This window comes from Spodoptera frugiperda, chromosome 15 (genome assembly GCF_023101765.2).
Source record: "Spodoptera frugiperda isolate SF20-4 chromosome 15, AGI-APGP_CSIRO_Sfru_2.0, whole genome shotgun sequence".
Taxonomy (NCBI): Eukaryota; Metazoa; Arthropoda; class Insecta; order Lepidoptera; family Noctuidae; genus Spodoptera; species Spodoptera frugiperda.
The window spans coordinates 3086693-3158781 of NC_064226.1; the positions used below are offsets into that span (position 1 = coordinate 3086693).

Consider the following 72089-nt stretch of genomic DNA (forward strand, 5'->3'; position numbering starts at 1 on the left):
TTCTTTCAAAATTCTTTCTACTGTGCAGGCGCTTCCTTGTTCTCTTTTGTTTCGGCCATCATCGCTGGTTCTTCTATTTTCTCAATTTTCTCTTCTTTCTTTTCAGATTCAGACATGATCAGTTCTGGGACCTGCATCGGCTTGTTGGCTTCTTCAGCTGCCATCTCTGCTGGTACAGCTGATCTCTCTTCGGGGTCAGCTGCCTTCACTTCGGGGTCCACTCTCTTCTGTACAAAAAAATATATTTTAGTAAATATTGAAAACAGACTAGTTATATTTAAACATGTTTATTTCTTTTCTCCGCTGTTACAATAATAGATGCAGAGCCTCTTTCTGTATGTTGATTTAATAACATTTTTTTCAGGAGCATTCTAATAGAATTTTTTTTTTTTAAAACTATTAATCATCTATTCTCCAAAATTACCTCAACAGGTTGCTCAACCGCCTTCTCCTTCTCAACTTCCTCAGCGACTACAGGCACATCAGCGTTCTTAAGCTCGCTCACTGCTGCTGGTTCAGGCAGGATGGTGCAGTCAGCCTGGTTGGTCTTCAGGAAGAAAGTCCTAGAGATCTTGAACCTGTCGAGGACGGCATATGCGTTCTGCATCACAGCCAGAGATGGGAGTCTGTCACGAGTCAGCAACCAAGTGTTTTCTGGAGACAAATAATATAATTATGAGACTGTTTTTTGATAACTTTAACTTCTAATTCTTTAAAGTTAGGTATTATGTAGTGACTGAAACCATTTAAGGGATTCATCATCTTAAGTAGCAGTGCAAGATTTTTCCTCCATAAGAAGTGTTATAGACAATTTCATACTCCATGGGTGGAATATAGGTTTTATAGGTAATTTCGTAGTCTATATGTGACTTTACGAAACAATTTCTACATACATTTAATCCTTCTGCTTACAAAATTAAATAAAAGCTAAGTAATTTCTCACTTACGAGTATGCACAGGTCCAATACCGCTGCATGACCACATAACAGCATAGCTGTCATAATCTGTGTCCAGGATGCTGTATTCGAAGTCATAAGGCAACGGCACTGAGGAGTACTTCACCATGACGCGACCCTCGCCTTCTCTGCCGACCTTCTGCAGGTGACCTTCCATTATCCGCTTGAAGCCAGTCCTGGGGAATAATACTATATCTTAGATACCCTGAAGTTAAGAGGTTCTTCCCTATTTTTAGTGATGATAATAGGTTCTGTAATTACCATTTTGAAAGTCGCTTTTTTAACTACAGAAGAATCGCGTGATCTCGAGTGCGGCAAGGATTGTATTAGTTTCCAATAGATTCATGAACCAATAGTCTGTTTAGTACAGTTTATGAAATTAATAGGAAATTGGACTCATGCATATGGCCCCCTTTTTACAATCACTCTTTGTCAGTGTGAATTTGTTTGCACCTAAAATATACATTGTACATTGTATATTGTTATGTACTATATAAGTATACGGTATACATATCAGCCGTCATGCGAGGCTGCGCACGGGCCGCTTGATACGAAGGAGGGGCTCACACGCCCAGATTACTCTCCACCCACATTTCCATACACAACTTGTTCTAAATTGATCCTTTGGGCACGATACAAAACTGAATTAAGTAGGTAGAAGTCATTTCAATGATTTTAGATTACAATTTCAGACTTAATGTTACTGTCGAGAACTTACTTCATAAACTGTAAACGGCATGACTTTGATAGGGCATGATCCAGACCGAGGGACAATTCAAAGTGTACACAAAAAATAACAAATTTTGGAATTGCATTGGAAAAATGTTAAGCAATAGTTGGAATCTACAGTTCCCTTAGCAATAACATGACCATACTATGTATGAGACAAAGACAAGAAATAGGGAATCCAATCCGGACTATCCGTAATCCGAAAAATCCGGATATCCGCACATTTTTACTCGAGTTATCAATCCGGATTCGAAAATCAAATCCGCGGATTTTCTGAATAATAAGAAATCGTAATTCGCAATGACATTATCACGCGTATGTTCGGCTCGCGTCCTCCAGGGGTAGTGTTGGGCAATTATAATATTCCGGTTAATATCATTTGGCTAATAATCCATTAAAAGCAGTTAATAGCCATTAATAGCTAATTATGGATGATCTACAATTCTATTTATTGCGAACTTTCGGGAACCAAAGTCAATTTCCGCTGGCTCCTACTTTCCGAAATGTATCCGTTCCAATATCGGATCATCTAGAGCTTCTTGGCGTAACTCTATCGCCAACGCTAAACTGATATAGAGATCGGCTCTTATATAGAGTCGAAGGCGCATTTGGCTGGTAGGAAGTTGAGTATCCTCTGGAGGGTGAGACGGTACTTCACACCGAAACAACTGCTGTACTTGTACCAAGCGCAGGTTTGGTCATGTATGGAGTACTGTTCTCACCTTTGAGACGGCTCTGCCAAATACCAGCTGGATGCGCTCGAACACATTGAAAGGCGTGCCAAGAAGCTCATCAATGATGATGCGCTTGTGGAGGCCCGGTTTCAAAGCCTTGAACACAGGCGCAAGGTCGCAAGCCTTTCCGTTTTTTACCGGATACATTTCGGAGAGTGTGCGGGGGAATTGCACAACTTGATTCCTCCTAGTCCTTTCCATCATCGAACCACAAGACAATCGGCGAGGCGTCACTGATTCATGGTGTATATCCCACCCACACGCACGAAGCGCTTCGCTTCAAGCTTCCTTGTGCGAACTGCTAGGGAGTGGAACTCCTTGCCGGAGTCTGTGTTTCCTGATGGGTATAACCTGGGTGTCTTCAAAGCCCGAGTGAATAGGTTGCTTATGGGCAGACGTGCTCCACCGTAGGCCGCATCATCACTTACCATCAGGCGAGATAGCGGCCAAACGTCGGCCCATTTAACATTAAAAAAAATGAACGCATGAAATGAAGACAAATAAATAATATAGGTTTTGATATTAAATTAAAAATACAACGGTATTTCAAGTAATTCTATTAGTAAATCAATAAAACCTACGGCCGAAGATTAAACGAAACTTCGGATTTGAGAACCGGAGTAGGTCCCTGGTCTGTTTAAAAATTTTCAAACAGCTATTTACATTAATTTTTGGTAATTCGATTTTTTATGTACTTAGTTTTTTTTTAATTCCTAATCAGTCATTTATTTAGGATATTTTTTTTTGTTTTTAATAGTTTTTTTATTTGTTGCTCAAAAATAATTTTCTGCCTAGTTACTGCTAGAAACACTGGATCTTCAAAATCTCCTAAGCTTGGTACATCGATTGGATCGGACGCTAATGGATTTATTTCTGGTGTATTAAGAAGTACAGGTTCATTACTGATGATCTGAATTGATTTCTGATGTTGGATATAAGAAACTTCATATTAATGAACTGACATAAGTAGATTTGTTTATTTTTATGAAAAATCCGTAAAATCCGGATAATCCGGATTGGACCAAAAATCCGTTCTTAAAAATCCGGATTTTGAAAACACAGCGGATTTGCATTCTCTAACAAGAAACAGACAATGATTTGTTGTTTTCACCAATTCATTCAATATCTTTTCTATGCCTAATCTGCAGTATCCGAACTTATATATTTTTTAACGTTGGTAAATCTACGTTTGGCCATCAACCCGCTTACTGCCAGGACAGCGAAGCGAAGATGTTGCCGAAGATGGAGCCCACAGACTTAAAAAGTACCTACTTTCGCTGACCTTGAAAAGAGCCAGGTGGTATTTCTCAGGAAAGATAGAATTATTTTAATATAATTATAGTTACAAAGTAACTTACAAGGAGTTGGTGATCTCGTTGGTGACCAGGATTCTTCCTTCAGGTGTGGCGGTGTAGTGGGTGGTGACGCAGCGGGTGCCAAGCTCGGTGACGGTGAAATACCTCTCAGCTTCATACCATGTACCGAGGAAACGGTTCATGTTGAAGTTCGCCATGGCCTGGAGAAGGAAGTGTAATTAGAAAAAAAGTAAAATTCTTCTGTTCCCTAAAAATTTAAAATGTTGTAGGTACTGAAACTAGTAGCGGCAACCAATAGTGTCATCATGATGTTTGAATAAACAACGACTTACAAAATGGTTACGAAAGAATACTACACCTACCTATGCCTTTCTTAGAAAACTACGAAAAAGTACTATTATTAAAAACGTAAATAAGACAAGTATTTTCCTCAAAATCATTACAATGACGTTAAATGGACTGAGAAACATAACACAAGCTTCGAAAGCAGAAAAAATATTTATCTTTACAATTAGAGTCTTCGCACATATATTTCGCAAATGTACGAATGAAAAGGAAAGTGCTTAACCTGGAGTTTGCGGTCGACGCCCCACAACCTGTTGCGGGTTGACCACGGTCAGTGACGGCGGTTCAAACCTCTCAAGGTCAGGTTCATGGGGTTTTTTGTTTGAACAACGGAGGATCAAGGTTTTTGCTATAGATACCATCATTTGGTGTTGTAAGTGGATGTAACGGTTTGATTATTAAAGTTGATATAGATTTCGGTTCAGAGGTCATAAGTTCTTTTGTTGTATGTAGTTGTAGCGTTAAATGAGCGTCAAAAGGGATGGGCAAAATTAATTATGTCAGATCAATGTGTAATAATATATTAACTCTAATTGATTGATGGACTTTAAAATTTAAAGTTTTGGACTGTAAATTAAAGAGAAGGTTAATAAAAGACCTTTCGTTTCAAGTATTTTCGATTTTGAGTAAATGGGCGTTAAAACTATTGCAATTAAAGTACCACGATAATATAACTTTTAAAACTGAAAGGTGTTTTAAATAAAGTATTAAGTTATATCTTATTTCAATATGAGACGAAAAAGAAATAATAAGTAACTTTAAACAATAAATCGATTTTTCATTAAAGGTACCAAAATCAGGTTGATAAATTTTTTCCTTTGTCCAATTTGAAACTCCCCGATAACATCAAATTCAATTACAAAATAAAAAACAAAACACAAAATACAAAAAACAAACAAATAAAAACCACTTACTTGAAAATCGGGACACCACCCGAGCGATGGGATCTGCGCTGACGCAGTCGCGACAATAGTCAACAATAGAAGTCGCCACATCTTGACTGGTGGACCAGGATCTGAAGGGTTGGAGAAGGGTGGACTAGATGAGCTTCGGGAGCCGATACAGGAATGGCGTCAGACGTCCCGGCTCTCGCTTATAAACCTTCGTAGCTCAGCCCGAACCGGTCTGAAACTTGAAAACGCATCTAATGGGACACCTTATCTAGTAAGCACTAGGTCAGTGGTTCTCAAAGGGTTATCCTTAAGGAATAGTGCTAAAATTGAAATAAAGAATGCAGTTGATTGGTTATAATGTTGTAACAGCAAAGATGCTTGCAAACGTTGCATCTATTTACTACTACTTTTAACGCTTTTGTAAGTCTTCTTTCTAGCTTATCCTTTTATTGTTACACTAAAGTCAATATGTCTATCACTCTTTAAAGTTAAGCAGTTTGAATTTGGTCTTCTTCTAGTATCAAAACAATCCTTATTACTATAAACTTAAGCAGTTTGCATTTGGTCCTCTTCAAATATCAAAACAATCCTTATTACTATAAACTTAAGCAGTTTGCATTTGGTCCCCTTCAAATATGAAAATAATCCGTATTAAAGCAAACATCTTCAAATCTATTTTCATCAATAGGTACTTCACCCATTTCTTTCCTACGTTGATAAACTTTGAGGTCCATAAGTCAAGGTTGATTTATGATGGCCGCTGCTGTAATGAATTTCGCAGCGATCCTTGTTAGGTAACGTGCGTGTACGCATGTGTGAGTTAATGGGGATGCTTTGTTTGCTTTGTGTTTCCACCGGATGTCTTCTTTGCCATGCTAGCCTCGAGTGCCGAGTAAATAAATATTGGCTGGCCATGTGAAGGTTTTAATGTTTAGCCAGTTTGCTTAGGAAAGTTTTCATGTATTGTATGGCTGTTGGCTTTGGTTTAGTGTTGGAGTCATTTCTATGGTGGACATGGTTTTTTGTTTTTTTTTTTTTGTAAACTATCTGTGTCATTGCTGTCGTAGAAGTTTTTGGATCTTGACTCTCTCGAGTGTACCTCGCAGAATGTAGAATTGGGACTGACCCGTGGTATGCCGGAACGCAGATCTACGCGAGACACAATGTATTTTCTATTGTGTCTCTTATACCGGTTGACAAGAGGGTAATACTGCAGAACTGCCTTTAAGATTAACATGTCAAAAGTGAGTTGGCTTCAGTAGGCATATCTAAAACTATAACACATTTTAGCACACAGCTCATGGCATTACAGGAACGACGATTTATTCAAAATAAGGTTACATAAAGCCTTCAACTATTTTTACTAAGTGGATGAAACACAAAATCCAATTATACATGCAAATACAAATACAAATTCCTAACACTACTAATATGAAAATACAGTTACTTTCGACTACTTGTCCTTCTTAGCAATAGTAACCGCAGAAACAAAGAATGTTCCCAGGGCTGAGCAAAAAGACTTGGGCCATCTGCCTCCTTACCGGTTTCGAGTCCCAACTCCCGCTTTTTATTTTCTATCTTTACTATCTATTTTTATACTGGGACCTGTGGGACTAAATTGCTTGGCTCGCTAGTTCTTTTAGGGTACTGTAGAGATATGAAGTGATGGATACCCTTTAGGTTTATACGGACAACCGTTTTTGATAAAGTTAATTTCTTTGTGATGGTTTGTGTGTTCATATTTGTAGGTCTAGCTTCTTTGGTATGTGTATCTATTGATTATACAGATCACTTTAAGTATTTTGCTCTTTTTAAGAAACTTTTTTGAACTTCAAAATATTATGAAAAAGTCCTCCCTAAATTACAATGTGTCTAGGCTAGCCAGGTAGGACAACATCTTCGTTATAATCGACGGAACCACAAAACATTAAACGAATAAATAAAACAAGGCGTTTTTATAATTAACCCCTGTGTACTAATTATGGTTATGTCTGTTTAAAGAGCCTTCGCTATGTAAAAAGAATTATAAATAGTCGTTACAAAACAGGAATGTTTGACTTATTTGTTCATCAGAGAATAAAAATTTGTTGCAAGTTTGCAACATTTACTGGACTACATTGTAACTGGTACTTACTTGATATTGTATTTAGCACTAAACTTGTCACTTATATCGAGATACTAGCTTTAGCCGGTGGCTTCTCACGCGTCTAATTTGGAGTATTTGTACATCTAAACCTTTCTTTTAAATCACTATTTGTTATTAAACTGCATATTACCGTTGCATATCCATAAATATTTAAGCATACATACGGATAGATAGCGGAATGCGACGAAGTACAGTTATGTTATATTACCATTTAAATCCTTCGAAACAGCTGGATAGATATTTACAATATTTTATTGTGCTTGCTTAAACAGTTTTATTTCATAGATTCCCAACACTTGTAACGCGTCTGGTGTTTCGGATGCCCATGGGCGGCGGCGATAGCTTACCATCATGAATCGTCTGGCCGTTTACCAGCTTATACCATAAAAACATTTTTGTACATACAAGATCCTATGTATTATATGTACGTATTTAGGTATACTAAGTTTATGTGCCTATTTGATGCTGCATGCCAGCGTGTAAAATTAATGTAAGTGTCTATAAAAGTAAGGTATGCCAATTACACTATCCATTTATATTTATGATTATAGTGCGTATCGTAAAGTTTACGACCAGTATAAATATTTCCATGGGTACGAATTAAATACGTATATTTATGCTATGTATTTAATAGAATTTTGCCTTATTTAACGTTTCTTCTGTACTGTAGCTGTTTTTTTAAATATTTTTATGGAATAGTCGGCATACGAGCAGACGGTTCACCTAATGGTAACCGCCCATGGATACCCGCAACACCAGAGGAGTCACAGGCGTGTTGCTAGCATTTTATAAAGGAATACGATCTTTTCTTGAAGGTTCAAAAGTAATAATATTTCCATGGGGTAGGTTAAGCGTAATGTTACTATATGTACAGGACATTCTTTAGTACAATAACCTATGAGAATTTGTTATGGGTTAGCAAACAAGCAGACGATCGCCTGATGGTTAGCTATCGGCAGCACTATGGTTACCCTCGACACCAAGAGAAGATACAACTGCGTTGCCGTCCTTTTAAAATTTTGTGGATTGGGGATGATAATTATTACTCAATTTACAACAGATATAAAGATTAGAAAAAACTAAGTATCTATTACTTATTCTTTAACAAATTATGTTTCTTGTTGTAAAATTATAAACACCGTTAAATTGTCTGTTTCAAATAAATCATGTAAAATAAATCATGTAATAAGGAAACTCGTATGATCAGGTTCTGAATGAATTATTAACTTCATAGGTTTCACTTCTACGTGAGATAATGGCTCGTACTGCGTCAGAATAGAATAAATATAATAAATTATTATAAGAAATAAACTATAAATAAATATTTCTGTGGTTTTTGTATAAGTACGAGATCGGTTTTAATTGGCAAACGCTTAGAATGTTTCGTTTGTAATTGTTTGTGTCTTGACATTTTCCTATGACGAGAGACGGTTATAGATTTTAAGTAAATAGAGCTGAACACTTGCTTTTCTTAAATTACTTTTGTTTAACTAATTTTGTATAAATAGGTGTAGCTTCTGAGCCATCGGACCACTACAGATATGTCTGTTTTTGAACAATACTGAAATGAGTACTTAACATTTACTGAATAATTATTATGGCTATCGGTTTAGTCCGGTAACTTAGACGAGGAACTCCACTAGTTTCAAGCCATGCTTTTTATTTTTATGTGGGGTAATCAGGTCAGGAAGGAAAACCGGACTTCTTATATTATAGTTTTCTAATGATTTTCAAGTATTAAATAGTAAAGACAGTATACAACTCACCTGGCCAGCCGTTAGGTCACAACTTGCGATGCTTCTCCGCCGCCATGTAATACGGCTTCCTTGCGTGACCACACGTAACCCAATTTACTTTGACCAATAGAATGCCTTCTTCATAATATCTATTATTATCTAGTTTACTTCAATGTTCTATGTGATTTACTATGTTAATTTTTTTATATCGTCACGCTTTTAGCAGAAGTACAAATTATGATACGTAATGCCGCTGTATAATATATACCCACTTTTCACAATTTATTAAAAGCCAGTAATACTTCACCAGATCCGGGAATCGAACCGGGTAAGGGGTATCTATTACCCGGCAATCGCAGTTGCTGGTTGCAACTGCGATTGCCTCTTTACTTTTTTCAATGCTTTCTTAAGTTATTTTTTTCGTAATCAAATTGGTTTTACTCTTTGGTTAAGTAGTTAACAGTACGACTGCCAAGCGAGAGGTCTGTGGTTTGATTTCCTGAACAGAGATTGACAATATACCTATTATTAAGATTTCAACTTTTTGAATGTTTACCGCACGGTTGGCGCTGTGGCTGGGCAACCGGCTGCTGCGTAACGTGTAGCGGGTTCGATTCCCGCACTGAGCAACTCTTTGTGTGATCCATAAATTGGTGGTTCGGGTCTATGTGTCATGTGTATGTGAATTTGTATGTATATTAACGCATCCAGGACATAGGAGAAAACCCTAGTATGGGGCAAAGTTTTTTTTTAATCTAAATTTTCGTCACGGAATTCAGAGCCCATTGCAAAATTTTAAAGTCACACGCGGTATATGACCATATACTTACCCTTATTATATTTACATTGGCATATAATAATATAATATGGTTTACTATGGTACCGCTTCGTATAATAAAAGGTGTGATATTATTATATAGTATTTTAACCGATACGGCCTTTAAACCATCAAGAATAATTTTAAAATTTTAAAGGCCTCAGTATCCTTTGCTTCTTACTTACTCCTTTGGTATTGCAGGTGTCCATGGTTGACACTGGCCGCTTACCATCAGGTGAACCGTCAGGTCGTTTGCCTCCTATCCCATAAAAACTTCATCTACTCGTTTTTAGTATTGCGCCATCTATCTTTCCAAGTATGCACTAGATAGTCTAGTATCGATCTTGTTGCACTAAATCGATATCATGTAGGTAATGTAAACATACGGTTTTGCGCATTATTTGAGAACTAGGACGTCCATAGTTCAGGGTTTTGAGGATAGGTCACATTTATTTATCGATTCGTAGTACTACTTACCCAATAAAGATAGATAGCCCTAATACCAATTGTGAGGTAAGGAAATTAATTTATCTGTTTAGTTTATCAGAAAATAGGAATTAGACATTCTTTGTTTTGTCGAATGAAATAAATCCTTAGATAAAACGATTCAAAATTTAGAAGTGGAAACACGCTACATTGTCGTTGAGTACCTATCATTTTCAGTATCACTAGTCTGTAAAAGGTTAGAGGTAGATCTATATTTTTTTACACTTTCACTGAAAAAAACTTTTTATTAATACGTATATCGTAATAAAAAGAAAGTAGGTAACTGAAGTACTCCATTCATCTTTCTTTTGTTTAGATCAAGGCCCTTATGACCATCGGTTATTTAAGTCAAGTTACAAATTAATGACTTCAAGCCATTCTTGGTCGTATATTAGGCTCATTGGAAATAATTGGAGGCTGTAAACCCTTGCATCCTCCAATTATAAAGTATAAAATTAAAGGAACATGGACATGTTCCTATAATTTACTACGGAATATAATTGTTTTAAGTTTGTCATAACTATCATCAGTAATAGGGTTTATGGGATACCATCCATTTAATTGTTAATTGTAATTATTTGTGTCTGCTTACTTTCTTTTAGGTTGTAACCATCGGATGGACCTGGATAGCCACCATTTATAATATTTAGTGTCTATGTGCAGATGCTTAAGCATAAGACACTAATTTATTTATAAATGTGAAGTGTGTTTGTCTGTAAGTCATGCTGAAACTACTGAACGTATTTTAATGAAATTTGGTATACAGACAGGGTATGCGCGAGCGAGGCCGCTAGCAGAAACTAATTTAGTAATAACTTTTCGTATACCTTTAGGCCATTTGATTCGTTTTAGTCAATAGTAATTTGGTGGCAGCTGAGTAGAATACGTTTGTCAAACTTCCTTAAGCCCGTGGATGACCGGACAGCAGCACTCTTTGACAAACTCTTTGAATAGGCCCATATTTAACCGTAGCATGAAGAAGATTATCGAAGGGACTTAATCGCAGTACGTTATGTCATTGGTTGTGAGAGTAATCTCGACCAATGACGGGCGAGAATGCGATCAAGCTCACGTTCGAATTGACAGGTACAGAACAGCCTAAAAGCTGTTACTAGATGACATTACATCTTTTGCCCCTCGAAGGGAAGGTAATTTTGCATATAATATGAGGTGTTAGCTCACTTTTCGCCGTTTGTGTTTTATCCCACGTTGCATCTAGGTAAGGTGCAACAAGTAAGGAACGTACCCAATTATCATGTAAAGATCATCATTCCAAAATCGTAAAATGGATCAAGGTAATTTCAAAATACTGAAATTAAACTAAAAGTACTTTGTCCAATTTGGGAATCGAACCCGAGACAGTATTTAAGGAAACCATGTTCACTATCAATCCCAATATAATTGGTATTATATGTATTTCATAAAGTATCAATTTCTTTGTGAAGTGTTCGTTAGTTTGATGGGTTTATATCATTGTTAATTTTTCTCGTGGCATCATAAATATTAATCGATGGAATGAAATAAACAACATTGGAGTGTGTAACTAAAATATTCTCGTTATTAAATTTACTACGGTAAGAACACATTTTTACAGAATGTTATTTTCTAAACAATATCTACATAAAATTGTACAAGTAGTGAAAACTTATCAAATACTTTTTTTAATTTACAATTAACAGAGAAAAATCAATATTCAAGTTCAACAATATTAAGTTAAGCTTTATTTACTATTAAGACTTACATTCTAGAGTTTACTATTTACAATTTCTTTTTTTAATCCTTAACAAAGTCATGTTTTTACAAATTAATATTTCGAATCGGTCTTTTGGTGTTTCTTAGATCTGTCATATATTTATTCCCAAGTAACCTGGTACCTGGTACATGTATCTATTCAAATGAACAAAAATGGCAAAATGTCTTTTCATAACTTCTTTGTTGGCAAATTATTTCTAAGAATCTAAGCTACATCATTATTTGTGCTTTCGTTTCTGATAACAGAGCTAAGAAACACCCAAACTACGTATTAAGTAAGATACCTACTTGCATTGATATTTAATATTTTAAGGCAATTCGGACCTTCGCCGATAATATCACAACGATTCTATACTACAAGTAGTTCTCAAGAAAATATTTATAAAAATACAATTTGTTCAATTTACGTATAGGTTAGGCAGCGGTTTGTGGACGATTTTTTGTCATGCATCGTTTGACTTACAATCTAACTTTTTTTTATTTACAGAGAATTAAGACACACGGAACTTATTGCTGTACTCAGAAACATTTAATGATTACTTAAACTATTCCTTAGTAACGATTTTGTAGAAAACGATTGCTAAGGACTGGGTTAAGTAACCATAAAATGACTCTGAGTGCGGCGGTTAGATAAACATTCTGTACTGTTAAGTATGCAGTGTATAGCAAAAAGTTTTTCCAAAAAGGTAAGTACGTGTAAGTTCCAAGATCCGTGTATCTCAATCCTAAAGATTTTAAAATGGAAAACGCATTGGAAGACAGCGTTCTCAACGTGCCTACTTAAGACAAAACAGACAATTATCACATAGAATAAACCTAAACGATTCCTTGAAATCACAATCCTTAAAATTAAATTGTTCCCCAATTACAATTAACGTCAATATCGACGTCGATTAACACGAAAAAACGATAAAAATCAGGTATAATAGGTAACGTTCGAAAGAGACAATTAAATTAACTCGACAATTTTACAGTTTACTCTAGTTTTGAACAACTCGTTGGTAACTTTAGTTTTACTGAAGTAAGCATTAAACAACAATCATTGCATTGACAAGTATCCGCACGAATTAAGTCAACAATAATATAATTGGAATTCCAAATAAAAGTACGTATAAAAGGATTGTACAAAATGAGTATTACGGAAAATATTCTCCAATTGAGTACAGTATCGAACTGGCTTAATGCAATACACTTTTTAAAAATCCAGAAGTACAATACAGTCTACTGTTGAATAAAAAAACTTTTGGCATCGTACTGACGAAACAATCGATCGCTAATTTTGTATACTTTGTATAATAGAAGCCTTAATTAAGATGAACATCCAGCCTTCACTACAATAATAGCTTTAATATAACTGGCCACAGTAACGTGTTCGATAAAAAGCGACATCGAAAATAAGTTTCGAAGATTTTTAATAAAGCTAAGGTACTAGTGATAAAAATATCCATTTGAAAATAATGCCTGGTAAGCTTCCTATTAACACTAAAGTAAATTAATCCAAAAATAAGAATATATTCAAGCATCATAAAGTTCGCAACGGAATTATAGAAATGGTTATAGAAAATTGAACGTTAGTAATTACAGATGAGATTATTAAATTGGTACCTACATACTTTAAGTTTAACAAAATCAAAATCATTTCAGGTCCCTTTAATTTCTCTTAATTGTACACCAAAACGTTTTTATTGCTTTACAAATCTTTGGTGCTTATCCACATTGCAAAATCGGCACGAACGATTGGAAGGATGTGCATACTATAATTATAATATTACGAACACATTTTTTTTCTAAAAGTTACATAAAGTGAATAAAACCTAATATTGAGATTGTAAATGTCTTAAAAAGCTGCGAAATGTTCAAGTCAGATGGTTTGGAACAAAGTGGGAGCAATGACCCTGAAAACACAGCAAGGAGTCTTTTACATAACAATTAAAATATTTACTGAAGTTACTAGAAGCACCAAAGTACTGTTGTGATGAATCGGTACCAATCGTAATGTGTACAACTTACAACTGTTGAAATCTTAGTTCCAATTCTGACTAGATCTATTGACTGTATACTCGAAAAGTATAAAGTCAATATGAACCCATGCTAACGCCACAGTAGATTCATCAAGATACTGATTTAAATTAGGAGGTAGTTTATGTGACGCTATCTGTTTAGGTCTACACATACTTCGCAACTTTCTTTGACAAACGTGTCTATTTTCTATGCTTAAGGAATTAATGTGTCGGTGGCTTTTAATAATATTTACCCTAATGAAATACATCTTTCAAATAAATACTATCTTGGAAGGTGTTGGTCCCGGATTATAATTTTTAAACAAATTATAACAATTTGGACCCATTCGGCAAACATGTGATTTTTTATTAGTCATCAACATCACACCCGCAGTCGTCGGCTACGGATGCCTCACTATGAGTATCGCTCTGCGATATCACATGTCTTATAACTAACGCTTAACATTATATCCTTCTAAACACATATCACAATTGAACTCTCATGACGAGAGATGAAGTTTTAAAGTCCAAAGTTACGCGAGCGCCCGCGTCAAGACAGCGGGCGTCATTCGTGTAGGTTCTTACTGAGAAGCAAACTGTTGTGTGGGCCGGACAAGTGCCGGATGAGTTCTGGTAACGCTTCGAAGGTGAGCTGACAGAAACAGCAGTTGAACCGTCCCGGCGTGTTGGTCCGGCCATCATTCTCGCTGGATGATATCACATTGCGATGGACCGAACATAAATGTTTCAGCAAATGGGCCTTCTGTTTGAACATAGCGACGCACAGTCGACAAGCGAACGGTTTCTCTCCAGTGTGTACTCGTAAGTGAGTCTTGAGATTCCACGACATACCGAACTGCTTGCCACAATATTCACAGCGATACTCTCGGACTGGTGCTTGTTTACTCGAACCTTGATCGTGTTCAGGCGTGGGCGTGTCATCTCCACCCATTTGTGGTTGACATAGCCACGGACCCCACGAACCTGCACTAGGAGGTCGGTATTTGAGAGCGTCCTCGTGCGTTGCTGTGGGGGGAGTGGCACTCCTTTCAGGTAAGTACGGCGGCGCTGACGTGCTCAGTGGATGTAATACTCCGAGCCGAGCACTGGCAACTGCGGCGGCACTGCCAGGTCCCTGTGTATATCGGAGATGGGCCATTTCTTCTAAGTAACTCGGGGGGAATGATACAAATGGAGGATTCTGTGACGGTGAATTGTGGAAGCCGGGTCTTCGTTTTCGGTGAGGCGTGACGACGTAGTTTTCTGGAGAAGTCTGTACCAACGATATGAGGTCCTGATCAGGTGGCTTAAGATGTGCGTAATCCTCTAACTTGACAGTTCGTAGATCCAGCTCTGGGGGTTCTAAGTAATGTGATTTCCTTTTGGCTCTTTCGATTCCTCGTCCTAATCGATCACTTAGCAACTGTCTTCGGTAGTGGGTCTCTTGTGGTTGATCTTCCTGACTTGACGATGTTGACCTTCTTCTCGCAATGTTCTGTAATGAAATAAACAGTAAGGGTAAATATTCGATTCGACTACTAATTAAGTGTGTACAAAAGACTTTATTCGAATGATAAAAAATGTATTTACCTTTGCGGCAACGGTTTCCACATCAACATCTTGTGAGTCGTCATGTTCACTGCCTGTGTTTTCTGAATTCCTTGCAAGCGATAAGTTGACCGGGTTCGAAGAGCTTCTTCGTCTTGCCATGAGTCGTCCACATTCTTTATCTCTGTTCTCTCCGTCTTGTTCTTCTTCCTCTCTTTCATCGTTGCTACTGGTCGACATGTTTTCTTTCTTTATGCTCATGCTTTCATCTTTGTCTTTGCTGTAACCCGCGCCAGGGGTAACGAGCTCACTCTCTGAATGTGAAGATCCTGAGGGTGCATCGTGTTTACTGCTCTCATTGCTGTTGATATCTGTCTTCAATGATTTTGATTTTAATCTGTCACACGATCTGTTCCGTTCTTCAGCCTGTTGTCGTTCCTTCGTTGATTTCCATACGTCTGATTTGATTTCCAACAACTCAAACAGCTCCTGCATATCATCTATTTCACCAGACTGTAAAAGAAAAACACAATGTTTAATATCCTTGTTGAATTATTAATGCAAATGTTTTGCTGGAGTCCGACGCGTTACTTGGAAACTAATTAATGTTATGATAATAAAGTAATGTGTTGTGAATAAATAAAACAGGTTGGATACTAACCTCAATGTAGGCTTGGCCGCTGTACAAGAATACAAGGAGATGCCTCATGAGAGTGCTGCTGATGCCCGACATGTGAATCGTGACCGGACTCTCGACAGATGGCGTATCATCCAGTATTTTCCTGGAAAATAATTAAATTAACATTAAAGTTAAATAGAAACAGATAATTATCTATTTTAATCAATATAGTTTTCAATAACATACATAATATAGAATATCCTGGTTTAAAGTCCAAACAAAACTATGTACCTATTTCTTTCGTGTACTTATTGCCTTACACCTACAAGATACCGGTTGCTACTGTGTCATTGGATTGGCTTACCAATTAACCTTATTAAATAATTAAGATTAGATTACAGTGATGTCTATTCGAGAACTATTGTAGTACTCGCCGTGAAAATAGCTAAAGTAATGACGTGATGCATTAATGAAAGTCATTGATGTGGTATCAAGTGCTAATTGAACTTGAAACAATTGTAATGTTGATGGTGTAATAAAACATATCAAGTGCTCGTGGTCTCGTAACCGAAATTTCAATGGACAGTTTTAACTGAGACCTACAGTCAGTTGATGATGATAGACATTATAATAACAATTCATGTTGTATAAGGGTATACGCAAATACAGATGCATTATCTGTTCTTTCATGATGAGTTTTAAGGTATGGCGATTAAGTTAAATGAAGATCAATTACCTGATAAGTGGGCTAGCGGCGGCCATGACGATCCTGTGCGCGGCCAGCGGTACAGCGTCGTCGCAAACCAGAACTAGGTCTGAGTAGCGGGCTCCACGCCACGCTGCTCCCACCTCGTTCAGGATGCAGGCGTGGTGCTTGCCGTACGTCAGAGTCAGCAGGCCCTCGCCCATCATTCCAGCACTGGAATACAAACATATCATAAGAACATAGAAATAGACAAACAACTAGAAAAAGTAAAAAGAAAACAAGTAACGATCGTAGTATTGTTTGTAAATAATATTCAACATTAATATGGAATTAAGAGAAAGTGTATAAAGGTGATAAAATAAACACATTAACAGCTAATGAGCCATTTGATATTGTATTTCAATGGAAGATTTAAAAAAAAATAAACCCATCAATATAGTTGAAATTGAAAGAGTTAAACAATATAACTTGTATAAAAATCACAAAAGCTATCTTGACTATCATTGTGCTCCTAGTTTTTACAATTGTGTGAAATTCGAGGCGTAACAAATACCTATTGTACTTGACTAACGTGTGAAGACATGAAATCATTATTATAATCTAAGTTTTTGTTGTCAGTTACAGACATAAGGAAGTGCAGCTATTAAAATCCAAAGTCGATTGAGTTAAAAACATAACAATTAATGGAATCGATTAACAAAATGATCAATTTCGTTAGCCGTAGTGTTTCTATGCATAATGTTATCTAATTGGAAGATGAGTTCAATTATTCCTTCGTGATCAGACGCGTTGTATAATTCAACACGTAAATAAGTGAAATCAGACCGAAACTGAGGTTCGTCATTACGTTCTCGGTTCATTAGCCTTGTTCTATGCCAGACTGAAATCTGCTGTTTAAAGGAAGACAAGGCTGCAACCAGCCGACTGTTACGATAACAAATGATTCAATATCAATGCTCGCGAAATTGAAATCGATATCTGCGGTAAAATCTAACGTTCACATACACTATTTACTGCAGACAACGACACAATAGCTTTTAACCAAACAATTCTAGTTTCCCAACCAAATTAAAAAGGTTAAAAGGTGAGAAGAATTTAAATTAACGTGAACAGCTGACGTGTTCTTGGATTGCCAAAAGTAGCAACAGTAGTCCCAGTCGCAGGTGTTAGAAAGCCTGTTGCAATAGGACCTTGGCCCGATAAAGCATCGCAACGTGCTATTAGCGTTGCGATAGAAGCGCAAGATCGTTTAAAAGACGATCAACAAGCGCTTCTTTTGCATTGTGTCGGAGTTTAGCAACGGTGGGGTCACAGCCAGTGGAATAAGACTCATTGTTGTCGGCAACTTCTGCTCTATTGTTGCACTGTTTCACTCAAAAGTCATATTTAATTGCGCTGGTATAAAAGTGCAACGAGGGACAAGTAAGCGTGTGCGCACACGGTGGAATGTTCTCGCACAAGATGATCTTGATCGCAAGCCATGTCACGACTTCGTAATGATTTCGTTTTCAATTGTTTGCGTCGAGCGTTTACGTTTCCAAGCAATGTTACAATTAAATGAATACAAAACATCTGAGTTAATAAATAATTATTATTGCCTACATAATACGTGTGTACAACTGGCATGGATTTTTCTCTTATTTGGTACTTCATGGCCAAATATAGAACAACGTCTAACTAAAATGTATGTAAAACAATTATTTACATATACCTACACAGTTTGTTTTACCTGGTACTTATTAGAAACTGGATAAAATTACATATTAGTCGGCAATGTTAGCATTTCCTTGAGCGCGGGAAATGAGCAGTCACTGAGACGAATTAAGTACTTTGTGCCTGTTCTGTACATGGTCACAAAAAATGAGATATGTACCTATTATGTTGAAAACCGTGATGCCAAATTTTCCTTGGGTAATGAGTGTGGGCTGAGTCGGTTTTAATGAGGCTGTAATTGAAGGCCAAACAATTAAAACCAAAATGTATAATGTAGCCGCCATGATCACGAAGGATTTAAAAAATCAAAGATTGGATATTTCGTCGAGTTCGTGCCTCGAAATATTTGTAATGAATGTGGAACTAATCGAAGGTTAAAAACGCTGGTAAAAGTAACAAGTCTTCAAAGATGTATTGAGAACTTGTTACTATTTTTACTTTCAAGAGCTACAATTTTAAAATTTAGTTTATCATTCAAATGGTTTCTATTTACGTACATTTAAATTGAAATTAACATTATTACACTTTCCTTGTGTTTATTTTTGTATTAACATAAATATACCAAACTACTACCGAGGCAAAACCTGTTACAATAAAATTTAAATAAATCTTTATAGCCAAGAATTGAAATAATCAGCTTTTACAACTTCCTGATCTGAATTAATCAATTTTAAAAAAATGTTTATTGGATAAAGTCATTCTTGACTTAATGAACATGCATTTTAATTTTCTAATAACAAAATTCAAGTCATATTTTAGGAATTTTCTGCCCAGAAATATAGTATTTTACAACATGGGCGTATGGCGTCCTTGGGCGGCCATGGGCGGGGCTAAAGGCAATACTAAAGTGACTATCTAAATCGTATGCGTGGATATACTAAAGTGGATACATAGTGCTATTTTCAGGATTGGAGGCAGCGGTGCGCGTCTGGCTCACCCGCCATTGTCCGTGCGTAGCCGGTCGAAACGATGCAGTTCCCATGTTTTGCATCAAATTAGCGTTATCTAGGGTTGCCTGCTGAAGCCAGTTCAAGGCTTTTCGAATGGACGTTGATAGCCCTTTGTTATTTTCGCCTGAATCTCATTGACACTGCATTATTACTTTTAAAGTATCATTTATATAAAATCCATCTTGTGCAACGTCTGTCAGTTCAATGTCGATAGGGTTTTCAGAATTCGTTCGCAATGTTCATGAAGGTTCAATAACAATGGTTAAGTTCATTGAATTCATTATTAGAAACTTTTTCTATATCTAATCTATTTCAGGGTTGATTACACGATTGTGTCGATGACTCAAAGAGGTTGTCAATAGGCGCATTGTAATTAGTTTTCGCTTCATTGCATCAAAGGGAAAATTACTGGATCAACGTTGTGATTGTTTGTTACTGGGTACAATATATTCAACGTAGGAGAGTAAGCTATAATAAATATGTAGTTGAGGTATAAACTGTGTTTATTGAGTATCAATCATTTTGAGTCGATTTGAATATTCAAGGTCAAACCAAGAATAGACCGGTGTTTTGTTAGAATTGTTAAAGTATTCGTATAGTTCATTTTTGATATTTTATTCAACAGAAACGAAGGTAACGCTGCATTGTAAATTATTTCTTATTCAAATTTTGGATTCAGTTGTCTCGTAGCATGCATTAAATATAAGCCTTCAAAACATTTTTGCATTTGCTTTGCATTAAGAGAGTAAATTTCCACTAGTCTGAGAAAATTCCATACAAAGTTGCATGTATTAATTTTCTTTTCAATGCCAGCCCTAATTGCAGCAGGTTGTAGTTTCAGTATAATATCTGCATGCTACTGCTACTTCCTTGATAATGATCTTTTATCTAAAGAAGTTTCCACAAGTAAAGGTTTTTTACTTCAGTTTATCAAACATTCATATCAACAAATGAAGGTAAAATTAAATACAATCACTGAAAACAATTTAAATCCAGAATTATGATACTACACAGCTGCCCTCTAGGGTCGCTGTTCATAGCTACAAACACTTTCTCTTTCCCAAACAATTTACTATAGATCACGCTAGATGGCGTTCTACGCCACCTTCCTACTTCGTCCAACAGATGGCACTACACGTCTTAATAAAAAAATCGTTTCGTAAGAGACCTTTATCTAAACGTGAATGAAAGATAAAGCCAATGTTTTTTTTAATGTTTGCATGGCCTTTTACAAGCGACCTTCGTTGAACAAACACTCACTTTCACCGTCACTTTTCAGTAAACAAAAAATCCGGATATTTAATAATAAACACAATCTCTTTACGTATTACTTACTCGTTTGGGTGTAAACGAAGGTAATTCGGTTAAGCAATATAAGTAGTTCAAAACATTGTATTAAAATTGTATCTTAAAAGTGTAAACAACGCTCGAATAAAAATAAAAACATAATATAAAATTTAATCGCAGCGCGTTAACGATATAGGAACAGAATTCAAGATAGTTATCTGCTTACATTATCAGCTCTTTATCTTTCGCAAGTTCTAAATGTTCGTGAAATAGGTCAGTGGGCTAGGCTAGGCTAGCAACCAGTAGTTCGTAATTATCGCTAAGGAAACTCAATTGTGGTTTCAGTACTTGTTGCTGATATAAATAGTGCTACCACTTTAATGCCAGTTACTTTAGAAGGTAGTAATCACAACAAAAAGATGTTAAAAGAAAACTTTGTCAAAAAGGAACGTTTAATACCAATCAGGAAGAACAACAAGACAACAGTTGTTTACAAATTATGTACATTTATAAAAATATCTCAATCAGTCCAAGAATCAAGGTTGGTTCATAAAAGAAACGCCCGGCTGGCTTACATAATTCTACCCACACTAATTAAGCACGTACCGACCTAGAATGGCCGTCCACATTACGATCTTACTCGATCTGTACCGATTCTAGATTGTTGCTCTCTTAATGGTTTTTATGACAGCCATGTCACTGTAAAAGGAGGAATAGAACGACATAATTGTAACTCAATGTGTACTTGTATACTTATAAATAATTAGTATCTCGACATTTTACAAAAGTAATGGCGTGTTTTTGTGCCCATAACTTATTAGGGAATTGATTGAATCGATCGTTACATTTGTTGATAATAATTATTGCTCTGTTAATCATTCTTACAATGTTGCACCTTTGACGACATTGGAGGGATATAAAGGCGATGCAATGATTTTTATAGCAAGTGTAAACCTGCAAAATATTTAGAAGGTACGCAAATTTTGACTGAATGAAAGTTCGCAAGGACATTATTAAGTCCAAAACGTTTTAAGATCAAAGACGCAAAAACAACTCATAATTTCATCAGACTCGCCTTTCCCATTGCAAAAGTGAATAAGGATAATTATGAACTTGAAATAAAAGTAGTACTAGATAAAGTTAAATGTCACAAACATGAAACAGCTAAAGCAAGATATAATTTTAGTGCGAACAGCGATATCAAATTCGGATGTCAATTAATTGACCATATCAATCGAGACTGGTCCGCAAACGGTTTACGAAACGTTGTTGCAAGCCTAGAAATTGTACAAGGCAGCCACTATTGGACTACTGGAGCGTATGATTGAAAAAAGTTCTCACTTTCGCTATCTATTGGCAAATAATTGAAAGTTACGAAAATGTCCATGTCAAATCCACTAGTTTACGATCTATGCTGATTTGAGAAGTACAATTTTGCAATCGGCCAATTTATCAGAATGTTGCCGAAGATATTGTTTGAAGCTTTTTCACTGTCACACTTGACAGATAAAATAAATTGCCAGTACTTTGGTTTGTTTATGTTTCTCCACCAGCGGATGACTCAGCTACATAATTTTATGCGAATTTGTTATGAATCTAATTTACATTATTATCGTCCCAATTCTAAACGTGAATTTAGGGAAGACCCGTTTTCAATGTTTACATTTTATATTAGAACATTTTTCCGTATATGAAATAAACAGAAAAATATGCGTTTTCCCATTATGTTATTGGCATTTAACAATTCATTACTTTTCTATGTAATTATGATCCACCACCGCGTATTTCCCTACTTGCGGTTAAAAAGAAAAAAAATTAAAATGTTTCCTCTAGGAAAAGTAGATGGGGAAACAATAAAATCCCACAAATTAAATAACTCATCAACATTTCGCTGAATTTGAAGGCATTTTTTGAAGTATTGTGTAAATGTGGTAAATAGTGAAAAACAATGAAAAGGAAAGAGTTCATAAAAAATAACAATGACACATTTAAATACCACCACGTGTTCGACAATAAACCAATATTTGATGAACAAATATTGTATTTAAGTAAAATTTAGGCAAATATGTTTCAATACTATTACACATTTTAAAATGAAAATGTATTTAAATTCTATAGAAAATGGAAAACTACTACACAACTTAATAAAAATTACATGATATTTATATTAGGACGAGTGTTCTTCAAGGACCATTCTTTGAAACAATTTACGATTGAAGCGTAAAGAAGAAAAAGACAAACGGCCGGTGCTTACAAAATGGGCACGTTTAAAACAAATGATTAAATAAATAATGAGGCTTATGCGGCCTTGCTATGATAAACATGAAAATATTTAACTCATTTGCCCACCAATGAATGGTAGCGTGATGGGCACAAAATACAAACGAATTATGAAACAGCTAATACCAAAGTTACGAAAGGAACAGCAACACAACTTTACAATGTTGTCTTAAACAATGTCCACACGCAGTCATCAAACAATCAAAAATAAACTGAACGCAATTGAATATAAAATATCAAAACTGTGTCAGTAGACAAAACATTCACAGTCGCTGTTAACACTTTATTGTTTCCCCCTGATTGATATCATTTCACAATCTCTAGTCTTTATGAAGTTCAAGTAAATAAATCGCAGTGACCAAGACTCGACGTCAGTGATGGCGTCACGCCGGAGGTCACTCGCATTACGCTCTGTCTTACAAAAGATGACTCTCATAGAAATGTCATCATAAGCAATTGTCAATGAAATATTGTAATGCTAAACAATGTTGGAGATGCCGTGGAAATAATTGGACAAATCGAAAGCAGAGATGCTATTTGCAAGATAATACTCACCGACAGTTACTTAATGAGATTATTTTCTATTTTCCTTTGCGAAGTGTTCACGTTAGAAACAAAGTAATAACATCTTTGTTCGGAATGTGGGTTAAACAGTTATCTAATGGTGTATCCAGGCTAAATTTCAATTTGCTCCGTTGCGTCCTGATTGACACCGGATCGACGACATTCGGTCCGCTTGGTCACAGTCGCAAATAATATCATGTGCTGCATTTACAAGCTCGTGAACGGTTTTCTGCTCTATTTACATAACTGAAATGATCGGTTAAATTAAATTGTCTGTTCCCATTTTAACGCTACTTCTATACTGGGTATAATCCAATGAATTTTGCGACAGTCTCCAAGGCACTCACTTCACGCTGATCGCTTACGAAATGCAAATGTATCAATTAAACACGCTATGCGGCATCAAAATGATACAACGAATGCTGGCATTTGAATATTTTAATAATAAGGAAGAGTTCTAAGCCACGAGTTTGGGAAGTCGTAATAATAATGCCGGTAGTGTACGGCTTCAATGACAAACGTATGTACAAAGGTACTTAGCAACAGGCCAGACCCCTTTACAAGCTTCTAACAGGCGCGCGAAGTATGACAGAAAGCGATAGTGATGTAAGTCGATAGTCGTCAAACAGGAAACCGCGGGGCGCGCGTGGCCAGCGATACGCCGCACACGCTTTGTGCTGCTGGCCTTCGGACGAAATGTTCGGTGTCAGCACCGACTGCGCTGCCGCACCACATACATTATGTAATGCCGACTCCACAACAAATGCCAGTTCATTCATACCGACCACCGCCAGCTCACTCAGCATCTAAGCCCCATCGATGCACTCCCCACCGATTCCCACACTCATTGTCACCGAACATCTTGTAACTGACTAAGGAATTCACGTCTGTATCGATAAGCTTATCGCAGATAATTTCCTTTTGCGTTCTAAAAACAAGGAACTATCCAAATTAGTTATTTTAATCAGTGTCGACTTGAGTCAAATGAGATCATTGCCATTACGATAATTTGTGTGATAAATTGGCATTTCACAACATGCTTTAAATTTTTAATGCCTCCATTCATCATAAAGTACATGTATTTTGAAATCATCTTCGTTCGAGTTGCGTGTAGTATTTGAATGTTTGATAACTTTGTATAATAGTTGTTATTTTGATTAGCGTATCACTTAACTTTGTATACGTCTAGTGTGTTATGTGTCTGTAGACGTAATTTTGAATATCGCATATCAATCTAATCAATAGTCAAACATAACATTGCCGTCGTTGGCAACTGACAAACGTTGTTATTTATAAATGCCATCGTACCCTTGTACGAGAGAGTCTTGGGCCGAAAGCGCAAATCAGTTTTACCTTCGATGATGCTAAAATAGCTGCTCGGTTACACTCTCACCTTGCGTTTGATTGACGATCGATCCCTTGTGCCAGATACTTGTTAACTGTTACTGCAAACGATTCTAATGTACATATACACTTATTACTAATGTAACGTCGTTTTGGAATGCGATTGCGAAATGTTGACACCCGTCGACTTGGATGAAGATTTCCTCTGTTCCCGTGGCAATGGTGTCGACGTTGGCGTCGGCGGAGATCACCGCCTCTGGCGTATTTCTACATTTTCGCAACTGTTTTGGTTCGGAAACAAATCGAGTTCGTGTTCGACATTTTGCGATCACTGCGGCAGTTAGATGACTATTTATAAAGAACGTGTCTAAGAAAAGGTCGGATTTGATTGTCGGCAGTCATTTGAATATCTCTGGTGTTATTACAGCAAATTATGATGAATTAAATTGTCTATATAGAGGCGTTCTCACGCCGCGAAATTAGTTGACCTTCGCATCTGTGGGCGCTTTGTAGCTAACCGAACATAAGTTTATATGAACACAACTATTATTAAATCGATACTTATCTAAAAAGTTACGCTCAATTGTTTGAAGTGTTTGCGATTGATCTCAGCAATTCACAAGCAATTATATTTGAAAGCGCGCGGCTAACGAAAAATAAAGACGTCTTCTTTGTTCGATTAATATCTATTAGCACCAATCTCTTCCGTTTACTCGACTGTTCTCTACAAACGGTCCGAGGTAAACCAGACTCGTCCAAGGTCCGTTTTGAAATAGGATGGCACTTGACCTTCAGGATGAAAGTCAACAGTATTGCGCAACGTATCGGCGCGCGCGCCTCAGAACTCTATGCTAATAACCGACCACGAGACACATATTGGAACCTGATCATGACCCACATCCATGTTCAAGGATTTCACATATTTGGAATTCGATGATTTCAAAACAGACAGAATTTAAAGGTGTGTTTTGTTAGCGTACCGCAGATGCATAAATGGATGAATGAAATTATATTATGGCCTTTGAACATAAACATTGAAATTAAAAAAGTAATTTTCTACGGTTTTTCCAGGCACTAATGACGCAAACGAAGACCGCACAATAGATCGGGAGCGTCGCGTCGAGTGAATCATTTCATTAATCACTGTGTTGGTAGAAGTTGCTTCTGAATGATCACGTGTTCAAAGAATTACATATCAATCTTTAGAATGTCGTAAGGTTGTAGGACCGGACTAGATTTTTCACCGCTCCTTTCTACACATTCAATTGATTAACGCACACATGAGTTGCACGTGTTGTTTGTGTTTGTTTGGACACATGTGTGGATGTGCGTGTGCGCTTGCGCGTGTGTGTAAGGGAACGCACACGGAGGCGTTGCGCGTGCGCGTGTGTTGGTGGAGCGTGCGTAGATCCGCGGGTACGTTGCATAGGAGGGGGGAGTTAGCGCCGGCGAGCGGGCCGCGGTTTTGTAACAGCGTTTTATTTCAAGGTCACTCGAGCAGTTTTTAGAAAGTTACTTCACTCAAGTCTTAGGTAAAAACTCACATTTACATCGTTCCAGTCAACAGTGAACCTTACTATGACCATATTGTTTTTATAAAACTGTTTATGGTAATTCTCTTGTACGTTTCGTTTTTTTTTTAATTGATAGTTTCCTGTTCCATACTAAGTGGTCATAATGAATACCTGTCTCGAGTGTGTCCGAGCTGTGCCTAAGAAGTTATTGATTGTTTTGCATACTGATTTATAAAGTACTCTTTATGAGGACTATCTAAAGACCATAAAATACATTAATTTCAATATAGAATGGATAGTTTACTATTATTCCAGCGCAACCTTCTCAATTCATGCAGACAAATGAACGTAATTGAAAAGAGGTTTCTAAATTGAGTAATGACGTAATTTTCGAATGAGGTGTAAATAAAGCGGAGTAAATCAACCGAATGTCTCGAAATGCTCGTAAAATGAATAAAAACGGACACGTTTTTTCATGTAAATAACATCACAGCATTTCTTATTTCGCCACATCGTCGCTCACTTCCATATATGAGCCGTGATCTTCTCTGTAGTCGAAATGATGAAATTTAGTCGACTGCCATTTCGTAAAGTTGCATAACGGCGAACGCTAAATTTTGCTGTCAGAGAAAGTATGCGAAAGGCTTTACGTAATATGACCACGTAACTGTTGTAGCGACTCAGTTTTGATTTCCTTGCTTTTATGTCCATCACGGTTACGTGAATTTTTTTTCGGGGTAATTTTGAGAAGCCCCTATTTAGCTAATGTTGTAATCTTCATAAGCTTAGTTTTGTTTTGCATTATTTTCTTTGACCATTTTATTGTATTTCTCTTCTATGTTGGATGCTAATTCTATACGTTAAACGTTTTTGACTTGTTGTTACTACGTATATTAAATGTTACCAGACTCTGCATCCATTAGAAGCAAGTCTCAAGAATTTATTCGTCATTCATACAGACATTTCCTTTTATGTCTAACATCATGCATATTTATGGAACTATATCTTTTTATAATTGAAGATCTTTATTCAATTCTTATATCTTGTCTGCATCCTTATACGGCTTATTGTTTGATTGATATAATCCAATGTAATAATTTTAATGGCAAAAATAATCTGTAATAAAATGCCAATATTGAGTTTAAGTAAAATTTTCCTTTTCTATGAAATCATATTTTCATTCAATTCTTTGAATGCAGACGTGCTAAATAGCAAATAGAACGGGGAAAACACTCCTTTATAGAAATGACACAACTCATCATAGCTCGATGATGTGTCCAACAAAAAAACATACCTAATTTCATTCAGCAATTCTCAATGCTAAGAAAATAAAGATTGTGAATCATATTTCCTAAGAATAGCAGACTGTTACTAAGGATAAAAGAGAAAACTTCAACAAGTTCCTGGTAAACACCAAACATTTAATTCATTCTTAATAAGAATAAAATTGATGTAACTGACATTACGTTAAGAAAAGTACATGCAGCCATACATCAGGCGAAAACACTCGCTTTCTATTTTTTAAAGTTACATATCATGCCGAATGATTAACCCTTCAACGTCAAGAAGTTTGTAAACGAAGATTAAGCACGAAATATAACCGAGAAACCACAATACAATCTCTGTCCCAATTTCTGAGTTATCAGCGAAGTCAAATATCAACTGAACTGTACTCATGCTACTGCTGAAGATAAGTAAAAACCACGGATTTGTATCTTACAACCTCAGATTCCAACAGTTTCATTGAGAAATCAGGCCACTTATGACCAATCGATGTTACTATGCTTCATGACCAGTTTGCAAATAAAAGTAAAGATTCTACCAAAATAGTTTTTGATTGTATAACAACATTAGTTCCTAAATATGCATGAATGACATCAGTATAATTTACGAGTATGTAAAATAATTTCTCACTAGAAAGAGATAAGGCTATATAAAAAGAATTTCATTTTTTGTTACATTTACATCAACCAAGTGTAACGGTTGCTCAAGTGGGAAAATGTGCCGTAATTTTACTGAGATAACCATCGTCTTTCGCAACAACTGCAAACATTGAACACGTTTGGAAAATGGAGCGATGGAAACGAAAAATCTCATTTTTTTGTTCTTTAGTTTCATAAGAAGAACATTTTGATAAATTTACTTCATAAGTTTGCACAAGTTTATAATTTGGAAAAGAAATTCATTGAAGGTAATATTATTCGTTGAATAAAACATTTGTAAAAATACTACCTTTTAAACAGACGTCAGACAGACAATAAGTATTACGTAATAATACTTCAACAACTGACAAATTAATAGTTACAACAAAAAGTAATGAAATGTAAAGTACATACATATGAAAATATTGATATAAATAGACCCCATTATCTTAATAGCACAGGAAAACAAATAGAAGGAAACTTGTATTAAATATGAATACTAGTTGCATTTATTTATGTAGAATAGTAGAACGGGCAATAATACAGAGAACAGTCAGCCAATTACTAACAGGGTAACTGAGTTTAGCTAATGAAGGATCGAAATGTGTTATAAATATGCTTGTGGTAACTTCAAGCGGGTAATTCCTGCCACATGTATCGATTGAAACACGTGTAACAATAACATTGAACTTTTAAGTATCAAAGTCAAAAAGGTTATAAATAATTAATTCTCCATGAATTTTGGATTCCCAAAACTCCATTTTACATCGTTTGGACATCATTTTAAATGCGAATTTCATTACAGACGATAAAACTGAAGAAAGGCAATTTGTTTGTGCAAATATTAGATCAGAGGGAACAAACTATTATAATATAAGTGTTCAAAGAAACTTTATTGACTTACACAATAATTGCAACAAATAACTAACATAACGTTCCTTCAACAGCCATAACAGAAATTAAAAAGGATTGTGAAGTATTCATTACAAATATAGTTACGGCTTTTTACGGTGAAGATTCTTGTTCAAGTAAGGACAATGAAGCTATAAAAGTTAACTTTATGGCAAGGATACGTTACTTCAATAATATTTCGTATACAAATAATAATACGGTGTAAAATGAAGTTGGATTTAATGGCGTAACTGGATTCAATTTAGATGTTAATGCAAGAACAAAAGAAAATAATAGGCAAGTGATTGATTATTTCAGGGTAAATATTGTAGACTGTAAAGGCGATTGATAGATAACAAAAAATAGATGAATTATTTAAATGCAATGTGAAAAATTATACTGTTAAAATTATCGAAATAGATATAAACACTATTCTGAATACTGATGAAGACACAGAAAAAGTGAAATATAAACAGGAAGATGACGTAATAGTTGAACATTGTCGTGGTATTTTTATATCAACTTTGCAAACGTTTATTTAACCGACACTTGAGACAAATAAATAAATGTACAAACAGAAATACATTAAAATAATGGCGATAGGAATAAATGCAATATGTTTAACATCAGAAGTGTCATCCTCCTGATCTAAATATGACGATGATCTAGTGGAGTCTTTCGCTAAAATTGTACTTGGTACAATTGAATCACACTTTGACAAAGTAAAACCGCGAATGACTCATAAAATTGTACCTAATATTCCGAGCACATGTAACGCTATTGTGTTTACTTTCTACACTCATACACATAGAGAACAAAGTATAACTTTAACAGAATTAGAGGAAAAATTATTCACACAACTTGATCTAGACTCCAACGAATACATTGTAATATATCATGAAGATAGGTAAAAAAAATGTTTTGGATCTAAAATTTGCAAAATAAGTGTTTCATATTTAATTTGATGACTAAATGGATGATGGAATATTTCAGTATAAACAGTTGCCATCTTGCCTATAGGAGTTATTGTTTGGTATAATAAATCAGTGAGGACATTAAGAGACACTTAGTGCAAGTGCTAAGTAATTAGCGAAGGTCAAAGCTATGAATGGAGAGATAAGGAATAGCGAAAGCCGTTACGTAACTTTCATTACGATAGTCAATGGTTCTTATCAAATTTTCAGTCATAATAGTTACTGACCTACCCGTACGCTCAGATTTTGCTAAAAATACACGTTGGGCGTGAAACGTGTGCTTTCGTTCACGATACTTCAGTTTTATTACTCTTTACTCTAGGGTGTGTTTGTGTGCGCGCGCGTGCGCCGAATAGTGGGGGTTTGTGGGAAATTGTGCGACAGTCTGTGTGCACTCACACACACACAACACGCCCTACTCCGGATGTGAGCGCAGATTTGTGCGCTTGTGAATGTGCTAGACCAAATTGATAGGTCTATGCGTTATCTATGAAACACTATTATTCATTGTGTGGCGGTGTGCCAGCCGCATGGCCGTGTGTGAGTTATTGTTTGGAAGCCTTGAGGTCTTTAAGTTATTTTACAACTTGCCACTAAACGAATAACCTATAAAATCGTGAACAATCACAATTTATGCCTAGATGAGAATTTTTATTGCTGACAGACAAGCAACTATAATTAATTTATTGGTGTGGTCAAGGTTCCAAAGGTTATTAATAAATTGATGCATTGAATGTATTTGTAGGACTATAAAATAGTCAGAGTAATGCATGTCGAGGTGCATCACTCAATACGAAATAATAAAAACGAAGAACCTTGGATAAAGTAGATACATCATGCAGTACACACGAAGAACGCGCTAGCAAGGGTCTGTCGAAAGCGTTAGACTATAAATATTAAATATTCAACGCAAGGGTAACTGCGTAATAAAACTAATAGACCAAAACACTCTGGCCTTAGAGTCTCGTAATGACATTATATTATGAAAATATAAATCCGACACCTTTTCAATTTTATTGACCCGTCGGCCTTAAGAAAGTATGTTTTCGATTTGGTACGAAAGCGGAAGCCGTTTGAAACCGCACCCAAAGACGTAACGATGATGATATTGAAGATTCCGAAGGCAAACTAGTACAAGGACTTCCGAGAGTTATAAAGGATGAACCCTAATTGAGTCGGGGGCTCGTTCGTGTGCGTAAACGTTTGAAAATCGAACGCGCTCGGGCGTGCGTGTGAGCATTGCGTGTGCGCAGACTAGCCGATAACAATAAACTATTTCCGAAGTGACCCAGTTCCAACGTCCTTCGGTAATTTGTACCGTGAACGGGAACAAGAAAGGGCTGGGAGTCATTTGACGACGACCATTCCGAATTTTATTGTCCTAACACAATACATCTCTTTGAACTACCATATCTGCCGCTCGCTTGTTGTTATGCTTATTTTATAATAATTTCAAATAGCGTCATTTATGGCCTTGACTTGAACATGGAAACGTTTTAAAGAAACCAACGTACTTTGAGTCTAACGACATTGGGTACGTTGAAAAAAATGTTTGTTATAGAAAAAGAACTTCAGAATTAAATAGGACGTTTGATAAAGCCAAGACTATTAACCAATGTCTAACGCTAATACGAGAACATGACAGTGACGGACAATATTCGAATAGTAAGGATACATTAAAACTCAATTAAATAGTAATTAAACACAAAACTAAAAGATGTTAATGAGCCTCAATATAACTACTGTCCAAATGTTACAAGTATTTCACAACTGGCACACACTAACGAACATATCGAGCCCTCTGATAACGCTTTTTAATTCAGTTCAATGTCAAATGGTACGCAGAACTATGAAGAAATTCCATTAAACGATAAAGAAGTTGAGACATTTTGTGTTTGGACGGACAACCGGAGCGGTTCCGACCTGTCGAATATATTTGAAGTTTCTCAGAAAATGTTTATGTCGACTTTGCAAGGAGTACCTAAATGCCGATTGCGAAATAGCATCGAGCACAGCTCTCGCATTTGGGATTATAGAAATGTTTGCGTTTCTACGTTGTAAACCTAGTTTCGTGGAACGTTAAATACGTGCACAAAGCCTGCAACAAACGATGCGTTTTACTAATTACGACTCCATTGAAAATTCATATTTTCACACAAAACGTTCTGTAAGTTGTTTTTGCCAATCTACGTCCGCTATTATTAGGACCGTTTACGATACCTTATTTTCTATACTTCCTACGTCTGTCATTATTCTAGTCAATTACAGATGGTAATATTAATTAGATTCAAGATTTTTCCTATTGCTATGCAACGTTCGTACAATAGTCGTGATAAATTCATAGTAGCCGCGCCATATTTCCAGGAAATAGGAGTTACAATCGAATCATAGCGTGACCTAATTACAACAGTTACATTTGTGGTTATATTACAGTTATTAGTAACGAATAGATTACTACTGAACAAATAGAGGCCCTTGGACGTGTTCATAATTAGTTTATGCAAACTATTGACGGGAAGAGATCTAGTTTTATACCACGTGTAGACGATAACCGTGTGGATTGTTCCACACGGAGGTTAGGTACTATTGATATTGCGTAAAATAAATATTATCGTATAATTAATGTTGTGTTTGACAATGCGAAACTAATTATTTGATTGTGTACCATTTGGTACAATAATATAAATGTACGTAATCAAACACAGTAAAATTGAATGCGCTTATTAACGGTTACTTGCGGAAAAATGTAAACAAAGCAAAATTGAATTTATATGTTCTCGAAGCGTTTTAAAATCAAAATTGGGCAACATATCTCTCGTTAAAAGAACATGTCTTGAAAAATTGCTGTTGTATTTTGTTGAGTGCTCATTGGTGCAACATTTACACGTGCAAGTAAAACAAACACAATTTAGAATGACCTCAAAGTGTAATCTATTAAATAATCTTTAATAAAACGATAAATATAATATTAATCTCGAGTTTTTAAGGAAGTAAAGTCTAATTGGAGAAAATGATAATAAAGATACAAATCTTATTAGTAATCTAATGGTGATCGATAAACTTATTAGACAAGGCTTATTAGAAGGAGATTGGCTACTAGGAACTAAAGTCCAAAACACAGCAGCTGGCGATTATAGTTAAGTTTATCATTTTAAGGTTATATAAATCCAAAATCTTATCGAATTTAACAGTGGGCTTTATCGAAGTGACCATCGTTGTTAATCAGACAATACGAAGGCCAATAGACACATGTTTTAAAATATTACAGGTACGGTTAATCAAGCCGAAAAGGTTTCCATAACAAATACAAATAGGTACAAGGTTCGTTGATTATTCAAATATAATTATATTATTTATAACGACGAAACTTTTTTTGTTTTGGTATTATATTCGTCATCTTTGTTAAATTATGTATATTGAATGTACATCATCAACATAAAAAAGTTCAAGGAACTATTATCATATTAAAATAAAAATATCTGAATGGAAACCAGAAACATTTAAATAGAGGTAAATGCTTTAAAATTTTGATTTTAAAAATAGCTATTATATTATATTTTTGAATCCGAAATTATTTTTGTTTTGTTCTCAATGTAATTTTGGTTGATGTTCACCTTTAATTTACAGTCATTATAAGATGATAATAAAAAATTAATTCTTTCAAGCTTATCATTTCATTATGTAGCAATTTTCTCAGATTATCGACTTAATCTGCGGAACTATTGAAAGGTATTATATAAAGTATAGATTTCTAGTAAAATTGGTGTTGTAGCTTCGATTAATTCAATGCTATGCGGGGTTATTTTAGTTAGATTACGGAACACTAAGAATACGCTTGATATTTGTGAAGTCAAATAGAAAAATGGCATTGGGCGATCATTCGTTGCTCGCCCTTTAATTGTTTACTCGTGCCAACTGCCGACACTTCTGCTTCATTGACACAATTCTCTCTCCCAGCATCAGTATCAATTCTCGTTGCGTAATTTTCGTTCACAACAAATTTGTCCTCATCACTTTTGGTATTAAATGTCAAGAATAGATTCGACAGCAATAAAATATGGAATTTTAATTATTGTCCTTAACCTCAAATTAGATTTTCAATGTTTGTTTATTTTATTCTATTTACATTTGGATTTTTATTAGCAACTACATATTAGTTTTTTATACGTTTTCTTCGGAAATTTTCGATATGTTTTGTTTACACGTGATTTTTCTATTGCGATTTTTAGTTTCATTTGTGGCAAGTGTAAATAAGACTCGCCCAATATTTGCCTTATTTTGTTTGGTACGGTCAAATCGTTTATCACTACATGTTTTTTTTACTGCGCAGTGGCATGCCGTCTGCTGATTCGTGTGAGCTTTGAAAACCTTTCGGTTTCTTTGTATGTATTTGTAATAAATTATAATACATAGTTACTAATGTATTTATATTATTAATGGTAGATAACTCACGTATTGGGAAGGTTTTATTAACAGAATGAGTTTCAAAAATAATTATAAATACATTTTCATGCGTCATTTATTATATTAAATATTTGTTTTGAACGCGATGTTTTGGTATTTACACAGCCAAATATTATTATCAATTCAATATCAAAAATATTTTGTGAAAAACATGATAGTTTATATTGTTTGTATATAAACATATTTCCAGAAATGATTATTTTTTTTATTCTACGAAATAGGTAGATTTGATTAAGGAAGTGATCGTATGTTGGTCACGCATGAATCTTGTAATATCAAAACAATATTAGTCAATACCATTCATTATCTATGAGATTATTTCGAAGCCTTGGATAGGTAATTAATGAGTGATAAAGACGATTAATTGAAACTTAAATTATTTAATAAGGCTAGCTTTACATTCTACAAGGTTTACATCTACGAAATTAATCTTAAACATGTAAATAAAGATATTATTCTTGTCGATTATTACTTAAAACAATGATCGATTAAAGTGAAGATATTCGGTAATTACGTGCCAAAAGCAATGAATCGACTTTTACTATTGCGAAACAAGTATTTATCAGTTCCGAAATCGATTTAATGCTCGAGCAATCAAAAGTGAAATTCGCGGTTAAACAGGTAATTAATTGGTGTTCGTTACCGAGTTTCAGTTTAACCAAAATGATGAGTTTCCAAAATGTATTGTTAGGAAATTGTACTACCTATATTTAATTATAATATTTGTAGTAGTAATATTTGTACTAGTATTTTTAATTAATAATATTTAACATGAATGCATATTATTGTTTAATAAACTGTGCTATATTTGCGTTATATATTTTTATTTAATTTATATTTATGCCATGTTACTAACGTAATTCACGGTGATCGCAATTTACTATTTATTTATTAACTAATTCAGTGTGTCGAATGCGCGCGAATGTAACCGTGGAAAAGCGGCGCAGGCGCAGTCATACGCTGAGCTCAGTCGATTTCGCAAACCACCATCTAATGTGAACCTATTAACCTCTTCGCCGAGCGAGGCTCAGGCGAAGGCGAGAGGCGGATGAAGCGGCGAATAGTGCGTTCATTAGAGCCAAGGTTGTGCCGACCGTCCCAGCGGACTGTGAACACTGACTACCTACCCGCCGCCCACACCTACATGCGCATCCCCACATACCTACTAAATTTAAGGTAAACAAACAAAACATCCTTACCTTGCCAACTGTAGTGCACTTCTATTAGCAATCTCATTGTAGAAATTAAAAAGAATGTTACTATCAAACATATTAACACTTTATCACAGCCATATTTTTCACAAAAATAATTTTCATAAACAAAAACAATCCGAAGCACCAGCGATCACAGGATAACACAACGCCGGAACCCAGGCACGTCCGTGCGCGAGCGACGTCAAATCAAACTGGCCTGGTCAAAATGACGAAAGTGAAAACATCGCACGCACAGAAAAAAAGGTTGGCGCGGTACAGTCCTTGCAGGCCACCTCTCGCGCGAGCTCCACTGACATACTAACTGCGAAGCGCGCGCATCGCACGTCGCCTATATAATGAACCGCTCAGAGGCTCAAACTTCAAACGCCACCGGACGGCACAAAAAGAAGATGCCTCGCAACGGTAGCTAGGAAAGATTGAACACAAAGAATAGCGACACGTGGGCGCGTGTGCGTTCACGTGCGAATGTCGGTGTGCGCGAGAGATAGGCAGCCGCAGGAAACTCCGTTCTCTTAGGAACTAGGAAAGACCTTGGATATGAATCGGCACGTTGCAATGTGTACCGCCATCGCCTACGCCGCTGTTACCTACTTGACGGTACCAACAGATAAAGCGATGCTTCCATATAGTATGTTTATGTTCTAGGGATGGGCTACGGAGTGAAGCCAACAGCAGGTCTTGGAATAATATTAGAATTGTAAGTTAATGAGCGTAGCAGATACTTTATTGTTATAACAAGCGGTGGTCGCCTGGACAAACACTATAATTACAACCGATGATGACGATGATGCAATGAAAGTTGATAATGCTATTAGCAATTTGACACGTATTTAGCGTGGGTGGTCACTGAGAAATGAAAACCGTGGCGCAATTACACTAGCTGAAGACGGTGGAGATAATGCCAGTAAGTAGGTCGTTAGAGAGTTCGCAAATGGTTTTAATGAAACACATTTGTTTTAAGCAAATAAAGATGTTACCGGGCGAAAGAAACGATATTTTATGTATTCAAACAAAGTTTTGAGTCAACTACAGTGAACTATAAAATGTACAATGTTCAAAACAAATACATATATTAATGTGGTATTTATTTCACTAATAAAAAACTCAATGTCACTTAAACTATATCCATAAACAGTTCATGGAAATATGTGACCTTCTAGGAAAAATTTGAGATTTTTGGGTCAAAATTTAAATTGTCCTTCCGTAGTGACATATTTTAGCAATACGGATGTCCTTGCGACATTTACATACAGAATGTTTGATCTTTGAATAATAAAACTATGGAATAAAGGTTACGTGAGACAAAAAGTATCGGTTGTCTTTGTTTTTATTATTATTTTTTTCGATTCTTTATTACCATATCGATGAATATGTAGATTTGTATGTGGATCACCCAGTACCGCCAAATGTTCGCGTATAAAGTTTGTTAATGCGACTATAAACGACTCGTTCCGATCTCGTAACAGCTTTCCACTTTCATTTCCTCACTATCATTGTCTAAACAGATTGGATAACACACTGAATTTCTTCAAAGACACAAATTACGTAAAGTCGTCATCAGCTACTGTGAGAATTACTTTAATTGCTCTATGTTTTGGACTCTGAATTAAGTTTTGTTAGGTATTGAGACTTTATTTTCGTAACAAAGTAAGAGGCTCCCACATCGGCTGGGCCGTGTACAATTCTATTGTTTATCTCGATGTGAACATTTACTACATATTTATTGCCATTGAATTAATTAAACACGGAAACATGATATCATACAAAAGTGATATTTTATAAATGAATCTATTGATAAATTAATAGTGGACTGTCGTTGTGTAGAACTATTCATTTATCATAGTATTTGTAACAGGCCTTTTCATATGCGTTGCAAAACAATGGTCTGTTCACGGTTTTACGAAATATCTATGTTCTAGTAAAACACAGTCATTAGTGTAAAATATCAACAATTCAATACCTAGTTTCTTTAATAAAAATACGTTCACACTAGCATTTTGATATTGTATTAATTTACAGACTGTTTTATGTTCATATTAGTTAGTTTTTACACGTAGCAAGTGATAAACCACAAAAATTCACACGACATAGTTCAAAGTCTATTTCCATGATACGGTCTAGCAAATGTATTATCACATTTCGTCACCTTCTATCTAAATGATTCATTTTAAAAGAACTCGGAAGCGAAATGTAATTGCTCTGCCATTTCCTGATAATAAAGTTACTTGCAAAAAGTCTTTCTACAACCTTTAAGAATTCATGGAGCGTGAAACAAGAAAGTCTTATTCCCCAGTTCAAACACAATCCTCGAATTTCGACTTAATTTCTTTTACATTTGTTTGTGAAATCGGGATGAAATCACCCGTTGAACGAGAGCCTTACTTTCGCGTCGCCATTTCACCGAGTGAAAGTTCAACTATGTTCATTGTACTTTTGTCACTAGCTAATCACGATGTTTATCATAAATCTTAATCCTGACATTTAGCACGCCCACTAATGTTCGCATTTGAAAATGAAAGTGTTTAAGCAGTTATTGCACGCATGAATTGCATAACTCATTTCTTATCGATGCATTGAAAGATTAGCAGATCTTTTAGAATGGATTACGAATATCTGCGGCCGAAGAAAGATGTTTTATGTAAGACTTGGATGATAATTTTAGCTCTAATAGTTTTTATTTTATCATATGAATTGTGTTTTGTGTCCACAATGGGCTTCGATAACAAGTGGAACTGCTTTTATGAAATGGAAAAGGCAAATTGTTACGTTTGTTATAACGATACAAAGAATCCATTTCAACAACTTGGCAACAAAAATAATTCCGTGAAATGAATTTCGTCAATTATGAACGATTATATCATCCATATCGTGAAGTTTTATTATTCCGATTTGGTTCGGTTGTTGTGATCCAGGCGATTGTTTGCGTGAAAGTGCTTCGGTCAAAGTGATTCTATGCGTCCGCATGCACCATTGGATCCGTCACGATCGGCCGTGCTTGCCATTTATTAATATTAAACGAAAATTCGTTATCCAACTGGCCTTGGACCGTGTTCCTTTCAGTTCTCCTTAATGATGACAGTTGCTCGGAGCGTGCTGTTTGTAATAGCTCCTACTCAATGACTCAGTTGTGGTCACGGAGACTCCAAGGTTTTCCTCCGGCACATGTGGTCGCAGCACTTTTCACATTTTCAACATCACCTGAGCCAACCACTGTCGAAACGTTCATTACTTCACAAATCAAATTTCTAGCGGCGATAACTTTCGAAAGAAAATTCGACATGCCGGAGGTTTTGTAATAGTTATTGAAAGCGCGGCTCGTCGAGCGAGGCTCGGCGCAGACGTCGAAAGTGAGACCGAGAGGTTGCGCAGGCGCGTTACGAAGTTTTTATTGTCGGCCGCGCGCGAAATCACTTGAAAGTTGTATTGTCCTTGGATATTTCACTTCTTTATTTGTAGCGTTTCCGACACCCGAGCCGAAGTTCAGTCGTCGGTGACGCCAATTGTGCGCTTTGAATGTGTTGGTGACACTAGTCCCCTTCACTAATATCTCCGACGTTTAGAGCAGAATGCGCGGGATGGAGCAGTATGCTCTCTCGAACTTTAATTACAGCTTTTCCCTGCAGATTGACACTTTCTAATTGACACAATGGTACCCTAACAACAAGTATACGGTGGTGTATCTTACCAGGGGACAATGTTAGAAGAGAATCCAGTGTTGCCGGGGCAATCCAGGGTATGTGTGTTGTGGAGCGCGCGCAGCGGCTTCCCGGCGCTTGCGCCACTTCCCCGCTTGCGACACGCTTCCTGCGGGAGAGTGCGAGGCCGCGCGCGAGTTCCGCGCGCAACAACTTGCACAACGCTTATCGGCGACCCGGTTTTTACTTTCGCCGCGGGAATCACTGAAACTGAATCCTGTGATGCACTGATAGTATCACTGTAATCCGGGCAGAGTCACAGTCGCGGACGGTGTTAGGAGCGCGGTGTTCGGCGCGACGGCGCTGCGGGCCGCGGGCGCCGGGCGAGTGGCGCGCGCGCTGCGGCGCCGCTCTCGGTTGCGCCACACTGGAAAGTAAAAGTGAGCGGCGCGGGGCGCGGCGGCACATTTCTCCCACTTTCGCTGCCGTGATTCATTCCTCGTTCGGCGTCAAGGTCGCTTCCCGCAAGTCCCGCGCCACGCGCAGCGCGCTCCTCCCGTTCCGATCACGTTCCGCGGCCGCCGCGCAGCCGCTGGAGGTGACGTAGTGCTGCAGCCACCACCGCTCTGCCAAACATGTTTCATTACGATTTGAAAGTATGCACCTTCTGTCCGAGGTACTTGCAGCGTTAGCAGCGTCGCTATCTCATGCTGTGCCTTGTGATGTAAATTGTAATTTTGCGCATTACAACATCGTGTTTAGAGCCATGGCATGTGCTATGTGATAAGATTAACAGTGGAGGAGATGGGAGAGAGATACTAAAACTAGGCTAATTTGACGGAGGCCCTCCATTTTGTATAACCATGTCATGCACATGATGATAACTTAAACATTAAAAACGCTGTTTATATTCCATTTGTGTAGGTAGATGAATGGAAAACTTACGAAGCAATACATCAATTGATGTAATACAAACATGTTTCATCCTATTCTACGCAGTTTTCACACAAACACGTTATTATTCGGAAGTGCGCACCATACAGACGAACACACACATACATATACGTACAGCTATAGCACTAGCTATTACGAGTTTACGACTTCGTACTACTCTGAGCTTACATACAAACAAATAATCTATGTGTTTTACTATGAGCAACACAGGTAAAGGAAAATTTTACAATTTTTATTTAACAAGGTGATTATCTGTTGTTTTGTAGTAAAACAAGAAATATATTACGAATCAATCAATAAGCATTTTGGTTTTTAAATACTAAAAATGTTATCACAACAATATTAAAACAACACAAAAAATAACTTTTTTTACCAAAGCACAAAAGAGCAGTAGCCAATAAATCGTATAAATATTCACTTTCTAAGCCGAAAAAAGTTAATGAGTAGCAGTTTGTCGAAACGAGTGAAATTGGTTAATCAGTTGAATACATGTGCCGACATGCAGTGTTTGGTAAATAAGTAGGTAGCGTACTTTCATTAACAGTAAGTAGATAAGTACATATCATAAGAGAAAATGTACGTACACATGCATTTTATATTGTAATGTTTGTGTAGGATCCGTTTTGTACGTGGCACTTTCTTTTTGTGAACATCAAAATGGGATACTCCATTGATGTACGGAGAAAGTGTTTCATTCAGATATTAATTTACGTCTTTTATACAGATATGTATAGGCGTTCTCAGTTTCTTTCTAAGATTGTTTCCTTAATCCTATATCCAAAAAGATGTTTGGCTGCTAACTTACAAAATGGTGGTTCTTGTCTTTCGTTTTTTTTTCTGTAGAAAGTTTTGGTTGCGTAGGTTTATTTTGAAAGGATATTATGAGAATGACTTCCTTTTCAGGATTATGCTTTCTACTACTTTTTAACGGATAAGTTTGTCTGATATTTTGACGCTTTTTACGTGCAATAGTGTAAAGCATACTTTCTACACTCCCAAACGTGACAAGTGTGGGAGAGCCATGCTTCGGCACGAATGGGCCGGCTTGACCGGAGTGATACCACGGCCTTAGAGAAAACCGACGTGAAACAACGCTTGCGTTGTATTTAGTTGTGTGAGTGAGGTTACCAGAGGTGCAATTACCAAATTCCTAATCTTCCAAATCTCCGATTCCCCAACAACACTTTAATTCCTTACCCCTAAAAGGCCGGCAACGCACTTATGACGCCTCAAGAGTTTCGGGTTTCTATGGGCAGCGGCGATTGCTTATCATAAGGTGATCCGTCTGCTCGTTTACTGGCTTATACCATAAAAAATAAACCGTGTAAGACAAAGTTTGTCTACAAAACCGACCAGAACAAACCAGATCACCAGTGAATCAACTTTCTTATATGTTAAGAGAGTCTACAGCATTAGTCAGAAAGTAGCATCAGAGATAGACATGACAGAAGACACGAAGTAACAGAATGGAAATGGTCATGCGCGCATAATACACAAAGAAATAAGAAAATAGAGGTCGTCCTTCGCCAGTGAAACGAAAGCCCTTTATTTCCGCATACCACTCACGTATAAAATATCATATATGTATGATGATTATGAAAGTGTCGTATGAACAAAAAATATTGTATAATCACTAAGTACTGTTGTTGCTATGTTATCACTTATGCTTTGTAATTTAATACAATCAACTTGTTAAATACTTATACCTATACTAGCAAACCCGGCGAACTCCGTTTCGCCACCAATGATTTTCCCTGCTTTTCTTTTGATTCTTTGATTTTTCTTTGCTATAAACCTCACGGAGCCCGAGACCTTTCCAACGAATGTAAAACCGTGGAAATCGGTTCGTGCGTTCTGGAGTTATAGCGTCAGGAAGGAAAACCCGACTTATTTTTATATAATAGATTTGTATGCAATTCTTTGATGCCACCGTTTATGCCTTCTTCAGGTATATTAATTGTAACACCGTCTTATCTATCTTTTTTAATTTTAATAGTATTTGTATCAAAGTTTGTTTGTGTGTTTGTTATTTCTTTTGTCAGTTTTATGACACCTATCACAATGGCTACTTTTTCCCTTTCACTATCGAGCCGAAGCCGCAGTAAACAGGTAGTGGTGTTTTAAGTCCCATTGTACCCTATAATGGATAGATCTATTGTCTTATGCCCAATATAATAGATTTTATGGTGTGCTTTACAATTATACTGTGTCTGAGCCAGAGATCTAATGGTTGCGCGATTTATTATGAGCTTCCTAAAATACATTATATCAGCTCATTTCTCGGCACATTTTTAGCTAGTGTACCTGTTTATTTTTACTACCTATTGTCATTTTAAAATGATGTAGTCACCTTTCACTATTCTCCGAAGGCTATTCTAACATTGACAATATTGTAAAAAATAGCATTAGGTATACTTTTTTGAATCACATCCAACTTAGAAATTGGAGATCGAGTTGGTAGAAGAAATTGGACATGGCTGCTTTTTTCATTGAAAATAGTCACCTAGGTTAGTCATCGAATTTCAAGACAGCCAGAAAGAAAGAGAGAGGGAGACGAAGAGAGCATGAGATGTATTTTAATATTGATGGATGACATGAATGTTAATAGCGAAAAAAAACATGCCATGCTACACATTGGATATAAAATATTTAAAAAAAGTCGCGCCCGCTTTTATTTCCCAGGCCTGAAACCTGCCAACGGCAAGTACCAATGTGGCTTTTTCTGAGTTATACGGACTTTCTAAGATTATTTAGACACCATGGGGAAAATTGGGCTAATAATAATTGCTAATTATAAGTTTGAAATCGCCGACCCGCATTGAGCAAGCGTGGTGATTAATGCTTAAACCTTTTCCGTGTAAAGAGGCCTTGGGACAGCAGTGGCCACTTATAGGCTGTTGATGTGACAGCAAATTGAAGAGGATAATGCAGTGACAACCAAAATCCACCAAATTAAAGTCGGCTTACCAAAACCATCTAACCGATACGAGTTCGATACCCCACGTTCGTGAGTTGAAATGGTAATAATGATGAAAACAAAGATGTCGGCAATGTACGATGTACTAGTAATAATTAGTATGAACATTTTCCAATATTTTTTTCTTTAAACGTTAATTATTTTGTGGGTGCAATCAAACAATGATTTACTGTCGAACATTGTGCGGCCATGTGTGTCGTGTCTCGCTACATAAAACCTGTGTCTGTCGACACTTATTTGTGTATTTATTTGCTTTTGCATATTTTATGTGATCATTTATCTCTATACTTGCCAATGTATTCTTGACCCGAAATTGTGTTAATGAGTAATGTGTTGTTGGTAATATGCAAGGTACCTAAAACGTCTTGTTCTTTACTATGTTATAGAAAGTCTGGATTTCCCCCATATCTATCTGTATTCATCTCAACAATCGTATCTTTTACCTAGATTCTTATAATCGTCATTATGTGTTACATTCTGTATCACATACATATTAAAGCTAACGCCTTATACTTATATGCTTTAAACAAGCTCAAGTTGAAAACAACTCTGTAATGCTTTGCCCGACCCATGAATCGAACCCGCGACCTCTTGGCCGACAGTCGCACTTGCGACCACTCGATCAACGAGGCAGTCAGCATTATTTTTTATAGTGTCGTCTTAATTCCTGGTTTAATCGACTCTTTCATATTTATTTGTGAAGTTCCTTCTTGTTTTTTTTCATAGACGTAAATCCATCAACCAACGAATTGGAATATCTAGATAAACTTCTCAAATTGACCTATTTAAAAAGTTTGTAGTGTAACAGAAACAAAAGCTACATTTGACATGAATTAAGAAATTGATTGAATTATTACTGCTAACATTTACGATATAGGCATCTTGAAAAGTCGATAAACATCAAGAAGTAGGTACTTTTGTTTTACCTACTTGGAATTTTGCCCAATACGCTAGCGAGCGTAGTGTAGTGCAGAAACATTTGTAAACACCGAGAGTTAGGTTAGGTTAGGAATTGTTGACATGGAACCCAGTTTCGATGGCAAAAGGGTAAGGAGGGGAAACGCTGAAGGCTTTCTGCCTTCATTTTATAGTAAAGTAGCGAACTCTGCTTTGTTTCGCCTTGGAAACTTTTTCTTATATAAGAACCTTCTCCGAACAATAACAAACCTAACAAAAAAGAATTAGCGAAATCGGCTGTTCTCGAGATTTGCGCTTAGCAACACATTTAGCGATTAATTTTTATATTATAGCTAGGTTTTTTTCCACCTACAAAGAGTTTGGTCATTTAGTTTCTCGAGCCAGCTTATTTGTGGTGCTCTCAAGTGTGGGAGGGCCAAGCTTCAGCACGAATGGGCCGGATCGACCGAAGTGATACCACGGCCGGCCTCCCAGAAAATCGTGAAACAACGCTTCCACAGTGTTTCGTTGTGTGAGTGAGGATACCGGAGGCCTAATTACCCCCCTTCCCAATCTTCCCAATCCCCGATTTCCCAAGAACCGTTTCAAAAGTACCTAATTAAGGATTGTACTAATAAATGCTTTGACTTTGACTCACGGAGTCTGGTTTTAGTACGTACCCGGGTTCGGTACATTTTCAAACCAAATAAGGTAAGTAATTTAATTAATATTATCCTCCATTTACTGAAATTTTACTAACGCAAGGGAAATCACCGCGAATTTCCTGTAAATTAAATTATACAGTAAGTACTGTAAAATTACACTGAAATTCTGGAATATTTCCAAAAAAAACAATAAATTGTAAATACGACTGAAATATTTTATAAAATTTAAATTATAATTAAAAGGAAAATCTTAGTATAAGACGAATTTACCTGTTTACTTAATTTAGCTGGATGAATGGCCGGATGTACTTATAAATACTATGTGAATAATACAATACTATCTAATACAGGATACTTGTGTCCAATTAAAACATCATTAAATGCACAAATACTATATTTTGGTATACATATAAGTTTTCCTGTAGACCTTGGCAAGACTCTGGCAGATAATTTCAAAATGTAGGTGCTCATAATGTTGTTAAAGACCTTTCAGGAGAGAGGGATAGTAAGGTGGATAGAAAACACGACGAGTTTTAAAGTCTAAAAAGCTTTTTCAGGAGAGAGGAATAGAAAGATGGATAGAAAACACGACGAGTTTTAAAGTAGAAGAGCTTTTACTACAGAAAATGTTCAAAAACATGAAACAATTTAGGTGCCAATAAATCTTAGACTTAAAAAGACAATGAAGAACAAAAAACACAAAACAAATGATAATTCATACTGACATATTAATTTTACTAACACTAATTTCGTAATACAATTAAAATTAAGAACAAAAATTCTGACTTTTCTAGACTTACAAAATCTCGGTACAAAGTATTATACATACCTAGTTAGAGTAGATAAAAAAGAGGCTCTTTCGACTGTGAGTAGGTACGTTTCGGTGCTCGGTAGACATGACTAAGACGCAAAAAGTGTGCGTGAGAAAATTAACACAAACGGCTGTATACAACTCTTCCGCTGTCGGAGGCCACACGAAACCTGACTAAGTGAGATACCTACACTACATACATAAAATGTAGGAATTTTATCTTAATATCGTTATTTTTTTCATTATAGGAGTATGGATTAAGTTTATTGTTATTATTGTTTTCGTTTAAATCCTGTTTGTGTTTAAGGCAGATATCTTGATTACGACTGATTAAGAATTAAGTAAGAATGTAAATTGTTTTAGGACATCAAACAATAAGCCATCTGATCCACAAAATAACGTAAAATTGGAAGTTCATAGACTTGTAGGCGAGCTTATTACTACAAAGATAAGTACGTAACGTAGGGCAAATTCGAAATTAAAACATATTAATATTCATGACCTAAGAACAGTTAAGCTAGCATTTAGCTGGTAACAGGAAATTAATCCATAACTATATTCCATAAAAATAAATATATTATAAATGGGAAAATGTTTGTTTGTTTGTCCTTTCTTCGCATCGCAACGCAGTGAGTTAATGACCTAATTGTTACATAGGCTTTTGTCTCTTTCTGACCCTCACTTCCCTGGAATTGGAAGTTTGTATGAAACATTCTACAATTTTCAAGATAGAAGGCTTAAATTTGGTATGTTGTATTTTTGTGAAAAACAAAAAAAAACGTGCATCAATTTTTTTTTCAATTTTACATCCCACCCCTTAAAAACGCATGCGTAGCCGTGGGTGGAAAGCTAGTAAGTAATAAGCATAAGTCACATCAAGTGAAAGACCTAACCTTTCAGGAAAAGACGAGAAGTTACATCATAATGCAAGTGAGTGGCATTTCACATTTCTAAGACCAGGTGTACCAGATGTTCACGCAATCAACGGAGGTACTAACACAGGTGGTATCTGAATAAAGGAACTTATCAAGCCTACCTCTGGCATAACACGTTTGTGTACTACAAAGTTTCCTGCAACGCTTTCGCTTTTCTATCGCGAACGGGAAATGAAAAGTACTGACTGCTTTCTCTTTGATGGAGAAATGTTTGTGTTTGGAGTAAAAAGGTAGAGAGTTTTTATTATTGGAGCAGATTTTAGTTTCAAGATAGAATTTATTGCTCTTCTTCTATTACACATTTGACTATACAATTACTTCTAAAGTTTCTTGATTCTGATGATAACGTATCCTTCTTGATCTATGCATTTTTTAAGCTCTTTATATTAGTAAGTATACATGATTGTATGCGATGTGACTCCTTTAAACATTTCTGTTAGTCCCATTTATCATCCCATTATATGCTAGTGTTTGGAAATATTTTTCGAAAAGATTTCGATGTTCACTAAGTCTCATGAAGAAATGAAGAAAGTCACTCAAATAATTGCCATCTAATTAAGCAAAGCTGAAGAAGAGGAAGCTAAAATTTTCTTACCAATCAATTTACACTTCACAAATTGGGAGTCAAAAACGATACACAAAAGCGAAAGTGTGCCAACTTGCTTTGATTAGTGCAATTTGCAAGTTTGAGTGATTAGTAAAAGTGTTTTCGATGAGGCAAGCACTGCCTACGATATACTTAGAAAAGAAATTCATATGATTTTGCGTGTGACTAATTTATAGGTTGATAAATTAGATGATAAGATTTAATGGATGAATTGTTCCTTATATGATAATATTAGAAATGATATAGAAAGATCTAAATAAAACGATATTGTATCAGTAGCAGTGACTAAAAATGGTAAATAAAACAATTTGAGAGTGAATCATGAAATTAGAAATAGAGCAAAATTGGTAAAGAACGATATTATTGTGTGTGTGGGACTTGAATCAAAGGACAAGTCAATAAGATTAAAATGGTACGTGAATGGAACATGATGACAATATTGTGAAAAAGCTTCAAATATTTTTTTATTTATTTTAACCTTTTCACTATATACGCAATCTGGCTTCACAAGCGGTTGAAGTAATTGCGTTTTATTTGATAGTCATAAAATTACAAATGACACTAAATTTTAAGACTCTTTAAGGAATAGATCTGTAACTACAAATTCTTTGTAAAATGACAGAGATAGCACTCTATTTAAGTATTAAGTACAATTTGCATTTCGTTTCGGATATTAGGCAAATAATTGTAGCATTACCAGCATATCGACTTTCAATAATCCAAATTCAAATCGACAGCAACGAATTATGGACAAAATGTCATCGATAAATTACAAAATCTCGCCAATCAGGTACCGCGAAATAAAGTTGCAAGTACAGAAAGTTCATACAACTCATGTCAAAGACCAGAGCCAATAAATTCCGTTTACTTTCTACATGAGTCAAACAGGTTAGCAATGTTAGCATTAATGCACATTCATTTCATCAGATCGATTGTTCACAATCACATTATAGTGATGCCAAGTTAAAATTACCGTTGACAATGGCGCTAGTTTCTTTGTGTCCCTCGTGATTTTGTTTATGATTTTCTTAGTTCCTAATTTGTCCGCTGGTGTAGGTAACTTGGTCTTAGTAAACAATATTTGAACTGGTGCCAGATCGTGTTTTGTCGCTACTATGATCGATTCCTCATTGTTCCTTGGATTTGGTAACATTTTAAGGGTCATGCTATGTTTAACGGTTCTAAATGATTGTTAGTTCTATTAGAATGTCAGTCGTGCTGTCTTTTTTGGAATGGAAGTGAATTGATTGCCATTGTTTCTTACTTTGGAACAGTCGTAACGCCTTTAATGTTACAATCTTTGCTTTCATCATTAAGTATTTGCCTTGCCTTGCCTCATTTGTCATTTGGTAGCGTCGCAGGAACAAATTGTTTAGAGAGGTTTTATGTTTTGGCTCCTGAGACAAATAAAGTTTTATAAAGCTTTCTATTTCTCAAACTTGCAAGGAATTTTGATTTTAAACTCAACAAATTAAACATCTTAGTTAAATAATATGAAAATTAATAACATTTTTTATCCACATCTCACACTTCTTTTTCATTAACAACGTTAAACGATACAGCATGTACTTTTGTTCTCTTAAAACAATATTTATTAAATAAATAAAGTTGTTATTAATTCTTTATACGACCTGTCCATATTAATGGCACAATTTAATTAGTTTATCTACTTTAAGATCTAGATAAAACTGGTTCTCAATATTATCTATGAACTGAGATGTATGTTGCATGACATTTAGATGCTGTCAACGGTTTATTCTTTTTGCTGTCAAAGTGACATTTCCCGACGTTACTCTGACAGGGGGACTGTCAGTTGTAAACGATCCCATAGATACGGGATAGTGTTGATTGTGTTCGTTTTAATTAAATAAAATGTAGATATTAATAAATTGGTGGCTATTTTTATAATTTGTCTGTAAGCTTTTGTGTTGTTACTTTGTTGTATTGTAATGAGAGATATTCAATTTTTTAATTAGGTGACTGTTTATTGAATTAAATATAGCGTAGTATACACACATTTTCTTCTTTAAAGAAGTAGTGTAAGGTTGCTTGTACAGAAGAACATTTTGAAATGAAAACGCCCAAAAAAAGTTCCACCTGACTTGTAGGTAAATTCAACTCTATACCTTCTGTTATCGGAGCTGCGGACTACCTAGCGGGATTACCGGGGCTCCGGCTCGACAAGCAGGAGTAGGAACGGGGTGGTTTTTAGTCAGTAAGAGTTTGACACTCCCTCTTGCCTTGCCTTGGCGAGAGAAGCCATTAGATGACTTTCCCCCTGAAAAAAAAAATCACATGTTAGTACTTAAAAATCTTTTATCTTATGTATAGTTGTATACATAAGTATACATGGAGAGTATACAGAGGTAAATAACAACTATATAGTAACACTATTATATTATATGATAACATCATGTTTCCGCTGTTCACTACTTTTCCTGTAAGCGATAACAACCTATCACACGGTTATGAATAATAATAGGAAATAGTATCTACCAATCAGAGCACCTATTTTATCTAAACCACCTCCTTTATTATATCGATGTGTGAAAAATTGTTTCGATTGGAAAATATGAAATACGCAGTAGTGTAAAAGCTATCATTATTCATACTTTATATTTTTACATGAGAGTCATGTTTTATCAAAAAAGTATACTGAGCCGATATGAATGGTCATTTTATCGACCATATTGGTGATATATCAAAAGAGGTCTAAATTAAAAGTACCCTTAACCGACAAGCATGCATGAAAAGACAGATGACTGCTGATGAAGTGAAAGAGGTATGTAAGAATTGTAACAATTGGTGTTCCATTGTCTCTGTCTACCCATATGGGAGACAGGCGTGAGGTTATGTATGTATGTATGTATGTATGTATGTAGAACCATGCTTCGGTACAAATGGACTGACTAAACCAGAGTGATGTTATGACCTTACAGAAAGCTAGCGTGAAATAACGCTTGCTTTACTGAATTTTGAGGCATCTGTGAATTTTTAAATCTAAGTTTCTTCTGGAATAAACACTATAGTTTTCATTCTAATTAGTAGGAAAATATAATAAAATAAAAATAGCATAACTATAAACAGCACATAAGTAATTTACATGAAACACTGTTTGTTTCACAGATGAGGTAAGTCTTGCTCGAAAAATAGATCGGGACCTCGCTTTACAGCAGAACTTACGGCTACTACACCACGGAGTCTGTATTGCTAGATGGTGATTATTATTAATGAGCTCATAACTAGTTTTAATAGTCTTAATTGAAAACTCTTTCACAGGAGAAACGAGTGACATTGACCGTATCTTTTATTTATTGACTAACTGCCGTATTCAGAGACATTTAATGATTACTAAAATGGATTCTTGGTAACGATTTTGTTCCGAATACAATTGCTGGGTTAAGTAACCATTAAATGACTCTGAGTACGCTGGTTAATGATGAATCTTGCCCTCAACAAAGCCGCGTTATCATCAACAGGATTCATCAACGGTCCATGACATTCCATTAGATTATAGGCCTCCTCTGGCCTCTGGCATGGTAGGTGGGTTAGGTATATTCGGACGGACAGACAGACAGACATGACGAATCTATAAGGTTCCTTTTTTGCCATTTGGCTTAGGAACCCTAAAAATGGGTCAGTTTTATTAGAGCACGCTGGAGCCTCACTTCATTGAATATTATGTAGTCTCTTAGTCAAACTTTTACTATAAGTATACCCAGGGGAAGAAATGGGACAGTACCATATCATCTACCATCACCATGCGGCTAATGCGGCCTGATGATATGTTACACTAGTTATTGAAGAAAATAAATAATAGTGCATATAATGCTCACAACACCGACATTGAAAGTAGGCGTTGGATTACGTAACTCTAGTAAAGGCGCGGGCGCATGTATTGAATATCACATGGACGCACGTGGCCGACCGATGATGTACTGATACTCTGTACTTGACAAGTTTTACCTGAAGGTTTCTTTATACTGGGTAATTTGTTGTTAGTGATTAATCTCGGAAAGGGTTGTAGGACAGGTCATTCAAAGTTGGTCAGTCAGGACAACAAAGGTGTTCACAATGTCTAAAAATATCCAGCATGGATAAATATAAATGAAATATAATCATATGACATAAGATTTAATGTCCAAATTTAAATGAATAAATAGCTACTAGTTCTGACTTGCTTGTTCTGACTTGGGTTGGAGCGATGCTGTGATATGTTCTTTAGTGCGCATGTAGTTTAGCTACAGAGGCGTCGCCAATGCATTGCCGACAATGTAGAAAACTGTATAATAAATCGAGTCATCATTTTCTCCCTACAAACGATAGTGTAGCTTATTACCAGGGTTATTCGAACATAATTTTACTAAAATTATTTACACTTCAAATAATGTCGACCTCGCAGATACTCCTTTGTCCTGGCACAGTGATTAAACCACAAAATATCAGTTGCTATGTGAAAAACAATGCCAAAAATAGTGTTTAGTTTCAATTAGTACTCAAAAATAACCTACCACCATTACCACTAATTAGTAAAGTGTATATTGTAGGTACTTTCCTCTTATAAATACCATTTAATTAAGGTAGGAACTTGTAATTGGTACCTACTTGAAATTAAATAAAATTGAAGTTAAACTTAGTTCAGAATTTTAATAACCGTAACAATTTTAGTGTTGGTAGGTAGCAGGCTACCCATTTACATACCTTCTATGTTTAATTAATATTTAGACTATCGAACTTATATAATTTCTTAGGGTATGAATTTGTATGTTTGTAAAGGTAATCACAATATTAAAGAAAATCCTAGAGGTGTTGAAACCTTATACTATCTGTACATTATCGTTAGTCGGGAGACCTCTCCCTAGGTTTGTTATAAGGGTGCTTTTCTACCAAAGATGTACGATGTAGGTTTGCCACAAAGATATAATAACTAAGCTGTGAATCTGTCAGACCGTTTCCACCGATACTAAGCTATGTAGCTGTGCGAGGAAGATGCGCAGTTCCAGTTTGCGATGTGTTGATAGTAGAGAATCCATGCATAGCACATATCAATAGCACGCATCTTTCCATATAAAAGAACATAGCTTAATTATACATATTAATAAGACCAGCACACACGTATTAGGTAATCGCATACAATCTACACAACAAATTAAACAAAGATGTTTTGTTTACATTCACGAATGCGGTGTTCCCTCACATTTCTACTCGTATATAAAATAGAGCACTGAGTTAAATTTCGATAACCTCTTTTGCTTATCAGGTTATTGTCTTTCTCTTTCTAGTGCATGTGGCCTAAATTCGAATGGTTATAATTGGTGGATAAGCTCTTGCGCTGTTTTCTTAATTTGTTTTGAAGATTCGCTTTGATCTGTGTGATCTTTGTGGGTGGTTCGAAGGAAGGATAGGTCTTTGAAAGGTCTGGTGGTAAGAATGGGGAGAAATTAGGATAAATATTGATAGGTTTAGGAACTGAAAATCTTTTGTTGACGAAGTGTTCATGACTTTGGTTAGGATATTTCAAAAAGATTGAACTAATACTTATCTATCTTCTAAGTTTATTATCATAAGTCCACATAGACATACCTACATACATATTATACTTTCAAAATACATTTTCTATGTTAGACATGATTAAGACGCATGAATAATTAGAAAAAAATATGTGTAACATTTAATAGCAAAAAATATGTATAACATGTTTTTAATTAAAGATTATAATACATACACATAGAAATTATAATTAGAATTTAACGATAATTTACTTCTACATCTCCGTTTATCTTAATTGGGATACTAAAAAGATAATAGTGGGGTAAACATGATTTCACAATATTATGAAAACCTTGTATTTAAATAAAATTAGGTTGGGTAGGTCAGTACGCTCTAATTAAACCAGAAATACGTAGTTTCGTCTTATTTTTTCAGGGTTGCAAGACGATATTGATAATTCTGTTTTTTTCTCTCATTTTGTTTATTATCGTCATTAATAAGTGATAATATAATATCGAATCGTATCAGAACCTTGGAATTATTCGGTTTTTAAGGTTCTTTGAGTAATGATTAGTTGTACGTTGCGGACATTGTAAGTACTTGTTTTAAAGATAAACTAGTAATACCTATATAGTACTTTTTTAAAACAAAAAAGATAGAAAAAAACAACATGTCGCATGAAGAATATAAGCTTTAAATTAGTAAGTTTGAATAAATATACACCTATAATCACACAGATTTTTTTCATTAACTAAACATCACTGTTTAGGCAGTTAAATTAATGACGAAAAGCTCTACTAGTTTCGAGTCACAGAGGGACTCTCCATCGAGAGCAACGTACGCTGACGCGACGACGTCGATTTTTAGTTAATTTAGCATACTAAATATCTCACCAGTTATTTTAAAAATTTAGGTTCTTTATAAATGAATCATACGGAAAACAATATTAGAATTAAAATAATGTAATTAGATAGGCGTATCAAACAAAACTTTTGGTACATAAGCACGTATCGGTTGTTGCTAAGCGCAAAATTTGAGAACTACTGGACCAATTTAGATAGTATTAATTAGACATTCAGTAAAATGCAAAAATGGTATTGTGAACGGGAAAATATTAAAACAGACTAACTAATCCGCGTTAGGATTAATTTATTTTGGGTTTATATTTTAAATCAGGATAATGTAATTGGGTTTTTCAAACATTGAAATTTAAACACAGAGACAAGTTGCTCCTATTCGGTGCATTATAACATAAAGCCTCGTTTTCACTAGATGTCGGACGATGTCGGGCAACGTCGGACGACATCGCCGCGACATTGTTGACTGTGCGACAAGGAACATTTTAAACAATGTCGGGGCAATGTCGTTCGACGTCACCCAACAACAACGTTCGATGTCGCCGGAGATACATGTCGCTCGACAAATGTTCCCGGGGACGAGGCTTAATCGGAGAAAAGTGAATGTTACCTAAATATCCATTACTCTGCCTATCCCTTTTCTACATAAAAGTCGATATATTAAATTTAGGTATATCTAAAAATAATCATCTCATAGAGTAAATAACGTAACACATCGATAATGTTTGTACTAAGAAACACTCGACTTAACGATAACATAGTTTGAAGAAAATGTGTCACAACCTTGATTTGTACGATATTATGTTACCAAACTGATAACCCCGTCGGGGATTCGTATCTGCTATCATTCAGATTCGGCTGTTACGCAAGCGGAAACCGTAATATGTGGTCTGTGGCGATAGTGTTTTTGAATTTGTATTTTTAAATATTTTCTTTTTTTTTTTTGTTATGTGTCGGTCGATTAGACCTAAGTTGGTGAAGTATGGTTGGGTAGGTTGGCAGCGTTGCCATGTTGTATGCTTATCCTCTGATCGAGGAACAGACCAGCCCTCTGGTCACAAGATACGTCGACCAGGCGTTTGCAAATATTTTGAAATACTATACCTGCCACAGAACCTACCCATGGACCTAAAGTCTCAACCTCAAACGGCTCAAAATTAATTAAATTGTTATTGAACAGACTTTTTTTGAGAGGGGCAATCATCCTATGACTTTTCTCTCCAGGGCGAGGCGAGAGGGAGTGTCAGTCTCTTACTGACGAAAAACCACCCCGTTCCTACTCCTGCTTGTCGAGCCAGAGCCCCGGTAAACCCGCTAGGTAGTCCGCAGCTCAGAGATCCACCAGTAGTTGTTCTCAACAAGCTAATAATGTGATGTATAATGTGTAATAATGTGAATAATGATGGTGCTGAATATGAATTAGTCAGATTATCCAAAACAATAAAAAAAGTAAATAAAGTACACGCATACTAAGTACATTACAGTAACAAAGTTCACATAAAACTTTAGAATTCCCAACATCGCCTTGGGTTCGGTTACGGGTGTTAATTAACTTTGTTGTAAATGATAGGTACAAGTACTATTTCCCACTAGGCCACGTGATCGGCTCAATTAAGCGGTTTATGGTCGACTCTGACGACCTCGCGAGGAGCGGTAGCGAGTACACAGAAGAGGTAGTAACAAGAGTACTTTATTTTATTTTGATATTTTGAAGTGTATCTACATGTTTTCATACATTTGAAGTAAACTAAAACAAAATTTGGAGTAGGAGATTCTGAACTGTACTTAGGTGTTCCTTCTTGTCGACTATTTAGTGTAGAGAAAACGGACATCTCAAATTGGATTGGTTGTCAATATTTGCATAAAGCTCAAAAGTACTGATATGGACTAGCCGCCATACTCAGAGTCATTTAATGGTTACTTAACCCAATTTTTAGCCATTTTTTTCAGAACAAAGTCGTTACTAAGGAATAGTTTAAGTGTCTATTAAATTTCTCCGAGTACAGCAGTAAATTTCTATCCAGAAACCAGAGGTACTCGACAATCTCTGCTGACTGAAAATAACTATAAAATACTCAGATTTTTCAAAGGTCACATTTTCAGTTGCTCATAAAAAGTTTCATGACAAAGGGGACAGATTTAGACTTTGCCTTTGATAAGTGTAATACACAATACAAGGCCTCTATTTACAGACATTTTATTTAGGATACACACAGAGGGATCACCTTAAAGTGTTGCCTATGGACACTCATAATTTTACAGGAGCTATAAGTACGTTTATAATCCCATAGCTCCACTTGCACACTATGCGAGCGTTGTCTTTAGCAAACAAGTCTACGATGTGTTTATAAACGATTTGATTAAAAGTGTTAGATAGACGAGTACGTGATCATCAATCAGGTACCTAGTGGTTACCTCCAAAATATCACACAAAGACTACTATGTTGTCTGACTGAGCATTATTAACAGTCAGTTCACAGATAAGTCATCGGATGTCGTAATGTTTCTTTGTTTTGTTACCATTCCACTATTTATCTTGTTGCTTCTAACTCGTCCTCGGTTTTCGGCCTCGGTAATAGATAAAAAGAACTTGAACTGTTTCTATCCGATTTGGGACTAGTGATCGGAAGCCGGATCTAGATTAGACTGTCTATAGATCGTTTACATAATCATTATGCTTTTTTAATTATATGGAAATTGGTTTTTAGCTTAGTATATTTTGTGTTAGGTCTTCTAGGATGACTATTATGAGTATTGTAACAGCTTCGATGTTTAAAAAGTTTGAGTACTGATCATTAAAAGAATCTGCGGTTTCTTTATGCATTATGAAATTACTAGTTTTAAGCTTCTTTGGCAGAGTAAACATGTTGAGAAGGTCAGGGAGTGAGACATTTTTATCTACCCTTTTTTGGCATTGGAGGCAAACAAGCGGACTTATCGAATAGTAAAAGGTCAGTGCTGCAAGAGCAAATTTTTGAAATGGGAAAATCATCTAATGAATTCTCCCGTCCTGGGCGAGGCGAAAAGGACCGTCAGACTCTTACTGACTGAAAACCACCCTGTTCCTACTCCTGCTATTCGAGCCAGAACCCCGGTAAACCCGCTAGATAGTCCGCAGCTTCAGGCTGCATGAGCATTAGACATGTGTTACAACCTACTACAAGTGTGTGACGGCCTTACACATTGCAGTTAACAATAGGTACATACTCTGTCAGAGCAAAGCTATAGATTTCAATTAACCCTTAATTCTTAGCTTTAATAAACGGCACTGTCCTATTTACGCGGATTGAGATCAGATGCGCTTCTAAAAGACTGAATGAAGTAGACCAGACTAATTGTCTAGCGTTTAGTGCAGTTTGGTTTGAGAGGCATTAATTAATGTTAGGGTTTTGTTAGCATTGCTGTTATATTTGTTGTAATTTTAAAGAAATAGTAATTTTTTGATATGTTGATGAAGTGAAAGATGTATTGTAGGTTCGTAGCAATTGGCGTTCCATTGTCTCTACCTACCCCCATGGGAGACAGGCGTGAGGTTATGTATGTATTTAAACTTGGTTTTTTACCGTGGAAACTTTTGTAGAAGTTCTTTAAGGCAGTGTAATTTCACTGGGTTTGTTTTTGTCGAAGTTTTTGCTGGTGCTATTTGTAGAGCTTCTTTGAAATAACAGAGTGCGAGCATAACAAAAGGCGAAGCCATTTTACCTTATAACTTATAAGTCAAGCCGAATCCTTTACCAACTTTAAATAATGCCATACTTATTCTAGAATTCAAAGTAAGTGACCCGCAATTTTCAAAATCAGTTTCTGAATCAGGTTACCAGCCGCGTGTATGTCTTCACTTTGCAAATAGCTTCACTAGAAGACTGATCGACAGGGAGACATTTTTGTAATAATTTGTTGACGTTCAAAACTGCCTTCCTGGTCGATTTGAAATAAATAATTTTGACTTTGACTTCTAGATCACGAAGGTAGTCACGCGTCAGCCATGACAGATTAGTCCTAACATACTTAACTACTGATTTATTAATTTATCATGCTCCTGATACCGACAATTACGCTTCCGCTATGCACGACGTCCATAGCCTTATTCACGTGTATATTGTATTGTATACAATACAATATTGTAGTATTTTTCCTACACACATAGTTCTATATGTAGTAAGTGCTATCACATCCGTTATCCATAATATATTATTTGCATTCTATGGTTTTTCCCAAAGGCAAAAATATGTACGTAATTATTAATTTTTTTTTTAGTTTTAAGATTTACTTATCCTTGATTAATGTGATTGGTGTACTCCATGTTACTTAATTATAAAATAAATGATAATATGTATTTTGGAACGTTCCGAAAACTAGTCATTGGTATGTAGTGGATATTTATGAAAATTATTTATTTATTATTTTATAAAAGCTCGACAACAAAGCTTATAACGGTGCAGAGTGCAAACGAAATTGATTATTTTACTGAAAACGTCTTCTCCCAGCCTCATAGGTTACGGAAGACCTAACAGGATGCCAGGGCTCCGAATCGAAGAGTAGGAGTAGATACGGGGTGATTTTTAGTCAGTAAGAGTCAGTAACACTCCCCTAGCCTCGCCTACGACGAGAAAAGTCATTGGATGGTTAACACTCCTTAAAAAATCTCACAGGGTCTTGCATAACAACTAAATTTTCTTTCATTTACTGACTTTAGAGTTTTCGATAAAGCACCTGGCTGGGACCGGATTGTTATGATTTAGGAGCAAGTTTAAACCAACCATAACCTATTTATCTATTAGATAACTACGAAGTACGCAATACGTACTACGTACATAGACGACGAGTTATATGTACCTACTGCTCTATTGATAAAATATTCGAATGTATCTATTGCTATACTGATTGGCTTATACTATCTACCTACAAGTAATTGAGGCCCGCATTAATGTTGTCTTTTCATGAGCTTCAGAGTATCACTTTTACATTATTATTGCATACATACTTACTTACTGACTGCACGGTTGACGCAGTGGCTGGGCAACCGGCTGCCGCGCAACGTGGTAACGCGTGTAGCTGGTTCGATTCCCGTACGAAGCAACTATTGGGACGTTTCAAACAGGCTTATTTTTAAAACTACGTAAAATCCCCTTTATTATATTTTTCATCAGCTTGCATGGAACCTATCAACTGCGGATCTTCTACAGAACAAATATTGGAAATTCATACAAAATAATGGTTAAGAGTTCAGAATATCTCATTCCTTAATTTTCATCGAAATCAGTTAAGTTGTTTTGCAATACAAGTGTGACATACGAATAGACACATGACGCATTTTAATAATATCATAACGGAATGATTATGTAAGAGTAGGTCGTGTATTTTAAAATACTTAATGTTAATCATATTTATCATATAAATAACATATCATAGTAATCAATTTGTTTCTAGCTAACTCATGAACTATGATAAAATATGTTTAATAGATTTGATAAGATTTTTTCTTTTGTGTTGATTTAATAATAAATTAGGTTTAGCAAATTATTATGCTATCATGATAAGCTGAATTTCCGTCGTGACTTGTCTATTAGATTAGGTGTTCTATTTTTTCTTTAGCGGCTAAGTTGATAGAATAGATAAAACTGTTAATTTAAATGCTAACGGATTTATTAGAAGAATTTCGCCTACCCGGAGATTAAGTTACAAAAATCAATTTCATTGTGACTTTCGTGAGATACCTATACTAAATTAATTATTATGTTATCGGCTTACTCACGTAACGTTTTGACGAGGAACTCGACTAGTTTCATAGGCTAAAGAAATTCATAAGCAGCATTCCGTGACTCACGACGCGGGGATTGTCGCGCTGCTACTGAATATGAGCCTCTAGCATGGCTTGAAACTAGTTGAGTTCCTTGTCAAACAGTTACGTGAGTGAGCCGATAACATAATAATTAACAATAAATTTTGCTTGAACAATAGATAAAGCAGGGACATTCTTATTCGTATCTTTCTAAAATAGGCAATAACCAAATCGAATATTATTTGTTTTATTCATCAATTCCAAATCGATTAAAGCAGGCTCAGTAAGAGAAACGTGCCAAATAAAAAAAAATACAGTTTGGACGAGCGAACAAGGATAGTTTAACACATGATTAACATAATCACGCTCAGTTATCTCGACTTACAGGATATGTTATATCAAAATGTGAATAAAATGCACATTGTAGAAAAGTTCCACGATTTAAAAGTGACGAGAGGAAATCATTATCGGTCATAAAATGCAGGGCTGGCAGCGGGGGAGTACTAGCACTACAAGCAGTATACCTCTTTTTTGAGGGGGGGAAAACTAGCAGCACACCTACCAAATAATTTGCAACTTAATAAAAAAATCATCATCATTATCACCATAAATGTCAGAACAAAGGCCTACTCTTATAGTCCTCCACTAATTTTACATTATATATAACTTTCATGAAACTATTTGACGAGGAACTCTACTGAGTAGCAGCGCTACTACCGCGTTCTGTGTCGCGCAATGCTGCTAACGAATATGAGCCTCTAGCATGGTTTGAAACTAGTCGACTACTAAACTGATTATTTGACCAGAAATCAGAATTGTACTTTAAGATTTAGGACTGTAGGCTCATTTTAGACTTTAAGCACGTTAAAGCAAAAAATCCGCATAATATGAATTTTAAAGTGAGTATCCCTCAGACCTCTAACACGTTGCCATCCCTGAGTCAGTACATAATATTCACTCACGTGCCTTAATCCAACGTGACCGCTTACACGGATAATAAAAATATAAAAGTCCATTTTTTACTGTTTTTCAAACTGAGCGTCCGTTCTGGAATGTTCTTTAAAATATTTTGTTGGTGTAAGTGCTATGTAGATGGTATTTTATTATATAAAATATCTCCTTTTTCTTCATAGTCGTTACTCTATTGGCAGAGTGGACCAGGGGCCTTAGTCTGCTATTACAATTGTGTCAGAATGGTCGATCACTGAGCAGTACAAGAGGGACGGAGCTATACAACCTACATAGCTCCGTCCCTCTTGCACTGATCAGTGATCGACCATTCTGTTCTGATACAATTGTAATAGCAGACTAAGGCCCCTGGTCCTCATGAAGGTGTGGTGGCAAGCTTTACAATTCGTCGCCTCTCCTCGTGCATTGGCAAATGCACGTCTTTGGGTGCAGTTTCAATTTGATCCGTCCATCGCATCGCTGAACCTGCTACGGTCAGCCTTCCCTTAATATCTACCGGATTTAGTATCTAACGGAGCATTACCAATCTGTTTGGGTCCACTGCTATGACTGTCTGCAATATATTTAGAAATGTATCTTTCACTCGATAGCGATTTTACAATATTTTTTGTGTTGATTGAAAGTTATCGAATATAAATTGGTACTCAATTTGAGTAAGTAGTCAACTCGGACCACATGCCTACGGCCCATTTGGGACGAGTTGGGGAAATTAAAAATAAATTAAGTTTTTAGTGGTCAACTCGTCCCACTATTTTTTTTGTATGGATTTTCAAACTTTATCTATGTTTGGTACAGTTAGCAACACAAGATTAAAAATATTTTTTTATAGTTTTTTTCTTTACTTTCGTTTTGTTCATAGATTATTTTATATTAAAAACCCTGACGAAGTAAGAACCTCTTTTTTTAGAGTCGGTTAAATAATTTATTACCAAATTTTTTTTTTAGCAATCGCATAAATTCATGTGTTAACCAAAATTACTAAGAATAGTAAACATGTGTGCTTTAAACATGGTCATGGCGGTCACTTATGAAGTAAATGATAACATAGATAGAATGAAGTTCCTAGAAAATCTTTTGTTTTCAACAAAGTAATAGAACTTTATTATTTCCACACTAACCCTTTTGCTACTGACTGTACCTTATCTCATTGTGGTAGTGACGTGGGACGAGTTGACCACTAAAAAAATATATTATTTTTAATTTCCCCAACTCGTCCCAAATGGGCCGTAGGCATGTGGTCCGAGTTGACTACTTACTCCTCAATTTAAGATATCAGGAAGCTCACTTTAATAGCTATGAGAAATATTAAGATGTAAAAATAAACACAGCAAAATGTCTGAAAATATATTTCTGTATATTTGTGCAGAAACAACAATATCATATGAAGACCTTGACCTAACTTAATATATGTAATTTTCACATACAACTATGATATTTCTATTTGTTTCCACACAAAATTGACACTTTAACACTTATTACAATGTTATTAGAATTGGAAATTGAATGTATTAATGTGTAGTGGTGCTTAATTTTTTTAGGAACACTGTTTAATAATGTATTCAACTATACAACTCCAAGTTGTGCTCAAAAGAGTATTAATTTTCATAATTTTAACAGCCTCACAGAAAACCGCCGTTTACGTTATGTTTCGTTGTGTGAATAAGATTACCTACCGGAAGCTCAGTTACAGTTACAGTAAAGGATGTTCCTATTCTTCCTTATCCCCTTAAATTCCTAAGCCCCAAGAGCCCGGCAACGCACTTGTAACAGTTCTGGTGTTTCGGGTGTCCATGGGCGGCGGCGATTGCTTACCATCAGGTGATCCATCTGCCCGTTTACCGGCTTATACCATAAAAAAACTTACTGGAGCTTTCTCACACTCTTAAAACATATTTTACTCTTAGAACTTACATATATCCGTTTGTAACAATCAAAAAACGTAAACAAACTTAATCGCCAGACATTTATTTCTTAACATCTATTATTAACTACAAGACAAAACATCAATTACACGTGTATAGAAACTAAAAGTGCCCCCAACAGGTACGGTCAAGCAAAGCGAAACCGACACGATAGGTACCGAGTTAATTAGTATTTTTTTGCGAAGTAATCGGCGTTTGTTTGTATGTATGTATGTACATAGTATGTTTGTATGTATGTATGTTTGCAAGCAGGAAACGAGACGAGACGCTATCGCGAATTTCGTTCTCACTGGTATACTTCGTTTGAAGTGGCTTGGTATGAAACTTTTTTTAAGGTAAAATACATAAACTTTTTCTCTGTTCAAAGTGAGTGTACATTGTACAGTGGTATTACGTGCCGTAATGTGCACCTCTGCCTACCCCTTTGGAGATAAAAGGCGTGACGTTGCACGTTGCACATAAGCTTTTTCTCAGTCAAAACCTTCTCTGGGAAACAACTAAAAATAATACTATTTATAACGCGGTCACATTAACTTGAGGCATCGCTGGAAATACGGATCCTGCCCCTTCTTCCTACTTTCTGGATTCTATTATTATTAAGTAAGGGTTTTGTCTTAAATTAGGTTATATTCTAGACTCAGTGTAGAAATATAAATCTTTACAATACTTTGCCTAAGTTTGGGAGTAATATATTATTAGGTATCAAACAATTTAAACAGCATCTATTTTTAATTTCACAAGTGACAATTGAATCGGTTTTCCTTTCAGTATTGTTTTCCGTAATTATACCGAATGTATTTAAGTCTTATTATACCTATATTGATATGAAAGTCGTATTTTCCAACTGCGCATTTAACTAAAATTAGCGTAGAATTTATCCTTATTATGTACAAAACAAAGAGGCTGCTAAATTATTATAATAGAATTAAAATAATATTCAGATTTTATAGCATAAATTGTCTTTTTTTGACGCAAGGAAAAATGCACTTTATATGCGCTTAAACTGATCCGTTGGCCAATTCAAATCGCACGACGTCCATGCGCATTTCCAAGGTCAAATCGCTGATCTCACCAGCCATTTTTTCTACAACATTATAGCACGATCAAATTACAATGTATCCACATTCTATGGGATCGCATATAAAATGGGGGAATGTGATGACATTTTAAAATGTCCGGGTTATCTATCGTTCACAGCTCAAACGCCACCTATTGTAAGCGATACGGCCATCTTTAATAATTTTCATACATTTGTAGCACTTTTTTATTGTTTATGTTTGGTTTTTGCGCTAGTTTTTGTCGGCGTTACATTCGGCGCCCGAGGAGCCGTTTTGAGGACGACTCATGGTCGATTTTGTTATTAGACCAGACATATGCTAAGTGTAATGCGAACCTACTTTATGTGGGTGTATATATTTGTTTATATGAATGTAAGTACGTGTTCAGACTACATTACTTGGTGTCGATAGTAAATAGTTAGTAGCATGACTGTTATAAAAGGTAAGTTTAAACTTTTTTTCTATAGAACTTACAATAACAGCCTGTATGTGGTCAGTGTTGACCAAAGGCCAGTGTTAGGAGAAGAATCACACAGAGAAGGGTGGCGATTTGTGCATTAATTATCACCCTTACTCAATGCGGGTTGGCGATTTCAAACTTATAATTAGAAATTATAAGCTCAGGTTTCCTCACGATGTTTTCCTTCACCGATCGTCAGTGGTTACTAAGTTAGAAAGTACATACTTATAACTTGTAAAGAGTCACACTGATACTTTTTATTGGTCGATTTCGGAACTTCATAGGTGAGAAACGGGCGCCTCAAACCTCTGGGCCAACACGACCTATTGCTTATATCTTAGTGGATAAACAAAAAAAATCTGATTTAGTAAATAATAATAAGCTTAAGGAAATGAATATTTAAATAAACATTGATAATATTAATCAGATAAAACATAGTTAAAGTATTGACATTCATTTTCCTTTTACGGAGCTTTTATACGTTAAATACTAGTGTACCTATCACATACAATTCTAAACTATAAATACTCGTAATAAAAAACCCAAAGCATGAGTCAGAAATTAAACCAAAGACTAAGTTTTCCCTAGTCCAAAAGTGTAGTCAAAACATGTTATTGAACCAAATTTTCCACAAATAAAAGATAAGCGATCAAAACAATGGAATATAGATTTATCAGTAAATAATCTTGATACACTGAGTTTTATATTATATTAAAATTCCGTATATAATTACAAATATTACAATGCTAAGTAGAGATAATCTTATCAAAAGCGGCCTTTTGACAAATTAGAATGTACTCATTGGCAGCCACTTAATGGATAATCCCTCTCTAGCGAGTATGTTTTTCGACACAGAGAAAAAATCGAGAAAGTCTCTACTAGTTTCAATCCATACCGGGACTCATAATCATGAGCAACGTGCACGGTTGGCGACGGCAACTTTGATCGTCGGGGTATCGAGATATGTTTGTATGGCTTTCTCACTCCGGAGCTACGGACTACCTTGTGAGTTTCCCGGGCCTCTGGCTCGAAAAGTAGCAGTAGGGACGGGATAGATTTTAGTAAGTAAGAGTCTGACATTCCCTCTCGCCTCGCCCCAGGCGGGAGAAGTTATTGGATGATGTTCCCCCACAAAAATTGGCTTTCACACCTAAACTGCTGCAATTGATTTTGATTAAGAAGTACAATACAGAAAAGACGGCAAACAAACAGAAACAGTATATGCATTTAGAAATGACTTATAAAAAAGTCAAACTCACGCTTGTTTAAAAAATAATAACATATTACGTTATATACAATTGCCAAAAAGTCTCCAATACCTACATATAACAATAAAATATAGTGTGTCATTGTTTTATCTCACCGATAAAAAGTGAAACGTGTTTGTACTGTTAGCACTTTCACAATAGTTTAAAATGTTATCTTATCGCGCGATAACATTGTAGTAAACACCGTAGTATCGATAAAATGTACAGTCAACATCATTAGTTGGTGTATAGGATTAAAACCGACGAACATGATATTGTTTTGTATTATACAGAGGCGCCGTAAATGCGCACGGTATAGAAGGTACATAAAAACATATTGTATTATTTGTTTTCACCAGCTAATGTTATCAGTTAGACTTATTGTAATAGTATCTAAGTATACACGCATGATTTGGCAAGTAGTTATAAAACTTGTGAAGTTAGAAATGTGTGGAATTAGTGGTTAATTGACCTTTGGCTGAAGAAAGTATAATTATAATAGGTATATAGAAAGGTTTACGTTAAAAATATTTCCAGGTACCTGTCAATCAGCATCGCAATGTTCCTCTTAATACATACTTCAAAGCAAGGGCACGTCAACTTCTAGCTAGCAGTTATTGAGGTTGACTGTACAAAACAGATGTTATTGTTTCGAAACGGTTTCTATGAACATATAATAGTAAGAAGGATATTATTTTTCCTATTTATACATTTATGAATGTGAATATACAAATAAGTAACTGTACCTAGAAGAATTCACATCTTGTTTATACTTAGGTGGTGTTAGTTTCCTTGTAAACGGAGTCGTAGGTTATTTTTCCTTGAAACGCCTAAACCATTACTATATGAATAAATAAATCATTACCTACCTACTGAAAAAAAATCTCGAATAGAAATCAGATAGTATTTCATTATAATTAATTAAAGCACTACTTACTATATAAAAAAAAAAATACTAAAACATAAGTAATACTTTGCTCTTCTAACAGTAGTACTGTGTAGTACCTCTTATATTATTAGTCCGTCAAATTCTCTCTCGCCCTACATAACACAAGAGAATTATAAAGCTTAGTACACATGCGTCACTTTGACCTGAGGAAGGTATTTTTTGTATAAATGTAATAACATAAATACAGATTATTGGAAGTAGAATTGTTCTAATTCACAGCTTCTTTTTTATTCTGCCCATTTTAAGAAGATAAATAACTTGAGGTAACTCTTCCTTTTACATATCGGAAGATTGGGTAACTTTGATCCGAATTCTATAACCAATAGGAATCCAGAACAAAGTGTATATAAGTTTTACATTGGTTTAAAAGTTTGGGTCAAAGTTACCCCTTAGGGTGAAAGAATCCCGACATTATCGTACACAATTTTGTTCTTAATATTGAAAACTGTAATCTCTGACTGGGGACAAAGCAACTGTTACATTTCTTGCGAGTACTTGTAAGAAAAATCAACAAGTCCGTCTATAATATGACCTAAGCCTTATAAATTAACAAACAGCCGCTTTCATTGTCTAATCACCAAACATTTGTTTTGTTTAACCCTACACAGATGTTCCAGTTTAGTCTACATACCAATAAATAGGTCGGGTTTGTTTACAAGGTTCAGTACCAAGAACTTTCTGAATGAAATATTGTTCACTGTGTCGCTATTTTGTAGGTTATAGGACTGGGATGAAATTAGAATGTATGGTGTTACCTTTGATGACAAGTATGTGTAATGGATTTTCAGTTTAATTGTTAGGTATGTTTTAAAGATGAAAATCGAATGTGGCAATTTGAAAGGTTGGGATATACTTAGTCGTTTTAGTAATTTTTGTTAATTTGTGTTATTACATACATTGTAGTAGCAGAAAAGGAGTATGTCGCAGATTTATAAAACACAGCCATACAAATCACTTAAAACAAAACTTAATTATTAATATTTATTTTTAGGATCCATCCCTAATTTTTAGCATTGGCTCATGTACTATATTAAATAAGCTTTTCGGGATTGTCATAAATCTTCTTCAAGTACTCAGGTATAAATGCTCACCTATTAACCTAACTAAATTAATCAAAGAAACCCGATTAGACTATAAAAACCTTTAGCAATTTAAAACGTCATGTAAGTACCAACACATAAGACATTGTGTGAGACTGTCCTTCACGTTGTGACCAATTATTCACTGGACAAGCTCGAACAGGACAATTGGATGCTTGTAAAAATAATTAATAATCTTGTACTGACAGATCACTTACGTTCTACATAACTTGTCCCTGCTAGCGACGGCGAGTAGGCAACGCGAGTAGCGATAGACAAAGCGTCGTATAAAAATAGGACGGTTAATATTTTTTGTGTTATTTTATTAAACTTTTTGATTTTGACTTTTACAATCATCAGATCTGAAAACTATTGGGAGGGCTTCTTTTTTGAGGAAGGAAAATCATCTAATGACTTTTCCCATCTTGGGCGAAACGGGAGTGTCAGACTCTTACTGACGAAAAACCATCCCACTTAGGCCTCTGTTTAGTAGCGATAGCAGTGAAGTTTCAGTAGTAGGATCTTCAAAAGTAATATTATATTAGACTAAAATGTACATACAAATAATATAATATTTGCTCTTTAATTTAGCGGTTTAGGTATATTTGAGGAACAGAGATACTTTTCGTTTATTATTCATCTAAAATCAGTGTATCATCCCATAAAACATTCAATAGAATAATTAATTTTTCATTCAATCTGTTCGTTCCCAAATTTGGTAATTCGATTGATTATCCCTAAACAAAAATGTGTGAAACTATAATGAAAGTTGTATTTATTTCATTATGGGAATTCCACCAGGAAGGATAGAAAATACTTCTATATGAATTGAATACTCTTTTATATGTTACATTGTATTTTCCATCACAGCCTCCTAATTTGTTGCACAGACATTTATCCTTCTAGTTTTTACCACAGAATGTACCTAAATTAGAATTAGGAAAATAACAATATTTCCTCGAAAACTCTACAGAAACCGAGTAAACACTAATTAAATTAAAATTGATAAAATCATGTGGTAAGCAAGTGCAGCCAATTATTGTCTGAGCGGACAAAATTTCAGAATCGCTAAAAATAACAAAGTAATACAAAGTAAAGGAAATAATAATTGTTTAAATAACAAGTATAACGAGGAAAATTTTAAATACGTACGTACATAAAAGGTATAAATATGAGCAACGATAGTAAATGTACCTAATTGTGAAGAAGTAACAAACAGGAAATAGTTTCCAACCGCCGAGATCTGTAGATTTAATTGTTTCAATATTAATTAATTTTAATTCTTACTGTGTTCATTATCCGCCAATTAAAACGTATACACAAATAATCCCTAAGTACTTACCTACATGCACGATTTACTTGGAAACGATTGTTTGTCAATTTATTTTAGGTAAACTCAAAACCGCTATCGTCTAATAATAAATTGGTCGTAATTAAATTGTTTTCAATATAGAACCATCTTTAAATATAAACTACCGAACTTATCCGATCGCTTCCGAATTTTCTCGAAGACGGAGAACGTACGATTTCTTTACCAACGCTACCTCTCTCAGGAACAAGTGTGCGCACTTTGTTTATAGTCACAAACTGTTGAATATTTATTTTGTTAAGTCGGGTTTGATCGCACACTGCGGTGGGAACAAGCCACCGTAGATGTCGGATGCAAACAATATTGTAAACAATATTGATTATTGATACAACATAACAATTCTCACGACATACTGAACTTGACTTCCTAATACAAAACGTTTGAGAGGCGTTTAATGTTAAACAGCTCTGTGATCTGTTTTGGTGATGATCTTTGTTTACATGTATCTAAAGTTGTTATTTCCTTGTTTTATTTGTCAGGCTGCATTGTTAAACATTGTATTGATTTACTGTCAAGGTGGGAATGTCAAAAGATATGGTTTAGTTCTTGTTGTTTTGTTTGGGCCATCATAATCTCATGACAACAACGCTAACGTTGCTCGCACTGGTTTTGCAATCTCTGTGTATAGTGACAGACATATTTCCATTTCCTTAATGTTTAGCGAAGGAATATCCAGATTCCTAAACGGATGCAGTGCATATGATAATAATCAATAAATATCCGTAATTTATTCGTGGGATATAAACAAGTCTACGTGCCAAAAATTGACCAACAGTACTAGCAAGAAAGCGCAAATCTGTGCCAGGGTTTATCAACAATTTCCATCGGCCAAGGCGATACAAAATGATTGATATAAAGCATTTTTTACCAAACAAAATGATATCTAACAATTGCGGTTAGATAATATGACCTCAGTAGTTGATGCATGACTTCCTAAGGTACCTACTGACTTTTAGTTCCCACATTATGTACAATGTCACAAAAAACGAGCTATTTCGACAACATGTGGTCGCCGCACAAGGTTGCGACTTTGTTTCGATAGAACAGTATGTAGGAACATGAAATCATCACTATTAAAAGAAATGTTTTGTTTATTTTCATGATGTGCATCTTGGGAACTTTTGGGATACCTACTTATTGGGCCTTGAGTTTTAAGACCACGTCTGGTCGCTACGACGCTTGCTGTTCACACGTAGTTTGTTATAGTAGCAGAACTACTATTCACATAAGACAATAAGCTCACCAAAGTCACCGATATAATTAGTTTGGGTGTACCATCAGAGGCATTATGGTCACATCCCATGAACAGTTATAATGAGATTCTTGTCAATCTTTTGGGATAATATATCAAGAGCATCTCTTAATTGAGTCGCTATCACCCAATTCCTCAAACGTCCATAGCGTGTTCATGTTTCATTAAATGAGGGTTCCTTACTCTTTATGAAAAAGTTTAATTTCAAAAACATTCTCCTTAAATCTAGAAAAACGTACCGATACCTATATAGACCATACTTTTCATGTATCTCTGAAGGAAAATAAAGCCTCATTGAATAATGAACTTTAAGTATGAGTAACACTGATATCTGATTCGTATGGACCAAATGTTCTATCTTCCTTGCACCTAAATATAATTTACGTGTCCCAAGTATTGGTAGGTACATTCTCTGATACATTTTCTTCGTGTAAAATGACGTAAGTGCATCAAGTAGTACGGCAGATGGTTCATTTATTTATTTTTACTCGTTGCGTATATACCATGCCCTATTTTTGTACGAAAATAATCAATTTCTTAGAATATGCCGTGGACGCGAGAGTCTAAAGATTTCGTCATCCTTGCACGTTTTGGGCTGTTATTTATTTGAATAAACTTTTTTTTCTTGGAATCGATAGTGTGCGAGTCTTGGTATTGATAAGTAAGTTCTTGTGAATTTGTGTTTCTAGTTAGGGATTGTGGTTGAATGACCATTGTTAATATATGGGGCAGTTTATTATCAACAGCCCGTGATAGCTTACTACTGGGTTATACATACCTCTTTACATAAGAGGATTTAGCTTAATAACCACGTTTTGTAGGTGGCTATGAGGTAGAGCATTGCCTTATAAGGATGTGAAATGTCCATATTTTCCTTTGGAAGTCCTGATTTGGAATGTGACTAAGAATAGCTAGTTTTTTCTTATTGAAATAAAATTATTTTTTTTGTAAATAGGCTACAAATAGTCCTTATTAACCCTAAGAAAAAAATATGAATTCAGAGGAATTTAAACTTAAAACATATCCCTAAAATTAGCACGATATAACAAAATATTATAGTAATAACAGTCTTAAAATAACTAATGCTACTTTAAAACCAACCTTAATCTTTATACAATAGCGTTTATTTTACAAAACTAAAGACCAAAAGCAGTGAATTATATCACAGTTCCATATCACTTTCTATCGGCTATCGTACATCAGGCGGGGTGCGAACTCCGTGTTACATATTAGCCATTATTAATATTAGACTAAGATCTACTGAGTTATAGTTCTAGAGATAAGATAAGGATTGAGAAAGTGCTTTATTATTAGTTGTATTAGAAAGGACTTATATTGTCCAACTAGTTTGTTGTAATCGTTTATAATACTGTGCAGGTAATGTTAAACCGAGTGGTTTTTCTTTTAAAGATGTTAAGTCAAAGGTTTAATTTAGGTTTATTTAAGTGTGGGAGAACCATGCTTTGGCATGGATGGATCGGCGCAACCGGAGTGATTCCACGGCCTTACGGAAAACTGACGTGAAACAACGCTTGCGTTGTATGAGTGAGACCGGAGACCCAATTACCCCACTCCCTAATCTTCCCAATCCCCGATTCTTCAACAACCCTTACCGACCTTAAATTCCTAACCCCCAAAAGGCCGGCAACGCACTTGTAAGAATAGAGTATCAATAAGATGTATCATTGCAGTTGATATCATTACATTACAAATGGTAGTCATTACACATTTCTACCATAACTTGGTAGGTAAGTAGGTAAGTACGAATTTAATTATGTGAAGATGAGCGACAAAGTATAGCTAATGAGGTACCGCGATCTCACATCTACTGCTACAGGTACTTCCTACTTCCCTGAGAAGTGAACAGTTTCTACGGTTTTCTCGCTTTCAACGAGATATGATGCTAATCATGATTGTGTAGGGTTTCGAGTTATTTAATCACCATGTTTAATGTTATTATTCTTGTGAAATTATGTTATGAGTCGCGTTCTATTCTCCAAAAAATTTACCTTAGATAGAAGTAAAAAAAATCTGTCTTAGAATAAAAAAGAAATATCATAAGAAATACATAATAAATTATTTTTAATTTTAATTTACAATGGTATTATACAAAATAATAATATGATATCTACATAGGAACAAAAAAAAAAACGTTGTAAAGTAAGAAAAATAAGATATAACTCCTTTTTTTAAAAGTATCTAATGTATGTCATTCTCAAAAATGAAATGATATACTAACAAAAACCTAAAACAGTTCAAAATACAACGTGTTTT

General features: G+C 35.6%; 2 protein-coding genes across 3 annotated transcripts in view; both read right to left on the reverse strand.

Annotated features, from left to right (window-relative positions):
• LOC118276696 (apolipoprotein D) overlaps nt 1–5180 on the reverse strand; it is a 5660-nt gene extending 480 nt beyond the window's left edge. The window contains exons 1-5 of the mRNA XM_035595162.2: nt 4995–5180; nt 3778–3935; nt 948–1132; nt 425–654; nt 1–227 (exon numbers count right to left, since the gene is read on the reverse strand). The exon at nt 1–227 is cut by the window's left edge and continues 480 nt beyond it. Of these exons, the coding sequence (XP_035451055.2) occupies nt 18–227; nt 425–654; nt 948–1132; nt 3778–3935; nt 4995–5075 (864 nt within the window). The 5' untranslated portion in view covers nt 5076–5180 and the 3' untranslated portion in view covers nt 1–17. The remainder of the gene's footprint in view (nt 228–424; nt 655–947; nt 1133–3777; nt 3936–4994) is intronic.
• Nucleotides 5181–11688: 6508 nt separating this feature from the next.
• LOC118279404 (transcription factor Ken) lies at nt 11689–39939 on the reverse strand. 2 transcript variants are annotated; one of them, XM_050698991.1, is made up of 5 exons: nt 39586–39939; nt 16814–16996; nt 16120–16240; nt 15501–15971; nt 11689–15405 (listed from the first exon to the last, which is right to left on the reverse strand). In XM_050698991.1, the coding sequence occupies exons 2-5, from the start codon at nt 16987–16989 to the stop codon at nt 14476–14478; spliced, it is 1698 nt and encodes a 565-aa protein (XP_050554948.1). In that variant the 5' UTR covers nt 16990–16996; nt 39586–39939; the 3' UTR covers nt 11689–14475. The 2 variants fall into 2 exon arrangements, with proteins under 2 accessions (XP_050554948.1, XP_035454993.1); XM_035599100.2 differs by lacking the exon at nt 39586–39939 and adding an exon at nt 35886–36234.
• Between the last annotated feature and the right edge of the window lie 32150 nt (nt 39940–72089).

Coding starts and splice junctions, on each gene's coding strand:
- LOC118279404 (XM_035599100.2), bottom strand. CDS start 35,956: ATGTTTGATAGTAACATTCTTTTTAATTTCTACAATGAGATTGCTAAT. Junction 16,997..35,885: donor AGTGCACTACAGTTGGCAAG/GTAAGGATGTTT, acceptor TTTGTATTCCAG/TGCTGGAATGATGGGCGAGG. Junction 16,241..16,813: donor GCCGCTAGCCCACTTATCAG/GTAATTGATCTT, acceptor ATTATTTTCCAG/GAAAATACTGGATGATACGC.